The sequence below is a fragment of the Microcaecilia unicolor genome, chromosome 4 (genome assembly GCF_901765095.1).
Source record: "Microcaecilia unicolor chromosome 4, aMicUni1.1, whole genome shotgun sequence".
Taxonomy (NCBI): Eukaryota; Metazoa; Chordata; class Amphibia; order Gymnophiona; family Siphonopidae; genus Microcaecilia; species Microcaecilia unicolor.
The window spans coordinates 254,931,132-255,003,220 of NC_044034.1; the positions used below are offsets into that span (position 1 = coordinate 254,931,132).

Genomic DNA, 72,089 nt, shown 5'->3' on the forward strand with positions numbered 1-72,089 from the left:
CCTCGCCGTCTTCCATATGCCAAGAAGAGTTTTCAGAAAGGTAAATGCCATGTTAAATGTTAATTTATTCTTTACATTAGTCTTTTATATTCATTTTATATTAATTTCTTATTGTTTTTAGTATTAAACACTGTATTTATTCTCTATAAAATGTGTTTTTGGTATGTATTTTGGAGTGTCTAGAACGAATTAATTGGATTTACATTGATTCATATGGAAATAATTGCCTCTGTTTTCATCAGTTTCGGATTTCGCCGATTGTTTTCGGACGGATTATCGACGAAAACAGAGGTATCGTATTTCTATGGGCATCTACATGGTTAGCATGAGCTAAAACTGCTAGCACGCCTTTGTAAACAGGACCCTAAGGGGCCCTTTTACAGAGCAGCAGTAAGCCCAATGCGGGCTTACTGCTCACTCTTTCGGGACTGCTACTGTGACAGAATGAAGGTCCATCAAGGTCAGTATCCTGTCTCCAACAGTGGCCAATCGAGGTCACAAGTACCTGGCAAGATCCCAGAACAGTAAAACAGATTTTATGCTGCTTAAAAGGGGCCCTTAATCCTCCATTGTCTCATGTACAAAATTAGATTGAGCCCTCCAGGGACAAGGAAATAGTGTATCTGAATGTTAAGCTCAACTACTACTGAAAAAGGAGAGAGAGCAAAATCCATCTAAACAAAATGGGGTCATATTTGATAATAATTTGGGAAATACTTGGCTAATAGCTCATAAACAGGATACAACAAGCAGGTAAATGCCCACTGTGTGTCTCAAGGTAGCATAAATGGAAACACTAGCAGGAGTGCTTTTGTGATTTGCTCCCTTAGGATAATAGACTTGCATTGAAGCTGATCAGTTAAACATGTTGGTACATTTTTTTTTTAAATTCCTGTTATTGAAGTATTTTTCATAGAACTATAACAAACATTTAAATCAATAATATAAAACGGTCATACCATCACTCATCGGTACAATGCTAAGTTCCAGCACATCATGACTCTGCTGCCCTCCCTTGACCATTCTTATATGGATTTTCATAGATCATATGTTTTCATATGCACTGGCTCTTCTACCTCTATAACACTCAATAAGAGGCTCAGTTTCAAAGCATAGAGATTTACTAAATTACATATGTTGCTACAGAACTTTGTAAGTCTATGTGCTTTGAAAACGAGCACTTTATTCAAATAGAAGTAGTTTTGATGATATTATTTGGTACTCTACATAGAATTTTAGAAAGGACATTCAACTGAGAATATGGACGTCCAAGTTTGTACGTCGTATATGGACAGGACATCCATTTCTCATGTATTTTAGAACAGGATCTGCTGACATAGAACCTCTTCTAAAATATATGTGAAATGGATGTCCAAGTGCTGGCTATCTTCAGCTTGAACATCCATATTACAAACTAAAATGTCCAAATTATGAACGGGGCAAAACAAGGGATATGAACTTGACATTTTTGTGGCAGCCAAGGAACATCCATATTTTATGAAATGGCCACACAGACATCGAGGTGGAGAAGTAACCTAATGGTTAGAGCACCCAGCTGAGAACTAGAGCAGTGAGCCAGAAGACACTAATTCAAATCCTCTTTGTTTCTTCTTTTTTTTACATTTCAAACGCTCCAGGGGCAGAAAAATACCTACTATGACTTAATCTCTCCAGTGAAGAACTGCTTAATTGGAGCACCTTTCTGTAACCTGGACTTTAGATATGAATGTCCATTTTTTGGACATGGATGTCCTTTCCCGCCTATAATCACAGCTGGACGTCTATATTTTAGCCCCTCCCTAGTCCTGCCCAAAACATACCCTCCCCACATTCCCTTGCCACATAGATTTCAAGCAGTTTTAGATGTCCATATCCTGGTTTATATAATCAGGATTTTGACAACCATGCAATAGGGACATTAAGGTGCTGGTTTTTAGACATCCAAAACAAGAATACAGCTTCTAAAATAACTATTGCATGAGAATTGAAATATATTCACAATTATGAATGCTAGAACAAAAAATATAGTACCTTAGCACAGAAAAAGAAGCTTCTCAACAACAGATATACAGTGGTGGAAATAAGTATTTGATCCCTTGCTGATTTTGTAAGTTTGCCCACTGACAAAGACATGAGCAGCCCATAATTGAAGGGTAGGTTATTGGTAACAGTGAGAGATAGCACATCACAAATTAAATCCGGAAAATCACATTGTGGAAAGTATATGAATTTATTTGCATTCTGCAGAGGGAAATAAGTATTTGATCCCCCACCAACCAGTAAGAGATCTGGCCCCTACAGACCAGGTAGATGCTCCAAATCAACTCGTTACCTGCATGACAGACAGCTGTCGGCAATGGTCACCTGTATGAAAGACACCTGTCCACAGACTCAGTGAATCAGTCAGACTCTAACCTCTACAAAAATGGCCAAGAGCAAGGAGCTGTCTAAGGATGTCAGGGACAAGATCATACACCTGCACAAGGCTGGAATGGGCTACAAAACCATCAGTAAGACGCTGGGCGAGAAGGAGACAACTGTTGGTGCCATAGTAAGAAAATGGAAGAAGTACAAAATGACTGTCAATCGACAAAGATCTGGGGCTCCACGCAAAATCTCACCTCGTGGGGTATCCTTGATCATGAGGAAGGTTAGAAATCAGCCTACAACTACAAGGGGGGAACTTGTCAATGATCTCAAGGCAGCTGGGACCACTGTCACCACGAAAACCATTGGTAACACATTACGACATAACGGATTGCAATCCTGCAGTGCCCGCAAGGTCCCCCTGCTCCGGAAGGCACATGTGACGGCCCGTCTGAAGTTTGCCAGTGAACACCTGGATGATGCCGAGAGTGATTGGGAGAAGGTGCTGTGGTCAGATGAGACAAAAATTGAGCTGTTTGGCATGAACTCAACTCGCCGTGTTTGGAGGAAGAGAAATGCTGCCTATGACCCAAAGAACACCGTCCCCACTGTCAAGCATGGAGGTGGAAATGTTATGTTTTGGGGGTGTTTCTCTGCTAAGGGCACAGGACTACTTCACCGCATCAATGGGAGAATGGATGGGGCCATGTACCGTACAATTCTGAGTGACAACCTCCTTCCCTCCGCCAGGGCCTTAAAAATGGGTCGTGGCTGGGTCTTCCAGCACGACAATGACCCAAAACATACAGCCAAGGCAACAAAGGAGTGGCTCAGGAAGAAGCACATTAGGGTCATGGAGTGGCCTAGCCAGTCACCAGACCTTAATCCCATTGAAAACGTATGGAGGGAGCTGAAGCTGCGAGTTGCCAAGCGACAGCCCAGAACTCTTAATGATTTAGAGATGATCTGCAAAGAGGAGTGGACCAAAATTCCTCCTGACATGTGTGCAAACCTCATCATCAACTACAGAAGACGTCTGACTGCTGTGCTTGCCAACAAGGGTTTTGCCACCAAGTATTAGGTCTTGTTTGCCAGAGGGATTAAATACTTATTTCCCTCTGCAGAATGCAAATAAATTCATATACTTTCCACAATGTGATTTTCCGGATTTAATTTGTGATGTGCTATCTCTCACTGTTACCAATAACCTACCCTTCAATTATGGGCTGCTCATGTCTTTGTCAGTGGGCAAACTTACAAAATCAGCAAGGGATCAAATACTTATTTCCACCACTGTATATGCCTATCACCATGTTTATGTACTCAGTCCTAGTTCTGGGACACAACTATTTATATAACACTAGTATAAAGTGAGCTGTACAAGGGTATTCAATAGAAATTCTAGGAAGTACTAGTCATGACAGTACACTTAGGCTATGGTGACAGACTATATGTTCTGTTTTTTTCCTGAACTATCAGGGAACCTTTGCATATTCCTAGTGTCTTGTGATATATCGGAAGGGCTATATTTTGGAAATGTCTTTTTCCTCCAGTTGGAGAAACATAGGACACGTTGGAAGCACGGAGATCACACTGTTCTGAACAATATCCTTGTAAAGATAAATTACAATCAACTGACACCGGGTTTGGTTTGTTTCCATCTTCTGAGTCATTTTTTTAGGTTAACAGGTAGTTTTACCCATGAGTTACTCAGTAATTATATACAGTATATTTCTGTCTCCTTCAGAATCTGCCTATGCTGCTCCTTTGAAGTCTATGGACTTTAAAAGACAGTGTTGCGCATCATCACTATGATTTTCAGATAAGGTGTTGACAGAATCCCAAGTGTAGGTTTCATACTGCAGGCTATTTATCCTATATCAGTGGAATGCAAGTATGTCCTAGCCAGTCTGGTTTTCAAGCCGTCCCTAATAAATATTCATGTAGTCATTAGCTTGTTTCTAGGTGTAAAGGTGTGTAAATGTATCTTATGCATATTCATTAGAGGTATCCTGAAAACCAGATTGTCTAGGAGTGCTCCAAGAGCTGATTTATTTATTTATTTTAAATATTTATAGCCTGCACTATATCATTCTAGGTGGGTATCAATAAGATATACATAATGAGCCAAATAATACAATACTAGATGATGGTAATCAATGATCACACACTATTTTTTGATAGTAACAAAGCTCAAATGCTATTAAATAAATATGTAGTCTTTTTATCGGTGCGTTTTTTTCTAGCAAAAAAGGTGCTGGTACTCAAATGCCAGGCCACTCTTCAGGGGTGGGGTGATCACTGAAGGTCCCACCCCACAATAGCCAGGCCCCCTGCAACCAGTCACAGAATCTATGACGAGGCAGAATTGGTGTGTAGAGCCTCAGCTCTTTCATTAAAACTTGGGTCCATGGGTGAATTTTAGCAGACAATGGAAAAGGTGCCAGTACTCAGTACCTCCAAGTACCAACTCAAAAAAAGCCCTGCTTTTTATTAAACCTCATTAGGCACTAATGCACACTTAGGGGCCCCTTTTATCAAAGCGCGGTAGGCCTACTGCTGGCTTGTCACACAACGAGCAGAGTCAGGAACCTCCTGCTCATTCCCCCTCTTTGAAGGAAAATATGGGTCATTTTTCTTCACATACCCAAGGATTAATTTATTCATTATCAATTATACAATTCACCTTTCTTAAAAAGGCCTCAAAATGGTTTTTCGTTTATCGGACACCAATACTGACAGAGAGGACTAGCTCTGTATTTTAGGAAGATTGATTTTCTAAATACATGGAGAGATTGAACGACAAACATCTTTATCAATGTCATTAGGTTATATGCATTTATACCGGCATTGACTGAGAGTATCAGCTGTAAGTTTTTGAATATACAGAGATATACCAGATGATAATTCAGCTGCTTTGGATTTAAAAAAAAAATACCTTCCCCGTCATCATTGTGACCCCTGATGTAGGTGCTTGTACTTTGCTCCCTCTTTCTGCTATATCATGGTAATAACATTAACATGACTGGTGCTGTTTGGAGCTGTCTGTCTCTACTTCTTCCTTCTATTAGAGAACAGTGATGGGTCATCTTTTCCCTGCTTGCCAAAGAGAGAAATGCCATCAGTTGCACCGCCCACCTGACAAGATGAGCCAGAGCAAGAGGATCATCCATGAAATGAACAGCCTGCTCATTGAATACAAATCACTGTAATTATTATTTAATGCAAAGCACAATCAAGCTGCGGAATCTGTTGGTTGGAAGATGTGGTCAAAACAACTAATGTAGGGGTCTTTTAACTAAACTGTGGGAAAAGGGGCCCTGCACTAGTGGTGGTGACCATTTTTGCCATGCACCAGTGCCCCATTTACCGCAGCGGGTGAAAATAACCAAAAATGAAATGGCCATGCAGTAAGTTCACACTTGACGCATGGCTGTTTCAGGGGGAACACTTCCCACCACCCGATGAGGTGGTGGTAAGGGCTCCCACGCTAACTGGTTGGTAACTGGGCAGTTTGTGACGCTACCCGATTACTGCCAGGTAATTCCCTGTGGAAATATGTTTTCAATATTTACACTAGCGCCGGAAATGTACAAATGAAAATAGTACTTAAACATTGTAAATGAATAAGGAAATGAAAGAATGCGTAACCCAGATGCATATAAACTAAAAACTGACTAAATTCTTACATAATTCTGTTTTGTTTTTTTTCTAATTTGATTGTAGGTCAGAAAATATACCAAATCTTCAGAGCAGTCATGTGAATCAGCTGGAAAGAGTCATGTCTCTACTTGTCACAATTGAGGAAGCTCGATGGTTTTAAATCTAATGCTATTTCCCCATTTGGGCAAGAAGAATGCAGAGTGTCTCTATGGAACAAGAAAGTGTGTCTCCGAAACGTTAATTCTGACACAAAGCTAATTGGGCAATGCCTAAAGAATTTCCGCCCTGTCTAGAAACACATATAAACTCATGCACAAGTTGCTAAGTATAAATCCTCAGTTCCATAGTGAAGCTCATGCAACTTCCTGCACATGTCTTTCAGTAAAGTGCAGAGCACGTAATACAGAGCTGTTAGATGAGTGAAGAAAAGGCAATAGCTTGTACCAACAAGAACGCACAGAGTAGTAAATACCAGCACTAGCACCTTAGTGCCTAATTGCACTGTATCTCCTCCTCAGAAGCTATTTCAAAGGCAATCTGCTGGATTCAACTTGGGCGATTTAATTTGGAAGATCCCAAAGCAACCATGGTAAGAAGAAACTACTGTCGTAAATGAATTGACAAGGGAGTCAAGTTTTATGCTTTTGAATACACGGTTCCATGAAGGTGAATTAATTTCTACATTGGAAGGGCTACGCTTTTATTCTAGACGTTCAGCGTTGAGCTTTGTGTAATCGGAAATTAAGGCCTCCTTTTACTAAGGTCCAGTAATGGATTTAGCACACGATAACGATTAGTGTGCGCTAAATGCCAAGAAACTCATAGGAATAAAATGGGCTTCTTAGCATTTAGCGTGTGCTAAATCCATTAGCGCACCTTAGTAAAAGGAGCCCTAAGTTTTGAAAGCACTACAGTTTTAATTGTATTAGGCTAACACTATCTGCTTTGCACAATGGTTGAGTACACGTGTGTGTGACAATGGGATAGAAGAGGTGGGAGTCATTAAGTGGCCCTTTAACTAAAGCTTAGCGTGCGCGAACAAGAAACTCATTTTATACCTCTAGGCTTCTTAGCATTTAGAAAGCACTAATTCTATTAGCGTGAGCTAAGCTTTAGTAAATGAGCCTCTAAATCAGTTGGATTTTTACTCTTTTGATGTTATACCTGATTTGATTCCCCTTGTATATCCTTTAGATGAATAGAAATGAAGATGCTATTACAGATATTATAAAATGGAGGTTCTATCAAATGAAAACAGTGCAAAAATGGGGTTTAAAGGGCTTTCTTTGATAGTCTATGCCTAAAATCATAATCCTATTTTTTTTACTTTTCACATGGACATCCTATTATAAAATCAGGCTTACTATGCATGTATATGCAAAATGAATTTGATAAATTAAGAAGTATAATGTCCAATTATGCATTACTACAGGATAATTGTGAGAAGGGTGGTGATGGAGTAACCATAACTTCAGTTTATTAAAATCTCATGGAGGGAGGGCTAGAGCCATAATAACTAATTGAAGAGAGTGGGTACAAGGTCAAAGGTTCCTCTATGTTATTCTAGCTATCTCGTTGACTACTGACAAAGTTCAGTATAGATCATTAGTGCACTATGACTTGGATTTTATAACAGGATACCTATGTAAGAAACTCAAAAAGATGCCCATTTTATTGTAACCCAATGTATTGTAACCGAGGCTGCCAGGCTGGATGGGTTCAGCACTTTTTTATTACTATTCTTATTACATCACACTTCTACAAGTTCTAAGTGGTTTACAAAAAACAAGAAACCAAGGTATAGTCCTTAGGAATTACATGGTATATAAAATGACGTAAGAATCATTAGTTTGAATAAAATTAAACACGTTTTCTGAAAAGTACAGTTTTAAATTGTTTCATAAAATGCAAATAATCTGTCGTCATATCCAAAACTTTAGGAGCTTGGAAAGCCAACAATCTTTCAAAGAGATTAAATCTTTTCACTCTCTTAGAGGATGGTAATGAAAATGGTTGATAGTTATGTAACCTTCTATATTGACCAGGAGTACTGAAAACCAAATGGGCCAAAAGGTATCCTGGACATTCTCCATTTAAAATCTTATATAATACACAGGAAAATTTAAATAACATCATGGCTTCAATAGGCAACCAGTGAAGCTCAGATTTATGTAGAGAAAATTAACTTTACTGCAGTATTCTGAACAGACTGAAGCTGTTGAAAGATTTGTTTAGAAGCTCCTAGAAATAGAAGATTACTGTAATCTAATTTAGATAATAGTAAATAATTGTAGCAAAAGTCTAAATTGAACAGGTTCAAACATTTTTCTGATTCTTCTAAGATTCCTCAGCATGAAAAAAGAACTTTTAATCAACGCATTAATATTAGCATTCAAAGATAAAGACCGGTCAACATAAACTCCTAATATTTTGATGACAGGAAGTAGCGGATATTCTGTTTGCCCTACTAAGATATGATCTGCCAAAGGATCTGGATTATAATCCAATAACAAAAATTTAGTTTTCTCGGCATTCAAGTATAGTTTATGCTTCCACATCCAGGCGCTTATTAGCTGCAAACACTTATGGACTTCAGACGATACTTGCGTTCACGATGAGTAAATCTAATGCTGGTGATAACTGTTGCTTCTGAAGAGGCTGTTGGGAGGGAGTTGTGACAATTGTATGTATGGGTAGTGATTTGTGAGGGGAAATTGATAATTTATAAAGTCAGGAGGTTTGTTGATTTCTGGGGTTAAAGTTAGTACAGTGTTACTCCCCCCTCCCCTTTTACAAAGCCGCGCAGCAATGCCATAAGAACATAAGAGTAGCTGTACTGGGTCAGACCAATGGTCCATCTAGCCCAATATCCTGTTTTCCAAACAATGGCCAAGCCAGGTCACAAGTACCTGGCAGAAACCCAAATCGTGGCAACACTCCATGCTACAAATCCCAGGGCAAGCAGTTGCTTCCCATGTCTGGCTCAATAGCAGACTATGGACGTTTCCTCAAGGAATTTGTCCAAACCGTTTTTAATCCCAGATACGCTAACTGCTGTTAACCACATCCTCTGGGAAAGAGTTCCAGAGCTTAACTCTTTGATTGGGCTGTGTCGGCATTACCGCAGTGGCAGTAGCAAGCTTGGCTTTGTAAAAAGGTGGGGGGAATTAGTGAATATATGAAGAGTTAAGTGAGTTGAGTTTAGACTGTGAGAAACTTTCAGGGACTGTGAGGGAAAAATGTTAAGGATAGAGAATTGCTGAGTTGGGTTAACAGATGTTCTGCTGTTCAGTTGAAAGTTGTGAGTGTGGTTCAGAATGCCATAAGATCTTCTTAAACATTTTTTTAAATATGTATGCTGCATTAGATGACAGGTAGCATAAACAGAGAAAGTGTGTGACTGTGAGTTAAGATGGTAAGAGCTAATGAAAGACACTGTTAAGCTGATGCTGTGGGCTAGGATAATTAGGGACCCATAATTATTTGTGTATTTAAAAATGATAGTTAATAAATACAAATAATATGCTGAAGCAGGATACATTAAGGGGTACACTCACTAGATAGGATTTTTCCTATTGATTTGGTTAGTCAGAATAGAAAGGAAAACAGGAAGAAGATCTAAGACTTGGAGATCTTCAAAGACGGTCAACATAATCTCTCTGCAAACAAAGAATCAGACAATTAAAGCTAAGTGACTACATTCTTTGTCCAAAAACATTGCACAAGTTTAGGGTGGAGCCTGCAACCATGATTTTAATAGCTCCAGTTTGGCCAATGCATCTGTGGTTTCTGTTTGTGAGGGAACTAGCGATAGAACCTCCATGGAGATTGCCAATGAGTCCTCATTTTTGTTGACTCAGGCATCGGGGTCAATGCTACATCCGAATCTAAGGCCACCTGTGTTGACAGCTTGGAAATTGAAAACAGTTTGTTGAGTGCTGGTGTGCGAGTGTTTTGCTTCACACTCAATGGAAGTTAACTCACTCTCTGATGGTCCACAAAAAATTTTAAAAAAATCTAAATATATGGTTAGAGGGTACCTTGCTTAGATGAGTATTAATTGGGTACCAGCATTTGCACCCATTTTGGTAGGCGTTAATTGCTTCCTCCCAAAGTTAGGCATGAGATGTGTGCTAAGCTAGTATTCTGTACAGGTCATTCCACACAGAGAGCCCTTTGAAGATTACTAGCTTAACACAGATCATCCCTAGTGCTTAGCTTTGGGCACCATTTACTGAATTCTCTCCATGAATTCTGATCACATCATCTCAGAAAAGGATATAGCTGAACTAGATAAGATTCAGAGAAGGATAACAAAAATGATAAAGGACTGGAACGTCATGAAGAAAGGCAAAACAGATTAGGGCTATTCAACTCGGAAAAGAGATTTTATTTATTTATTTATTTATTTGTAACACTTATACCCCGCACTTTCCCACTTATTAGCAGGTTCAATGCAGCTTACATAGTATAATAGATTTACAAAATAAACATAGATTGAATACAGTTGTCGTACAGTGAAAAGAGGTAATCACTTAGATGTGGGTAAATGAGATGGGTGAGGTAGGAGAATAGTCGAGGTAGGGAGTGGAAGGAGGGTGAGTATTGGGTAGCGTATTGTAAGTAAGGCAAAATAGTACGATGACTGAAAGGGGATAAAATATAACATTAGACGACTATGTGAATGATGGAATGGTTAAATAGGCGGGGAAGGGTGATTACTTAAACCTTTCAGACAACACCAGAGCAATAGGATCATCCATGAAATGAACAGCCTGCTCACTGAATACAAATCACCGTAATTATTAAATGCAATGCACAATCAAGCTGTGGAATCTGTTGTTGAAAGATGTGGTCAAGAGAACTAACGTAGGGGTCTTTTTACTAAACTGTGGGAAAAGGGGCCCTGCACTAGCGGTGGTGACCATTTTTGCCAAGCACCAGTGCCCCATTTACCGCAGCGGGTGAAAATAACCAAAAATGATTATGGCCATGCAGTAAGTTCGCACTTGACGCATGGCCATTTCAGGGGGAACTCTTCCCACCACCTGATGAGGTGGTGGTAAGGGCCCCCACGCTAACTGGGTGGTAACTGGGCAGTTTGCGACGCTACCCGTTTACTGCCAGGTAATTCCCTGTGGAAATATGTTTTCAATATTTCAACTAGCGCCTGAAATGGCACACACTGGGGGTGAAACTACTGCTAGATCTTGCACTGGGCCGGCGGTAGTTCTGGATTGCCACACAGCAAGCCTTTAGTAAAAGGGCCTCGGAGAGAGTTTCAAAAGAGGTTTGCACAAGTTCCTGGAGGAAAAGCCCATAAAAATTATCAGCCAGGTAAAATTACAGATAGCCACTGGATATCCCTGGAAATGAGTTATGAGAAACAGATCAACTTTTTAGGAACTATTGGGTACTTATGACTAGGTCTGGCTAGCCACGGTCAGAAACAGGTTGCCTTCCTCAATGGACTTTGGTCTGACTCAGCATGTTTTTTCATATGTAGTTAAAATATCAAGAGAAAAGAGGAATTAGATTTTAAAGTTGGAAACAAGATAACAATTATGAAACTTTTGTTGTATGTGTGTTTTTCTTTTTTGAGTAACATTTTTCATATCACTATGCTTTAAATAGCTGTTACTTTTTTTCCCCCTCTGTTTTTTATTTCAACTGAAGAGATCGCCATGGTTCTTATTTGCTGTGGTCAACATATACCTTCAGGATGCAGTTGCTTTCAAAGTTCATCGCTTGGACAAGACAGGTACAAGGGACTTATTAAAATTAGAATACCTCCACTAAAAGGAATAATTAAGACAATATTTAAACCCTGTGGTCAGCATTGCTTAAAGGCTGCCAACAATGTTTGATTGATATTCAATGCCACTATCTATAGAAACCAGAGCACTGAATGTATATATATATATATATATATATATATATATATATACATACACATATACACACACAACAGAGGTCACCACTGCTAGCCATATATCCAAAATGTTTTAATTTAGGTGGTCAAAACATCAAGGGTATACTGCCTTTCTGTGGTACAACCAAAATGGTTTACATTTTTTTTTATATGCAGGTACTTTCCTTAGCGGATTTACAATCCACCTTTTTGTACCTGGGGCAACAGGGCCACCAAGAGGGGGGGGGCAGGGGGGACAAAATTTCCCAGGCCCGGGCCTCCAAGGGGGGCCCAGCGCCACAGTCCCACACGCCTTCCATCATCAACTGCCACTGGGCCGGGCCCCCTGCATTGAAATCACAGCGCCTCTCACCTCTGTGTAAAAGTGCTGCAGGCAGCAGATCGCTTCCCTTCGGGCTTCCTTCCCTCCCTGTGTACCACCCTCGCAAGGGCAGGACACAGGGAGGGAAGGAGGCCCAAAGGGAAAAGATCTGCTGCCCTGCTGCCTGTAGCGCTCTCACACGAAGGTGAGAGGCGCTGTGATTTCAATGCAGGGGGCCCGGCCCGAGGGGGGAGCGGCGACCTCGGGGGGGAGGGCAGCGGGGGCACCCTTGCCCTGGGCCTGGCCCAGTCTCTCAGCGGCCTTGTGGGGCAATGAAGGGTTAAGGGGCCCTTTTACTAAGCTGTGTAGGCACTTACAGGCACCCAATGTGCATCAATTTTGAGTTACCGCCGGGCTACCACATGACCCTTGTGGTAATTTCATTCTGAAGTGGCTTATGTGCGGTAATAGGCATTTTACGTGCGTAGACCACTACTGTCCGGTTACCACACGAGACCTTACGGCTATGTCAATGGCTGGCAGTAAGGTCTCAGACTCAAAATGGATGCGCGGCAATTTTCATTTTGCTGCACGTCCATTTTCGGCAAAATTTTTTAAAAAGGCATTTTTTTTTACAGGTGCATTGAAAAATGATTCTGCGCACACCCAAAACATGCATCTACACTACTGCAGGCCATTTTTCAGCACGCCTTTGTTAAAGGGCACCTAAGTGACTTGACTTGTCCAGTGTTACAAGGAGCTACAGTGGGAATCGGAGGGAGGGCAGGGGGGACAAAATTCACCTGGCCTGGCGCCAGGGTCTCTCTCCTTCTCCTGCTCCCAGGCCGCCGGTGCTGCAGTCCCCAGTCTCACCTGTCCGCCCTTGGCTCCGTCGATAGCCCCCATCTGTTCGCCACCGTGACCGGGCCCCCTGCATTCAAATCAGAAACGACTCACCTCCGTGTGAAGGCGGCAGATCGCCTCCCTTCGAGCCCTCCCTCACTGTGCGCCGTCCTCGCGGAAACAGGAAGTGACGAGGGCGGGACACAGTGAGGGAAGGCCCGAAGGGAGGCGATCTGCCGCTTTCAGACGGAGGTGAGGCGCTGCTGATTTGAATGCAGGGAGCCTGGTCACGGTGGCAGACGGAGGGGGCTATCGACGGAGCCGAGGGCGGGCAGGTGAGACCGATGACTGCAGTATCGGTGGCCTGGGAACAGGAGAGGGAGGCGACAGTGGTAGGGATGGGGGGGGGGGGGGGGTGGCAGCCCTGGCACTAACCATTAGGCTGTTCCTCCATTCCAGCCTTTTAGTTGTCCTATATTAAACTGCATAGCTATCTGAATAGCGTCTGAATATCGTCAACCACCCATACAGTAGAATTAGTACCAGGGTACAGCATGAGCATTCCCTCTAGCTGGACAATTCTGGGGCAATCTGTTAGACTTTCAGCAGCACTAAACATAGTACTGCTCAAAATTCATGGAAAGAGAGTTTTTACATATGGAGAGTAATTTTACACATCATTTTTGCAAGTTAAAGGCCGGTTTACATGTTTAAATGGTCTCTTACAAAATACTGACCAGTATAAAATATGCATCATGACATGATAGTGTGTACTTTGCTGGTAGATATGCACAGGGGTGAAGTTTGGGTTTGTACCTAAAGCAATGGAGGGTTAAGTGACTTGGTCGAGATCACAAGGAGCTGCAGTGGGATTTGAACTGGGGCACCCTGGTTCTCAATTTGCTGCTCTGACCATTAGGCTACTCCTCCATTGCACATGGCCAACTATGTCACCCTCTTTTATAACATTGGGTTAATGCTGTATACTGTTATTGAATTCTCTCCAGTATATTTTCTCATCTGTGGATTGAGGTGTTTCTTCTTATAACATGGATGTTTCTATGCTGCTACTGTGACCTCTACGACCCTTATTATGCCACGTTCATATTTTGGACGGTTCAGTTTGTAAAGTGGATGCTCATGCTGGATATAACCAGCACATGTATGTCCATTTCTCATTTATTTTAGAACAAGTTGTATGTTGGCAGATTCTATTCTTAATATATGAGCACCTGCACCACCGGTTTTGTACTGACTTGATATCCTTATTCTGAGTTAGAAGTCATTTCTAAAATGCTGATCTATGTGTCTTTATAAAATAGCGCCTAAGTAGGCTCCTACTTGACCCTCTTAAATCAGGTGCCTTGATATAAAATTGCCCTCTAGTGGCCACTGCTAAACCTTGAACCCTTTTGAACATAAACCTGAATGAATTTTGCAATTGTTTATCAGTTCAATAAGTGATGTCTGCAATCTATTTTGAGCAAAATTAGCATAAGGACTTCTCTGGTTGATTTAGGTCAGTGCCAGGAGCGTATCATGCACTTTAAAGACTATGTTGTCCAGCAAGGAGAACCTACGGTTCTGAAATGCCCCATCCTCCACTACAATCACTTGAACTTCAACACGGCCTCCAACCTCAGTCTCCATCTGAAATGGTATAAAAATGATTCTAAAAATGAAATCACAGGAGTGGATTCTAGGATCCAGGCTCAAGAAGATTTGCTTTGGTTTTTCCCCGCAAGATTGGATGACTTTGGATACTATGCCTGTGTTTTAAGGTATGCATATCAATCAACCAGACATTTCCAAGGAAGCAATGGGGTTTGTGGAAGCCACAGTCATTCTCACTTGCAGTTAATGAAAAATTGTATGCCTTCAGTCAGCGTTGGAGTGCTAATTTCAAGCTGAGTATGATGTACAATATAATTAACCAACATGTAGCTTTAAAGGAGTAATTTCATAAATGTCTGACTGGGAGAAAGGGACGCACATACTTTTCACTCCACAGAATTTTCCGGATTTTCAAAATTATCCCAGGAAAAATACACACACGCACTCACACCTAGTGAGTGCTTCCTAGTGTGGATTGTGCGCATGTTTATTAGAACTCAGTACTATGGGCCCTGTGTATTAAGCTGAACTATAGGCATGCTAGGCGTTTTTAGCGCACTCTAACGCTAGAGATATTCATAGGAATATATGGGTGTCTCTAGTGTTTAATGCATGCTAATTTTAGATGCATGCTAAAAATGCTAGCACGCCCTATGTGTGTAGTTCTAAATCCCTTCACAGGAATAAACACAGCTGACACATGATATCTACCTATATATGTTTTATAATGATTTCTTATATTTATTTATATTTATACTTATGTTGATGCTGTGTTTATATCGTTACATTTTTATGTTGTTAGACCCCTGATGAAAGCTATCTAGCTGAAACACGGCCCGTGTTGGGTTTGTTTGGGTCAGTTTACTTTTGGCAATAAACTTTTGAATGTTCTTACTCAGTTGTTTGCCTTGGTCATTCTGAATATTCCCGCATCCACCCTTGCTGGTTCTCGAATATAGTGTGGTCACCTTGTTAGCCCGATCCATTTAGTTTAGTCCTGCTACTGAAATATTATACCCTTCCAACCCTGTTCCTACCAATCTGCCCAGTTTCACATCCAATATAATGTTTGGTTTGATAAACCTGTTTACCACTACCTCAGGAAAGTGGTTTACCTACCCATATACAGTATCACTGCTTTGACAATTTTTGGACCTCATTTATATTTTTGAGGTATTTGAATGTCTATGTAATATCTCCCAGCATTCCTTCTTCTGTCAGAACTGTTTGGGTAATTGTCTAACTGGGTGCCTCATTTCAGCACCCCAATGCTGTTGGGTGAAAACCTGTTCTATAATGGCATATGGATGCCCAGATTCTATTATAGAATATTAGTGTAATCTGGCATCGGTGTGTCTTACATTTATGCGCCCACAGTTATACCAGCCATAGAGCTGGTGTAAGTGTGTGAACGCATACATTTGGCAGGGGCATGTGTAACCTACTGTATTCTGAACTTACATAGGTGGGAGCTCAACCCATGTGAACACCTGTGAAAGTGTTGGTATTCTGTATATTTAGACGTGCAAGTGGTGGGTAAATGTATGCACAGCAAACAGGAAGGAACCTCTACGAGAAGGCAATACAGACAGGAAAAAGTAGAGGCTGGCCAGAAGACAAACCGCTACAGGAGATGTTGCTTAATCATATGCTTAGTTTTTATCGTTTTACTGTTTCTTGTAAATAAAGCACGGTATGTCCTCTTTATACAATTTGTCCATTTAGCAATTTTGTATAACGTACTTGTGTATATCTTTGTTTTTAGAGTTTGATTGTGATCCCTGAGGCAGGCAGGTTTTCCTGCCAAAACATGGCCAGTGTCAGGACCTTCTACTGGTGCTTAGAATAAAGTGTGATTATGCAACATCTCCTGTGGTGGCTTGTCTTTTGGCCAGCCTCTACTTTTTCCTGTATGTAAATGTAGGCACCCTGTTATAGAATTGCCTTTCCTGTCTCAGCTCATATGCTTTTTGACATAGACCTTCACTATTTTCATAGCTTGTCTTCTAGACTGCCTCCAATTTGTCTCTAACCTTTTGGAGGTGTGGAGGCAGATTTTAGAAGGGACATCCAAGTCAATATGTCGCATATGGACATCCATTTCTCATGTATTTTAGAATAGGATCTGCCAACATGCAGCCTATTCTAAAATACATGAGAAATGGATGTCCAAGTGCTGGCTATATCCACCATGAATATCCATTTTACAAACTGAAAAGTCCAATCTATGAATGGGGAAAAACAAGAGATGTGGATGACTTTGTGGCAGCCGAGGAAAATCCATATTATAAAATGGTCACACAGACATCCATGTGGAGAAGTAACCTAATAGTTAGAGCAGTGGGCTCAGAACCAGGGCAGAGAACCAGAGGACACCGATTCAAATCCCACTGCTGCTCTTTGTAATTTTATTTTATTTTTTAAATTATGAGCCCTTCAGGAACATAATCCTACTGTGAATTCCTTTAGTTCCTCCAGAGGAGAACTGATCAATCAGAGCACCTTTCTGTAACCTGGGCATGCCAAGTAACAGGTCTAAACATAAACATGCATCTTTTTTGAACATGGATGTCCCTTCCCCTTCTCAAATTGGAGTTGGATGCCCATATTTTGGCTTCTTCCTAGTCCCGTCCAAAATACGCGCAGACTATGCCCCTTTGCCCTTTGCTAACTGTAGTTTTAGACATCCATATCCTGGCTTTATAAAATTGGGATTTGGACAACCATGCAATATAGATGTCTAAATTATGCTTTTCAGATTTCCAAAACAAGAATAGAGATTCTAAAATAATCACCATAGCCTTCCACACCGGACACAATGAGGATGATATTTAAAAGTGGTTGGCAGCAACTGCAAGGGTTTCCCCCCCCCCCCCTAAGCCGCTTGAATAGATAACTTTGGGTATTTAACCCACTAAACCAGCTTCCCAAACTATGGGTTGGGACCCCAAATGGGGCCACAAAACCTGCCTTTGGGGTCACAGCCTAGGTGGGCTCTTCATAGGTGCATCATTATTCTGCATAGGGGCAATACAATTTTATCTGACAACAATCATGGGGTCACAGCCACAAAAAGATTGGGAAGCCGTGCACTAAACAGTCATAGTAATGCATTTAGAAAAGAGTAGTGCCTAGGGGCATTCTGGAGAAAGCCAAAATGCTGCTTGCTTAGGTAGAGATATGGTAGGGGAGGGGGGCTATGGAGGTGGATGGGTGGGGGGTTCTGGTCAGGAGCTGCTCTTGTCTTAAGAGGAGAGGGAGGAACAGGGAATTGAGATGGGGGAGGGAGGAGTCACTTGAAACCCCTCAGCCCACTACCTGGAAGTTATCCGGGTACTAGCCGATATTCAGTGTAGTTCTTAACCAGGCAAAGATAGGACTGATTTTTATGCCATCCTATCTGCTCAGTGAGCTATGCAGGTGTCACACTAGATATTGTCAGCACCTGTATAACTGTCAGCTCCTTTCCAAAAATTGTCCATGAGTATATATGCAAGAGGCAGCTGCTATAAGAAGGCAGTCTTTATTAAAATCCTAAAGCTCTCAGAGAAAGGAGCTTTGCTTTTAACCTTTTGATCTGTTGGACCAGACGTGGTGAAGTTTGAAATTTTCCACCGGCTGCTAACGTTGCCCCTGATGCAGCCATTTTCAGGCGAAACATGGCCACGTCAGGCACAGATGTTTAAATCTCTTGGAGCTTTTGGATTTTAATAAAGACCATTTGCCTTCTTACAACGTCTGCCTCTTGCGTTTATTCTCCATGTTGGATTTGGTGGACCGCTTGCATTGTTGCTTTCTCACCCGTGGATATATATGAAAACAAAATATGCTTTACTGATCTATAGCATGTACCTTTACTTAGTATATGCATAAGGCTTCCTGGGGGTGGACACGGTGGAATTGGAGTGGAACTCCACGACACATGCATCTCCGTGCAATCATCAGTGTCCTGTGTGGGCTTGCCTGGGAGCAGATCCAAATGTGGGTGTCTACTTTTTGAGGGAGGGAGATGTTATTTCATAAAGTTAAATAGCCCCATATGTTGCTTTTATAAAATAGATGCAACATATGTACCTATATCCTCTCAAGGCATAGCTGCCCTTTATGGAATTACCCTTATATGGAACAAAAGTGTTTCTGACCAGTAAAATAGAAAGATATAGGATGAAAGTCATAGAGTAGTCTTTGGCAACCTGTTCCATTGTCACACAGTGACTTATTTTATAAAAAGAATATATTTAGGATCATCACTTAATATTTTACTAGAATGAACTAAGTATTTGACAATGGATGGCCTTGTGCCTGTTGAAATGAAATTACAGTTTTTATCATGTTTATTTTAAATTCCATTCCATGTGCAATGTAATCATTGTATGTGGTTTTTTTTTTGGGGGGGGGGGGGGGGGGGGAGGAGATAATGTACCTATAACTAAACAGAACATGTCTGGCATTTACTTTCAGGAATTCATCATTTTGCATCGAAGTCACAATTTCTTTAACAGTTGTGAAGAACAATGATGTTGCCCTGCAGGACATCGCATATCGACAAGATGTTTTCACCTTAACTAGTGATCATATTGTTTGCCCTGACCTGACTGATTTCATTACAAATGTTAGAGACCTGGATCTCAGGTGGTATAAGGTAAAACCACATATTTATGCCTTTCATGCTAAGAGAATGTATCACCAGCATAAACAGTCACTGAGAGTCATTTTATTCCAATAGGTATATTCTAAGGACATTAACACATGCTAACCATTAGCAAATGACCTTAGTTGATCCTGGAGGAAGGGATGGGATCAGGAGAGGAAAATAGGAAAGGAAAAGATGAGCCTGGAAAGGAGGGGAGAGAGGGTGAGTGGGGTGAAAGTTGAACTAGGTGAGGGGAGAAGGGGGAGGAGAGAGAGGGAGGGAGAACTAAGAAGTCAAACTTACTCTTCACCTTAAAACCTCCCATTGGTTACTTGTGCCACACCGTATCACCTATAAGATTCTCCTGCTAATCTTCATAACCCTCTCCTTCTCAGAACCTCTTTACCTCTCACGATACCTTACTCCCTAGTCTCAAACCCGTACTCTCAGATCTGCTCAACTTAATCTCCTCACCATTCCTACTCACTGTGAAATCTTTCACAAACAAAGTAGACACACCATGTTCTCATTTTAAGGTCCAAACTATGGAGTTCCCTACCGTCCCATCTCAGACACTTGCCACTTTTTAAAACTAAGCTTAAAACTTTTCTTTTTCAAGATGCCTATTCCTAGCTGCTCCGGATGAGGCAACATAAACCTGTTTCCCTCCCATGCTTTTATTCCTCTTCTAGTCTTCTCTATATTGACATTGTAGTTCCACCTTACCCCTTGTGTATGATGTTTGTCTTTGTTAGTATTTTCCCCCTTTCTCTTTTTAGAGTGTATACCGCCCAGATAGCCATCCTGTTGGGCGGAATAGTAAATTGAAACTGAAGGGGGGGTGAGCAGACCTTATAAAGTATTTTTACAATATTCCCAGAGGACTTCAGTAAATATATTTAACATTTTGGATGGTAATTTTCTATCTTGTATTTTAAATGATTATTCAGGCAGTAATAGATGCTGTTATTTTCACAAATGTTATGGCAGTTTAAAATACTGTGTGCAGATTTTTTATTTTTTGAACAGAATTATATTTTTACAGAGTATAAACTGTGTCTTTGGGGAAAAATGCATAGAGGTCACTATTCAGCCGGTGGTATTGAGCATTTCTTCTGATGCTGTCAGCTTTCTGCCTGGATTTTCAATGCTGGGCCATCTCTGAGCATCGGCATTGAATATCCTGGTATATGCGAACTACCAACACTTATCCAGACAAGGATAATATTCAGGTCTTAGCTGGATGAGTGAAAACCAGACAGAGATAGGACTGGGTTTTATGTGGTTAAATATGTCTGGTTACCTTGTCCAGTTAAGTGCTGACTCTGCCCTGACTCCGACCCAGACCACCCACAACATAGCCAGTTTCGGCCTAGGTGGTTAGAGGGAATATTCTGAGTGACTGAATATCCCTGGATAGCCTCATACAGGTGATTTAACTGGGTAGGGACCTCTCCTGCCCAGTTAAATGACTTTGAATATCAACCTCTTAGCATACAAGCCCCAAATTATATTCCAGATATTCATGTATCGTATTTATTATAACCCTTCCATTTAACCAGAGGAGTCTGAATAACTGAATTGAGTTTTCTACTCCTGTGAGCAAATGTGTTTGAAATGCATGTCAGAGAGTCTCTGTTAATAGTGATGAGCATTACTTTACAGAGAGAATAATTATTAATGGAATATCTCCATCAGTAAAGAGAAAGCATGTTGTTATACTGCAGTGTTTTCAGTTTTAAGCAGGGAGGGCTCGTGGATGGAGAGCTTGTAGAGAATGTAAACTTTTGAAAGAAAAGGCAGCAAGCGTGGAAACGGTTAAAGCACAAATGTGACCCTCTGTGGGAAAACATGACTGAAAAAAAGCATGATTAAAGTCTAGTGACTTTAGAGATGGGGTTTCCAGGCAATATTAGACTTTAGTCCTATTTTTCCAGAGATGGTCACAAATGATTAGGTTTCCAGCAAATAAATCAAGCTTACTTTAATAAAGACTAGTCCTGTTTTTCCAGAGATGGTCACAAATGATTAGGCTTCCAGGCAATAAATCAAACTTCAATAAAGATTAGTCAGTGTAAAACCTGACACAATATAAAACTGTATACCAGTTGATGAGGTAATGTGAGGTATTTATAGTACTTCACTCATGCTAAAACATCATGATACTATATTGAGGGATTTTTGTGAATGAATTATAAATTACAGGGTTAGTCACACCTGCTTCAGAGTTGTAATGTCATTATGTTGTAATCCTGGAGGTAAAAGGATGGTGATGAATTCCTTTGGAAGGTGAAAGAGTGGGAAGGAGAAACTGGAAATAAAATAAGTAGTGGCTAATCTTAGAACCAGTCGCATAAGTGGTTGTTGCCAGTATACCTATAAATAGCAGCAGTTTTCCGGGTCAAGGGTTGAAATCCATATTTTTTCATATTACGTATTACACTGTAGACCTGATACAGAGCAAATTTAATAAAGGTTAAATATCTTGTGGGTCCTTTTACTAAGCTCCAGAACCCTTATGTGGGATTTTCCTGTACACTAAAACCATTTTTACTGCAGCCATAAAATGGCTGATTTTCTATTTCTTGTATTAATGGCCAAGCTATTATTTCTGGCACCGTCAGTGTGTATAATCTGTAATTCCCAGGTATCCAGTCAGACTCAGAGATCAACTCTTTAATGAAGATTTCAAATTAACGTTCATAAGCTTTATATGTTTTTGTTATGTTTTTATAAATTTATAGTGACCTCAGCGATGTTCATCGCCAGCAAAACAAGTTTTTTTATGGCAATGTAAACATCTGTTTCTTCATTGGTCCACGCTAATATCTTTCTTAACTTTTATGAAAAACTTTTAATATATTAATTGACTTATCTTATTAAATTCTTTTTTCAGTCAGACCCAGGGGTTCTATTGTCCGACATGCATGTTTCGCTTGAAAGCGAGCTGTCTCATATTCTTCACCCAAAACCCCAAGTATTTATCTGGTGCATAAGCATTATATTTCTATCAGAAACTCACCCTGAAATCTTATTAGTGCCAGCTCTCCTATATTTCTTCTCAGCAAAGATGGCGGCAGCGTCTCTCATTCAGATTTAAATACCATCTGTGTACTGACATATTAGTCCCTCCCCCTGGGCTAGTGTTGGATATAGAGTTATATCAACGATGCCCATTCAAGCTCAGCATTCAAACCATCAGGGGCAACTGTCTGAAGTGAATAAATATACCATTGCTCCCTAAAATTAAGCTTAATTACAAAAATTACTGTGTGAGCATTTACCACCACCACCACCCATTTTTATAGATTGTAAGGGCTCTCGCAGTATTCCTGTGCTAAACAGTTAGGGGCCCTTTTACTAAAGGGTTGCCGCATGGCAACCCGGAACTACTACTGGCCCAAAACAGGTGCCATCAGTAGTTCCACCCCTAGCTCGTGCCATTTCTGGTGCTAGCGGAAATATTGAAAAAATATTTTCACAGGGGATTACCCAGCAGCAATCGGGCAATGTCATGCGGTACCACATGAACGTTAGCTTACCACAACTTCACTATGTATTTGGTTACACTGGAGTCTGCAATCACCTCTCCGGTACTATGTAAGCCACATTGAGCCTGCAAATAGGTGGGAAAATGTGGGATACAAATGTAACAAAGAAAGAAATAAATAGTACTTAGCTGCTGTATAGCTCTAAAACTAATGGGTACGCCTGACAGCGAGCTCCTGTTTCACTGATGCTTCCTAAGGAGCTGAACCCAAAGTCTTCTACAATGCCCTGATATGTATGTTGGCATTCATTTTATAAGATGGCAGGATTCTGCATAGGAAGTGGAAAAGAAACCAACTCCAAGAGATCAAACAAAATGCAAGGATAAGATGCTCCAAAATACAACCTTTATTCTGGTGTAGACTGGATGGGCCAGAAAGTCTTTTTCTGTCATCTGTTATGTGTGTTGCTATGTTTCCATGGTAGATATCATCTTGGTAAATTACTCCAGTAATCAACTCAGTCATAGGCAGTGAAATGAGGTAGGCCTATATGATAGCAGCAACAGGAGTACATGGAGGAGGCTGATTTTCTCATGGACCAAAATAATTTCCTGTCCCTGAACACTGTCTTGTGAAGTAAGCTCAACTTCTCATGTGGGCAGTGATGCAATGTATTATGCCATTCAGGGTCTGTTATATAAAGGCAGGAGAATTAAACTCCACTGAGCCGTCCAGCTGGTAGTTAACAGCACTGAATATCGGTTCTTTCTAACTGCTATTTTCTAACTGGCTAGCCAAGGGTGGTCCATGGGTGGAGTTTGGGCAGAACTGTTAACTGTGTGGTGGCAATATTCAGTCCACTAACCGCTTAAGTAAGTGGAAGTAAGTAAGTAAGTAAGTGGAAAAAGTTTGTCCTAATTTTATTAGCCAAGCTAACTGGGCATCAGTCTGAATATTGGTTAATGCCCAATTAACTTCTGAGTGATCACATATACCCAGATTTTGAATGTCAGAGCTCAGATGTGGTCCAGCAATAAATATCCCTGTCACAGAGTTCAGCAGCTTAATAACTGTTGACTGTCTCAATATTTCCCCCTCAGTCTTTAAGGGGGTCTTTTACTAAAGATTAGCTCGAGTTATCTGCAACAGGGCCTATTTTATTCTTATGGGCCCTGCTGCAGATAATTCCAGCTAATCTTTAGTAAAAGACCCTCTAAGTTAGTTAAAGTATCTTAAGTTTGCTTCATAATATGCAATTTCTTTCATTTAAGTAAATCTATAACACAACTTTTTCCTTTCAACCAGGAATCTGTACTTTTGCCGCAACTCAGTAAGAAATTTGAATACGTGGTGGGTACAAATAAACTGAACATCAATGATGTGTCTCCAGCAGACGGAGGATTCTACACCTGTGAGCTGGGCTTCACACATCAAGGAAAACGATATCACATCACCAGAGTCATTCAGCTACACACTATAGGTAAACATGCACTTTTTACAAAATAAGGTATTAAAATAACATGCCCATCAGGTCAATGAAATATATATGGCAGTCACTCAAAAATGCTGGAAAACTGTTGTTCGTGAAAAATTGCTAAGAGAATACTTTAGAATATACAATTTATCCTTTCTCTAGATCCCAGTAACTTAAATAGAAATATTGTGATGCCACAGATTACTCCTGAGGGAATTCTGTGTTACTTCACATTGCGAGTTTGTACAGAATTCCCCTTCCTGTGCAGAATTCTACACTGGCAGAAGAAAGCACTATCAGCTTGCTTTACTGTTCTCCTTTCCATCCCCTTCCACATGAGGCTCCTCAGATGCACATACATGTGTACATCCCCGGCCCAATGCCGATCACAAGCACTGGAAGAGGAGAATGGCCGGGTTTCAGGCTGCATCTTCCTCTTCTGCTGCCTGCTGTTAAATGCAAAATTTAAACCACTGGGCTCTATGGTGTCCTGCATGAGTCAAATTTTGCATTGGTGCCAAAGCTTAGCCTATCCCCCCTTCAGTCCATCCAGAACTCTGCCGCATGTCTTATCTTCCGCCTTGACCGATATACTCATATCACCCCTCTCCTCAAGTCACTTCACTGGTTTCCGATCAGATACCGCATACAGTTCAAGCTTCTCCTACTAACCTACAAATGCACTCGATCTGCAGCCCCTCCTTACCTCTCTACCCTCATCTCCCCTGACGTCCCTACCCGTAACTTCCGCTCTCAAGACATATCCCTCCTTTCAGTACCCTTCTCCACCACCGCCAACTCTAGGCTCCGCCCTTTCTGCCTCGCCTCACCCCATGCTTGGAACAAACTCCCTGAGCCCATACGCCAGGCCCCCTCCCTACCCATCTTCAAATCATTGCTCAAAGCCCACCTCTTCAATGTCGCTTTCGGCACCTAATCACAACACCTCTACTTAGGAAATCTAGACTACCCCAACTTGACAGTTCGTCCTTTAGATTGTAAGCTCTTCTGAGCAGGGACTGTCCTTAGTTGTTAATTTGTACAGCGCTGCATAACCCTAGTAGCGCTCTAGCAATGTTAAGTAGTAGTAGTAGTAGGAAGAGGACACAGCCTAATGTGCAGCATCTCTCCTCCTCTTCCACTTGTGATCAGTGCTGGGCAGAGACAGTGGTCCACATGGAGGTGAGAGGAAGAAAGCTGGGTGTCTGTGTGGTGGTGGGGGGGGGAGGGGGGAAGAGAGGAAAGAGGAACTGGGTGTTTGTGTGCTATGGGGGGGGGGGGGAGTGTTGAATGTCCTTGTGTGGGGAGAAAGGAAGAGAGCTAAGTATCTCTATTCTGGGGTGCAGGCAGGGGCCAACTCAACCTATGGACCAGGTGAGGCCCTGGCTTAGGGCGCCAGCGATAAAGGGTGCCAAAATCCCGGTCTAGCATCTTTCCCTCCTTCTTCAATTCCCTCCCTTCCTCCCTCCCTCTGACTGCAGTTCAGTACCTACAGGATAGAGAGGAGAAATGCGAAACTGGGATTTTGGCACTCTTTATCACCAGTGGGGAAGGAGGGAGGGGGAATTTGAGAAAAGAGGACATACTGGATCACAGATCGGGGTGGGGGATGGAAGGAGAGATACTGGCTTAAAATAGGTGCCTTCCTGCCCTATTAACCTAGGCATCCTGTTGCAAAGAGGTCCTTTTACTCTCACTTCCTTTTCTTGTTGCTGCTGCATATCCATGAGGGTTGGACTTTCTTTTTTTTTTGTATGGCAAGTCAACTGAAACAATTTGTATGCTAGAAGAAAAAATGAATTTCAGGTTCAAAGTAAGGCAATAAAGTTAATTTCATATCACACTTCCTAAGTTGTGAAGAAGGCATGCAAATAAGTTAATTCAATTTTCTAAGAGAAAATATGCAATGCTTTCCATGTAAAAATACCCCTGTAAGCCCACATGCACATTTACAACTGTTCAAATTTCCTAGTTTATTGTGTGTTCGATTGCATGTTGTTTTAAAAGCATGCATCTATTTCCAACTTCCGCCCCAGTCCTGCCCATGGGAATGCCTCAATACAGACTGGATAAATTTATGTGTATATAGGCTGAATGTACAATACTCTAGGCAATTTTTAAAAAGATTATTTCTAAGCATAATTCTGTAAGAAGCTGCCTAGACTTTAGTGGCAAGTATGACCTAAATGATGGCATTTTAGTCATTTACATGTATAATTAATAGTTATGCATGTGAATGACCTCTTATAGAATGCTGACCAATGGAAAAATACTTGCCATGCTTTGATGATACACTTTGCCAGTGGGCATATATGCATGGGTGGAACACACAGGTACGCATGTAAAGAATACTAGAATTTATGCACATTCGTGCACACGAGCCCTGGATTAACCATTAAGTCAAATAAGCACATGCTTAGTTCACTACAGGAAGGCGGACATCAGTTTCTTCCTTTATCTATCATGCCCTTAACTCTTTCACTGCTGTCTGCCACACCCATTATCTATCATGAATATCAGTGTTTTTCTAATCATTATAAATATATGATGTTTTGTTTCCAACAGTGATATTTCTCAGCACTTATTGAGTCTTAATGTCTTTTCAGTTAAGCAGTGGAAGAGCTGGGGGGGGGGGGGGCACCATTGTTGGGCTGTGCTTAGGGCATCAGTTGTATTTCATCTGGCCCTGATACATACATGTAGGTGCAATGCAAAATATATTCCCAGCAACAACATTCTTAATATGGAAACTCTAAGGTCACTATCAGGCTTATTTTCGAAAGTGATCGCCGGCGATCTTCCGACATAAATCGGGAGATGGCCGGCGATCTCGCAAAAGCGGTGAAATCGGTATAATTGAAAGCTGCTTTTTTGACACCATCGCCGCTTTCCCGTCGCCGAGCCGGCAAAAGTTCAAGGGGGCGTGTCGGTGGTGAAGTGAAGGCGGGCATGGGCGTAGCTACCAGATGGCCGGCTTTTGCAGATAATGGAAAAAAAAAGCAGCGTTAATCAGTATTTCGCCGGTTTTACTTGGTCCTTTTATTTTCACGACCAAGCCTCAAAAAGGTGCCCCAACTGACCAGATGACCACCGAAGGGAATGGGGGATGACCTCCCCGTACTCCCGCAGTGGTCACCAAACCCCCTCCCACACTAAAACAATAAAACTAAAAGCCTTTTTTGCCAGCCTGTATGCCAGCCTCAAATGTCATACCCAGCTCCCTGACAGCAGTATGCAGGTCCCTGGAACAGTTTATGTTGGTTGCAGTGGACTTCAGGCAGGTGGACCCAGACCCATCCCCCCCCCTACCTGTTACACTTGTGGTGGTAAGTGTTGAGCCCTCCAACCCCCCCCAAAACCCACTGTACCCACATGTAGGTGCCCCCCTTCACCCATAAGGACTATGGTAGTGGTGTAAAGTTGTGGGGAGTGGGTTTTGGGGGGATTTGGGGGGCTCAGCACCCAAAGTAAGGGAGCTATGCACCTGGGAGGTATTTGTATATTTTTAAAACATTTTTAGAAGTGCCCCCCTAGGGTCCTCGGTTGGTGTCCTGGCATGTCAGGGGGACCAGTGCACTACAAATGCTGGCTCCTCCCATGACCAATGCCTTGGATGTCGCCGGGTTGGAGATCGCCGGCATTTTTTTTTCCATTATCGCTGAAAAACAAAACCGGCCATCTCAAACCCGGCGAACTCTGGCATTTGGCCAGGCTAAATTGTATTATCGAAAAAAAAGATGGCTGGCCATCTTTTTCGATAATACTGTTCCGGCCAGCTGTAGCGCCTCCACCAAAATAGATCGCTGGCGATCTATTTCGCCAGCGACGTTCGATTATGCCCCTCCATGTAGGTATAGCCTATACTGAATTCTCTCTCTTGCCCCTATATAAATTTTCTAGATAATTGTCTCTTTGGAGTTATTTTTGGCCAAGGTATTCAATACTACGATTATTGTTGTTGTTTTAGGATTGACTACATGTGGATTTTGAATTTGTATTGGCTCTCCTTGGGGATTCTTTTTTTTTATAGCTATGTAGGCGTAGGTATTTAGGGCCCTTTTACTAAGCTGCAATAGAAGGGGCCCTGCGCTAGCGGAAGTGGCCATTTTTGTCATGTGCCAGGGCCCCTTTCACCTCAACGGGTGAAAATAACCAAAAATAAAATGGCTATGCAGTAAGTTCACACTTGCCGTGTGGCCATTTTGGGGGACAGCATTTACCACCTCCCATTGAGGTGGTGGTAAAGGCTCCTGTGCTAACCCGGCAGTAACCGGGCAGCATGTGACGCTGCCCAGTTACCACCAGGTAACCCCCTGCAGAAATATATTTCAATATATCTGCTAGCACCAGAAAAGGAATTACCACCAGCATCCGCGCTGGGCCAGCGGTAGTTCTGGGTTGCCAAGTGGCAACCCTTTAGTAAAAGAACCCTTTACAGCAGCTATAGAGCTGGCATAAGTGCTCATGCCTAGATATACTTCCATTCTCTGCCATTTCCACTAGTATTCTATAGAGAAAGTAGGCACCTACTTTTCTTTACAAAATAGGCTTAAAATAGGTGCCATGTCTTTCAATCTTATTCCCTGAATAGCACTATACTGCAGATTTAACCCAAGAATGGGATGTAAGGGAAGTAGGAGTAAAGGAAAACAATGCATGGGAAAAAGATGAACGCATTGGCCAATAGACCTAAGTTATCTTGATTTTTCTAAGAATATGCTATTATTTTAACCAAACTTATTGTTAGCTACCTTAGACATAATTTATTTATTTAACTTTTACATTCCACCTAAATATAATAGGCATTGCAAATTAAACACACAGATTTTATCAATATAATTATATAAAAATAATATAAAATACATATTAAGCTTGAACGCATAAATAGCACCATTGGAATAGGCTAATATCAACTTCCATTAGCCTCCAAATGTTTGTGTAAACAAAAAACATTTTAAAGGACTTTTTAAAGGATATAGTGTCCACGGTTTGCGTGATTGAACTAGGCTATCTATCCCACACAAAGGGTCTTGGAATAGAGAACGCAGAATGTCTGATCTAAGCATAATGTCCTCCCAATAATGAAGGGGTTGACTGTTGGAACAACCCTTTAGAATGGAGTAAGTGTTGTAGGACAATTCGACATGTTTTAACCATATTTCACTGTGAGAGTTCATTACCACCCCTCACAGGACTCTTATTTTTTATTTTTTTTAGATAACCTCTATAGATGATAAATGGTATCACTTGCCAGTAGGGCTGTATAGAAGGTCAAACATTCTCTGTTTTTGGTTCATTTTGCACATTTACATTAACATTTTGTAACATGCACTATTCATCTTTAAGCGTTAATTCACAAGTTAATACATGCAAAAATTAATTTTGTGTGCACTAGTAGCTGTAAAATATTTGGAATGTATTTTTGTTTTTTGTGTTTTTCTGGATGTTTGACAACTACAGCAATTAGAAATTCTGTCTGCTATATCTATATCTAGATATTGTTCTTATTTAGATTTCATATAATAATGTTATTTTATTTTTATTTTTTTGTTACATTTGTACCCCGCGCTTTCCCACTCGTGGCAGGCTCAATGCGGCTTACATATTATATACAGGTACTTATTTGTACCTGGGGCAATGGAGGGTTAAGTGACTTGCCCAGAGTCACAAGGAGCTGCCTGTGCCTGAAGTGGGAATCGAACTCAGTTCCCCAGGACCAGAGTCCACCACCCTAACCACTAGGCCAAGAAATTTTAAATATGAGTACATTTAATATTCCCAGTACTCACTTTTGGTTTTAAGCCTTCTTTCTTTTCTTCTGAACAGAACAAGAGAAGAGAAACCATCCAGTGATAGTGTACCCTAATCACAAGTCAATAGAAGCTGCTCTTGGTAAGATCCGAGATGACTTGCATGTGTCAGTAAGAGAGTATTCCATCACTAAAAAATATTTATGTTGGGAAATAGTTTAATAATACATGATATGAAGATAAAGTATTGCTTAGAGATTTTTTTTAGCATTGACTGATTTACTTCACTGGAGGGTGTCCTTCCAAAATTCCCAACAATATTAGAAATCAGGGCAAAGATAGTTTAAGCTTTCTAGTGGGGATGTGTAGCATTTGTACTGTACTGTCTTAGGGGTATGTTTACAAAAGGGTGTTAGGATTTGGAGTTTAGCACATGTTAACTGAAATTTAATGCTTTTCTTTTGAGGGTATGTTCCATGCAGGCCAAATGCTTATGAGATCAGCACACGGTAACTGCTAGGATTTAACGCTGGATCACTTAAGTGACTTTTATGTAGAAGGTTCTACGTGAGCCAGTGTTAACTCAGTTGTTATCCAGTTGGTGCACGTTACCTAGAATGCACTAGCACGATGATGTTTCCACATCGATGCCACACCTTCTCCAAGAAAAATTAACTAAAGCATTTGCTAACAGGTATATTACTACAGAACGCCTTAATGCCACCATGCAGTACCCCTGTTACAAAACATTAGGGCTTAACGCCCTTTAGTAAACATACTCCTTAGTTTGTAGAGTTCATTGTCTGAAGAGAAGCAAGGTAAGTCCTCATGAGTGGGTGGCATCATCTGTCAGAATCTGGCAAGGAAAAGCTTCCGTTAGTTTTAGATACTTGGCAAAGCAGTCAGTTAGGCCATATATGGCAGCACTTCCCATGCTTTAGTATCTTAGATCCCTAGCAGTTTCTGTCTAAGTGAAAACTGGCCAGGTGTTTAAAGCAAAAGGAAACTTTCCTGTACTGGGCTCCATAGGATGACACCAAATACTTGTGAATACCTCTGTCCTACTGTCCTTGGAGAAGACTTGTAGGTATTATTGCTTTATGCTCTTTATCAACAAAATCCTAATACAGGGATAGCATGATTCAAACAGGTTTATGTTTTTCTTTGACTTGATATACCACCTTTCACAACTTTGCAAACAAAACTCTAAACAAAACAAAATTAAGAAAGGAAAGCCAAATTATAACCTAGGACAGGGAAATCATAGGAGAAAAAGAGCTTCTCATTTCCCCCCCCCCAAACCCACCTCCCCACTCCCCCCGTTTTCTATTTCTGTTGATGGCTCGCTCATTCTCCCTGTCTCCTCAGCGCGAAACCTTGGGGTCATCTTTGACTCTTCTCTCTCCTTCTCTGCTCATAACCAGCAGATTGCCAAGACCTGTCATTTCTTTCTTTACAACATCCGTAAAATCCGCCCCTTTCTTTCCGAGCACTCTACAAAAACCCTCATCCACACCCTTGTCACCTCTCGTTTAGACTACTGCAATCTGCTTCTTGCTGGCCTCCCACTTAGTCACCTCTCCCCTCTCCAATCGGTTCAAAACTCTGCTGCCCGTCTCGTCTTCCCCTCTCCTCAAGTTGCTTCACTGGCTCCCTATCCGTTTTCGCATCCTGTTCAAACTTCTTCTACTAACCTATAAATGTACTCACTCTGCTGCTCCCCAGTATCTCTCAACACTCGTCCTTCCCTACACCCCTTCCCGTGCACTCCGCTCCATGGATAAATCCTTCTTATCTGTTCCCTTCTCCACTACTGCCAACTCCAGACTTCGCGCCTTCTGTCTCGCTGCACCCTATGCCTGGAATAAACTTCCTGAGCCCCTACGTCTTGCCCCATCCTTGGCCACCTTTAAATCTAGACTGAAAGCCCACCTCTTTAACATTGCTTTTGACTCGTAACCACTCGCCTTCACCTACCCTCCTCTCCTCCTTCCTGTACACATTAATTGATTTGATTTGCTTACTTTATTTTTTGTCTATTAGATTCTAAGCTCTTTGAGCAGGGACTGTCTTTCTTCTATGTTTGTGCAGCGCTGTGTATGCCTTGTAGCGCTATAGAAATGATAAAGAGTAAAAAGGAATATACAGTTGAAATCAAAACAATTAGGCTGACTGTGAGATGGAACATGCTGCCTCCTATGTGGACTCTGCATGACCACCAAAAGCACAGGTGAAGAGAGAGATTTTAAGTGGTGGTTTATATTTACGGAGCCACTTTCAGACCATAGAGAAAGGAATACAGTTCCAACCTGACGAAGCAGTATGAAAAAAAGACACATTGGTGCATTTATTCAAGTCTAGCTCTCACTGCAAACGGGACAGCAAGCTGAGCATCATGAATATTTTGCAGTGAGAGAGCAGGGATGTGAGGGCAGGTAGAGAGCAGAAGAGGAGAATAAAACTTTAAAAGCTAGCTGCTAGCATCAAGAGCTTGAATCGAATCCTGAAGGTTATTTGAAGTCAATGATGTTGGAATAAGAGAGATGTAACACTGTCGAATCGTTTTTGTTGCAGTACGTTCGTATGGCTGTATTCTGCCCAGTTTAGACTCTGCAGTGCACAATGCTCAGAAAAACATCATTACTTGTTGTTGCGTTGGTAATAGACATACTGTCACTGAATCCTGCTTCTTCTATGGGCTGCTATTCTATTCTTCCAGGCAAGATGGTGCACAGACTCGCTGCCGTAAATAATAAGCCACAGCTCCATATCTCTCTCCCTCTTTGTTTCTGTATTCAGGTCCTACGACAACCAGAAAAAGATTGTTAGATTTGAAGTATACTGATAAACATATCTGGAGAAATGTGTGCAATAACGCATGTGAGGGGATGCAGTTAGCTCTGTAAGCAATCCCTGCTGTACTTGGGAGCAAAGAACCTATTGAATACCTCATTCTCCCAGGTCCTTTCTTGATGGGAAAAAGAAAGTCTTTCAAATCTATTAGGCTTGTATTGGACTTCTGGTATTTCCCAGTTCAGAGAACCACAAACTTATCAAAGATGTGGTTGTGAGGTTGTTCCAAAGGAAAACAGTTTACCAGAATAACTAATGAATGTGAGCAATTTGAGACAGTACACTTTTTTCATGTGCAATTCATAGAGAAAATAAATGTTTCACATGGACCAAATGTACTAAGGACTCCTTTTTACCCAGCTCTGTGACAGTGTACTCTTTAGAGAAAATACCTTCTGGGACTTTACATAATCAATATGGTGCAGATCCTTCTCCAGTACTCATACTTGGAATACTTCTCTTGAACTGTTCAAGATGAAATCCTTTTGACACTTCTTTGAAGCAGTTGTTCTGATCTTCAGAAGCCACTTAAGGCAATCTTCAGAGTAGTGTAGGAGTATGGGGCCAACTCTTCTTTCAAGCAGGCAAACACAGTGAAGGTGACATCAAGGAAGACGTAATAAAAACATCCAATGGACTCAAAGAGTTCACATTAGAAGTTTTATTCAAAGTGTGCAATGGACTCGACATGAATCATGTTTCAGTCACAGAGGCCTGGAGTCCCTAAACAATACAGAAAATATATACATAAAAAAACTATTATAAAAACAAAGAATAAAATAAATAGATAAATACAAATCCATAAGAATGATGACACAGTATTAAGAAACCATATTACAGTTTCTATTATGATTTACACATAGATCACCATATGTTGTTGGCGGACATTTTTGTTTTATACAAAAATTTGTTTTATACATGGTTTCTTAACACTTTATGGATTTGTATTTATCTATTTATTTATGTTATTCTTTGTTTTTATAATAGTTATTTATGTATATATTTTCTGTATTGTTTAGGGACTCCTGAGGCATGCCTCTTGGCCAAAACACGATTCGTATTGAGTCCATTGCATACTTTGAATAAAACTTCTAATGTGATCTCTTTGAGTCCATTGGATGTTTTCTTTACATCTTACTTGGTGTCACCTTCGCTGTGTTTGCCTGCTAACTCTTCTTTCACCAGTTACCACCTGTGGTCCATTCTCTTGGAACTCTCCTTGCAGGCTTGGGAACTCAACCGTCCATAGCCAGCCAATAAATATTTTAAGAGTATCACTAGGTAATGATGATTATCTGTCCTGTAATTGAGTTATATGCCTTGAAAGTTCTAAAAAAAAAAAAAAAGAGAGAGAAAAGAAAAACCAGAATAAAAACCACTCAGGATTCCTTATATTTAAATGAGGGTTTAGGAATTTAAGATCAGTCTAGTTATAGCTTTTATTTGATTTGGGACAAAAAAAAAACAAGGTGGGAATGAAATAAAGAAACATATGAGACTATATGCTTGAATCACTGTGTGACGTCTCTATTCTTTAATTGCTTTATGGAATTTTCTTAAGAATAAAATTAGATATGATATAAATAGATTGTATTGTATCTACTTGTTAAATGTCTTTACCTACAGGTTCAAAACTGATCATACCTTGTAAAGTATTTACTGGATTTGGTAGAAATTCTGGCACTGTAGTGTGGTGGCTGGCAAATAATACCTTTGTGGACCGAAATTCTCTTCCTGATGGTCGTGTTACAGAAGGGGAATTTCAGTAAGTACTTGTGATTTTCATTAAAATTAACAGACTAATTCACTGATGCTTCCCCCTCCCCCCATTCTCTACCTATAGGAATTGTTGCATGAATCAGGCCCTGACGGTTTGATTTAAACTAAAATTGCACAATAATACATATTTGGGTGGTGTGGAGTGGCATTTTAAACCTGCCACCTGAGATGTCCAGGTTTCAGAAAGGTGCTCCACTGGCGGGATTAGGGGAGGTCACCTCCTTCATCCCCCTGTGGCTGGTGTCCCCACTGAAGGTGAAAGTGGCAAGGGATACCGGACTCTGTGACAGCTGTGGGAAAATAAATGTCTGTGTCTCTAAAGTGGCTAAAATAAATGTTTATGTTGACATTTCATAACAGAGATGTTCATATGCTGCCACAGAGATGTTTATGTCCCTGTATTACCCTGTTGATATTTTTTCTAAAATGATATTCATGCTGAATATAACCAGCACATGAATGTCCATTTCATCATGGAATTCGTTGCCAGAGAATGTGGTAAAAACAGTTAGCAGGGTTTAAAAAAGGTTTGGATTTATTAAGATGGACTTGGGAAAATCCACTGCTTATTTTTAGGATAATTGTCAATCAACTATGGCAATACTCTACTATAACGTCTTAAACATACAATACACAAACTAGTAGAGATGGTCTCAGGAGTATCTGATAATTTTAAGGTAAATATCAATATGCCACAAAAATGTGCAGGGAAAGTCTCATATGGTCACCGGGGTAATTTGTATCACCAATGTAGGTGAGCCCCAATTCCGTGACAGTTGTAATCATTGACTGACCCCCTGCCAGTCAATGATTACAACTGTCATGAAATTGGGGCTCACCTACATTGGTGATACAAACTACCCCGGTGTCAGGGGTGTATTCAGGGCAGGACTTGGGCGTTTCTAAGACTTAGAAGTTTTTCTGCCACAATGTAACAAAACAAAAGTGTCCAGAACTAAAACTAAGACGTTTTGAGCTAGACCTGTTTTTATAACGAATAAGGCACAAACAAGCACCCTAAATGACCAGATGACCACTGGAGGGAATCAGGGATGACCTCCCCTTATTTCTCCAGTGGTCACTAACCCCCTCCCATCCTCCAAAAATGTGATGAAAAACATTACTTGCCAGTCTCTATGCCAACCTCAGATGTTATGCTCAGGTCCATTAGAATAGCATGCAGGTCCCTGGAGTAGTCCAGCAGTGATGCAGTGCACTGCAGACAGGTGGACCCAGGCTTCTACCTCCCTTTACCTGTTACACTTGTGCAGGAAACTGTGAGCCCTCCAAAACTCACCAGAAATCCACTGTACTCACATATATGTGCCCCCTTCACCCATAAGGGCTATGGTAGTGGTGTACAGTTGGGGGTAGTGGGTTTTGGGTGGGCTCAGCAGATAAGATAAGGGAGCATTGGTGAGATTTGTACCTGGGTGTATTTTATGAAGTCCACTGCAGTGCCCCCTAGGGTGCCCTATTACTTTCCTGGGATGTCTGGGGGACCAGTCTACTAAAAATGCTGGCTCCTCCTACATCCCAATGGCTTGATTTTGTGCGTTTTGCACTTGGACGTTTTTTGTTTGAAAATAGACCAAAAAACAAAACGTCCAAATCACAAAACCTTGTTCAAAACAGTATTTTCAAAAACAAAAAATAGATGTTTCTTTTTTGAAAATGACCTTCTTTCTTATTCAGATTTTGGACGTTTTTGCAAAACGTCAAAAGTCTGACTTAGACGTCATATCGAAAGTGACCCTCCACATGTCTGAACTTAAGACCTTCCTCTTTGTAGACACCTATGGCTGATTGCCAAGAGGATGACAGTGTTCTGGATAATACATTACCCATTTGTGTTCTTCCTTCCTCCCCTACTTTTTCTTGCAGATATTGTAGTTCCTCCCCATCCCTATTGTTGTTAGTCCGGTGTGTCCTCTTCTTTCCTCTCTTTAGATTGTAAGCCACTCAGATGCACGTTTGATGGGCAGGGTAGAAAATCTCTTTAATAAACTTGAAACTTAATATTTTATAAAGGAATCTGGGCACCCAGAAGCACTTATAGAATGTGCATTGTGAAGCTCAACTTTTGGCTCCCTTTACAGAATGTCCCCAATATATATACTCAGTGCTGCTGACTCTGTGTACGGAGGCACTGTACAGCACTGCGTAACCAGAAGCGTAGCTAGGTTGTGTTGCCAGGGGGAGCAGAGAGGCGTACATATACACCACATAGGCACATGTACACACTGTGTAGCTGCGACGGACTGCATGAAAAATAGGCGCCGTTGCTGTCTTAAGACAGTTTGGGGGAGCGGTCGCTCCCCTGGCACCCCACCTAGCTACGCCTCTGTGCGTAACCCTAGTAGTGCTTTAGAAATGTTAAGTAGTAGTAGTAGGCACTGAATATATATATTAATTTAAACTGCAGTGCTGAAGTTTTAATTGATCTTGTTGATGCCACTCAAAACTGACCTCTGTTTGTCTACTGTTGATTAGCAGGAGCATAACGTCTAAATAAATATTATTCACATTTAGGAAAATGACAGAAAATGACAGAAACTACATTGTGGTACAGCTTATTTTTCTGGAAATCAGAGAAGAGGATTTTCAAACCGATTTCAAGTGTATAGCCAGAAATGAATATGGATCACAGGTTCTACCTGCACAACTTAGAAAAACAGGTACTGTATCATTTGCACTACGTGCAAGGCGAGGTGAGTTTCATGTGTAAAGGTGGCTTGTGGCATGGATAAGTGAAAGAAACCAACTTTTAACTCTGGTCTGATAGCCATAAGGTCTTGAAATGATGTAAATAAATAAATACATGGAGCAAGTTGTAGTTCTGGAATCTAGATCCAACGTCAACCCCTTCCCTCATGGGTTCTGTCACCATTTGTCTGAGCAAGGCACTTTGACAGGCATCCACAATCTCTCTACTTTTTTCCAGTTCTGCTGATGGGAATATCTTCTATCAGATCCTAGTCCAGCTTCTCCATTTGTCCATGGTCACTGTACCGTTCTGCTAAAAATTGGTTTCTCTGTATGGAAAATATGTATAAAGGGATTGAATTGGTACAGGTCTGAAATGTCTGAGCAGTTTTATTTATTTATTGCATTTGTATCCCACAATTTCCCACCGTATGGCAGGTCAATGTGGCTTACATATTGCTAAAAAGGCGGTTACGAAATTTAGATTTGTAGAAGTCTAGTACATAATACAGAAGTACAATAAACCAGGGGTGTAGCCACGGGGGGCCACAGGGGCCTGGGCCCCCGCAAATTATGTCCGGGCCCCTTCCGACGTAAGTCAGAAGATTGACGTCCTTCTCCCAGGGTTGTCCAAATCGGTATAATCGAAAGCCGATTTTGGACGTCCCCAACTGCACTCCATCGCAGGGATGGTCAAAGTTCAAGGGGGCGTATCGGAAGCGTAGTGAAGGCGGGACTTGGGCATGCCTAACAATTGGACGTCCTTGACCCATAATTGAACTTGGACGTTTTCACCCAGACCTGGTTTTCTTACGACTAAGGCACAAAAAGGTGCCCGAACTGACCAGATGACCACCGAAGAGAATCGGGGATGACCTCCTGTTACTCCCCCAGTGGTCACTAACCCCCTCCCACCCTAAAAAAACATTTTTCAAAATATTTCGTGCCAGTCTCAAATGTCATACTCAGGTCCGTGACAGCAATATGCAGGTCTCTGAAGCAGTTTTAGTGGGTGAGTGCACTTCAGACAGGCAAACCCAGGCCCATCCCCAACCCCCCGTTACATTTGTGGAGGAAACAGCGAGCTCTCCAAAACCCACCATAAACCCACTGTACCCACATCTAGGTGCCCCCTTCACCCGTAAGGGCTATGGTAGTGGTGTACAGTTGGGGGTAGTGGGTTTTGGGCAGGGGGTTGGGGGGCTCAGCACACAAGGTAAGGGAGCTATGTACCTGGGAACTTTTTCTGAAGTCCACTGACGAGCATTTGGACGACTTTACCTGGTCCAGTTTTTCTTACGACCAAGGCACAAAATGGTGCCCGAACTGACCAGATGACCACCGAAGAGAATCGGGGATGACCTCCTGTTACTCCCCCAGTGGTCACTAACCCCCTCCCACCCTAAAAAACATTTTTCAAAATATTTCGTGCCAGTCTCAAATGTCATACTCAGGTCCGTGACAGCAATATGCAGGTCTCTGAAGCAGTTTTAGTGGGTGAGTGCACTTCAGACAGGCAAACCCAGGCCCATCCCCAACCCCCCGTTACATTTGTGGAGGAAACAGCGAGCTCTCCAAAACCCACCATAAACCCACTGTACCCACATCTAGGTTCCCCCTTCACCCGTAAGGGCTATGGTAGTGGTGTACAGTTGGGGGTAGTGGGTTTTGGGCAGGGGGTTGGGGGGCTCAGCACACAAGGTAAGGGAGCTATGTACCTGGGAACTTTTTCTGAAGTCCACTGACGAGCATTTGGACGACTTTACCTGGTCCAGTTTTTCTTACGACCAAGGCACAAAATGGTGCCCGAACTGACCAGATGGCCACCGGAGGGAATCAGGGATGACCTCCCCTTACTCCGCCAGTGTCACTAACCCCCTCCCACCCTCAAAAATGAAGTTTAAAAATATTTTGTGCCAGCCTCTATGCCAGCCTCAAATGTCATACTCAGGTCCATTGCAGCAGTATGCAGGTCCCTGGAGCAGTTTTAGTGGGTGCAGTGCACGTCAGGCAGGCGGACCCAGGCCCATCCCCCCTACCTGTTACACTTGTGGTGGTAAATGTGAGCCCTCCAAAACCCACCACAAACCCACTGAACCCACATGAAGGTGCCCCCCCTTCATCCGTAAGGGCTATGGTAGAGGTGTACAGTTGTGGGTAGTGGGTTTGGGGGAGGGGGTTGGGGGGCTCAGCACACAATGTAAGGGAGCTATGTACCTGGGTGCAATTCATGAAGTCCACTGCAGTGCTCCCTAGGGTGCCCGGTTGGTGACCTGTCATGTGAGGGGGATCAGTGCACTACAAATGCTGGCTCCTCCCATGACCAAATGGCTTACATTTGGTCGTTTCTGAGATGGACGTCCTTGGTTTCAAAAATCGCTGAAAATCAGAAACGACCATGTCTAGGGACGTCCATTTCTAAGGACGACCAAATTTAAGGATTTGGATGTCCCGGACGGTATTTTCGAAACAAAAGATGGACATACATCTTCTTTCGAAAATACGGGTTTCCCTGTCCCTGGATCGAAACATGGACGTCCCTTTCTAAAATGCCCCTCCACATATTTTCAGTTGTTGCATCTACTTTCTGAAATGATCTTGCTTTACACTTACAAACTGAATTCTCTCTTCTGTGATTTAAAGCTATTCTTAAAGCTCATCTTTTCGTTATGATTATAGTTCCCTGCATTTCTCACCCATTGCAGCAAGTTTTTCCTTTTCACATTTACGTTAATTTGTCGTCTTTTCACTTTCTTCCCTACCTTTTATCTCTTTTTAGTTTGAATAATTTTATTAATTTCAACTTCTCCCTTGGATTATTTAAAATTCCCTATGTAATTTCAGTTTTGCCTTTTGTTTCCATCCTTTCATTTATTCATATTACATTTGATTTTTTAACCACTTTGATATATTTTTACTATTTGCAGTTTATTAAATAAAGCTGAACTATGAACTGTTTGAGGCCAAATACTGATGAGATCTCTGTAACTGACTTTATAGCTGATGAAATAGTTTGAAAGAAGTAGCATGTCTTTGAAGATTCTATTCAATATGAAATCATCAGTTATGAGAGCTTAGTGACAGTGAAGAGATGTTGTGAATGTTGTGTAGTTTGTGTACGGTTTATGTGGGCAAACTGAGAAAACATTTAGCAGGTTCTTTTACTAAGCTGGCCTAAAAATGGCCAGTGCTATGACTAGCATATGGGTTTCCTGTGCACTAAAGTCAGTTTTAGTACAGCTGCAAAATGGCCACATTTCATATTTCCCCTATTAATGGCTATATGCTAATTTCCCAATTAGTGCATAGCCATTAGCATGGGTGCCTTTACCAACACTTATTTTCTAGGCAGTAAGGCTCCTGCAATCACCACATGCTGATTGGTTAGTGTGTGGTGTTGCAGCTAGGATAACTGATTAGCACTGGGTATGCCTACTCTCCACACCTGAACATATCCCCTGCACTAAAAAATAAAAAGTATTTTGTTAGCATGTGGGAAGTGCACACAGATATCAAAACTATTGTGGGATGCTTGAACATGGCCCACTTAGTGATTTTTAATCTGCTGTAAGTATGCAGTAGTGTTTACTACAGTTTAGTACAATTGCCCCTAAGTTTTTAGGATGATGATTAACAATTATTAAGCCATGCTGTAATGCCAACACAGTCCATTCACTGTGAATAGGCTTGTTAGCATTACCGCACTAGCAGCCGCTAGCATGGCTTTGTAAAAGGGGGGAGGGGTTGGTAAGTTAAATTGACTGTGACCGAGTATTTGAAGCAGCCATCACAAGAATTAGGGACTCTGGATAAGTGTTGATGTAAAGAGAGATTCATTGAATCTGAGTTGAAAGTAGTAAAAATATTTATACTTTAAGTGTTCTGTTAAGTTTTAAGCAATTTTTTGGTAAAATGAGGAAAAACGTTGAGTGTAAAGCTGTTCTGAAGCTGACTGGTATTTTAACCAACTCTCAGAAAGCTTTGAATGGAAAATTGAGAAATGTACCAAAAAGTGGTAAACATATTTGAGAAAGAGAGAGAGAAAAATTTACTGTGGAAGTGACAGTTTATTTTGAAGAGGCAGTGTTAAGACAAACTGAAGGGTGGAATAGCTAGGAGAGACAACTACCTTTTTATTTCATGGGATAGCTAGAAACACAAAAGAAACAAAAAGAATCACACACATAATTTATTAAAGATAGGGAGTAGGGTACAAAAGGAAAAGAGAGGAGAAGAATACACTTACTTCAGAAGATCTCTAGCTGGTGTCCAATGTTCAAGATAGCACCTAGAAAGAAAAGACAAAAGAGAAAGATAAGTGACCGAGCTATTGAAATTGAAGTGTTCATACTGAGATAAAGTAATACAGACACTGAAAAGAAACTTAGATAACACAGAAAAAGAGATAGAGACAGATAAAGGAAAACAGAGAGCGAGAGAGAGAGCAAATAAAACTTACCTGGTCCAAGTTCCTTTGGGATGTCCACATTGGACAGCCTGGAAAACAAAAGTGAAAAGAGATTTCAAGCATCTAACTTTTAATTAAAGTAGAATAAAGGAATAGTTTTAAAAATGTTGTAAAGAGTTCCTGTAGTAATAATAATGTGATACCTGAGCATGAGTCCTTAAGAGTTTTATTCTGGGTCTTGGTGTTGTATAGAAATGATGTTGAAGTTCTGTTGAAAAAGCACTAAATTGTATTTTTATTTTAAACACCTTTAAAATAAAAATACAATTATTGTTGCATAAACTACTAAAATGTTTAATGTTTTTAATTTAATATTTAATAATGAATGCATATTATATTAGGTGCCTAGGCTCCATTATAGAATACTACTGTAACATGGTTTAGACACACCCAGCATTTAGGCCCCACATTTATTCTAACCATAGAGTTCCTGTAAATCTAGACACCTAGATGTGGCAGGGAAATGTGGCACCTATGTCCACCCCTGCTTTGTTCTATCCATGCCCTACTTGCAAATAACTTACTATGGGACCCTTTTACTAAAGTTTAGCCCATGCTAAATTCTAAGAAGTCCATAAGTATATAATGGGCTTCTTAGCACTTTTAGTGCATGCTAATGTCTATTAGTGAGTTCTAAGCTTTTGCTAAGCTTTAGTTTAAGGGCTCAATATTAAGTTAAATTGGTATATGCAGAATAGTACTTAAGCAAAATATTGTCAGTTATGTGCCATTATTCTATATATATTAAACACACTTGTAAATGAGAGTGCTCAGTTTATAGAATTAATTTATAGTGCTATTTAATATACATAGTAATTTGAATGTTGTGGGTGGTATTGAACATATGGGAAATCATTTATACTTCTCTTTCTTTCCATCATGTCTATTTTTACATAGTCATGCGTTTAATAGTAATAGTGTTTTCTGGATTTTTACAGTTCCTGTTTTCTCCTGGTATACGGTGGTGGTTCCAGCAGCATTGATTTGTCTTATTGTGGGGGTCATGTGTCTGTACAAATTCAGGAAATCAAGAGCTCAGAAAGACTATATTCAAGCCAAGTCATAAATGGTAAACTTATTTTAGATTTAGATTTATTATTTTTAGCCTGCCCTTGTCTAGTCTCGAAGCTTGAGCAGTTAGGCTGTAGACACAGATTTAGTTTGAAATATTTGTTAACTGTGACATAAGCTGATTTTTGCTGCCTTTATGTTATAACATTGTATCTTGGAGATTTTATATCATTGTATCTTGGAGACCAAAGATGTGTTTAGACAATTGACTAAGTCTGCACTTTGAGAATTGCATATATGTGGTAATATATGTGTGTAAAGGAAGATATTTTAGAAGCTCTTTTCATGATTTGAATGCATATCTACTACACATAGGAAACCCAATTTTAGAAAGCCAAGATTTACACTTGAATTTGACTAGGTGTGGTTTGGGCGGGACTAGAGCAGAGCCAAATTGTATACATGTATTCCTTATTTTAGAATGAGAATACATGTCTATGAGCATTAAAATCAACATTAAGTTTACACCTGCTCCCAAGTACTTCTAGGTTTTGAAAAAGTGCTCATTTTAGTTTGTGCTCTACAATAGAGATTTGAGAATGTTGCCTTCTCAATATCCCTGGATTTTCTTTTCCTCCTCAAAATCGTTTGTGCAAAATTATTATGGGCTCCGTACCTACAGGGACCATAAAGACATGTAGGTTTCAAAAAAGGTAAACATACACTCCAATGTGTTGGCACTTACATGTTTATGTTCTGAAATAACAACATAAATGTGTAAGTGCCGACATTTAGAAGTATATGTTGCTAAATTGCCTTCAATGAAATTTTAGATGTTAAAAATTAAAATGATTGCTCTTGACAGGACAGTTACACCAGTTCTTGAGTAGATGAAATGTTTGCACCTGCAATGTAAGTGCAATCTTTGCAGGATTTATGCTTGTATTTGAGAAAGACAAATAGGTGCAAAATAGATGCCTTCCAGCTCACTTAACCTAGATTCACTGTTATAAAATTACCCACTTTGGGGATAATTATATAAGGAGTCATCTAGTTTCAAGTGGCAAGAAGGTATGAAAATAGTGGCATTCTAATCATTTGTGTGCTTAAGTAGAAACATTTCCCCTTAATTCTGTAAACTTGGATTCACAATTTTGCAACTAGTATACAAAATTGCACGTGGAAGATAAAGCAATGAGGCACACCAAGTAAAAAACACACACAGTCTTTATTAGTAGATTCAAAGCTCCCAGATATTTAATATAAAATGCCCGACGTGGCCATATTTCGCCAGTATAAAAATGGCTGCGTCAGAGGCAGTGGGCCACCAGCTGATTTAAAACTCCAAAAATAGCCATGCTGGTGTGGCTTTTAAAACATAGAAAGCTAGTTCCTGGGAACAGTCTGCCTCCAGGACCAGATTTGAGAACCACTGATCTAAGCAATTATGTTTCTCTTTGACCTATTACATTAATATTCTCTTTAAAAAGTATGTGCCTACTTTTCTTTGGGCACCAAATAGGCATGCTCTTGGCACCCCAAAATAGACACCCCTTTATTGAATTGCCCTTGTTGTACTGTTTTTCATACAAAGTGCACTTTTGCAAAATCATTTTGCACTTCAGTACATGAGGCCCCGAGTCTCTTATAGAGAACATTTTCTCCTGTGACAAATGACAGGGGAGAAACCACGCTATGCAGGATGCAGGAAATCTTTTTTCTTAATGGCAATTCAGAAGAAAAAGGGCAGCCGTCTGAACTGTTGTAAAGCAATTAGAAATATCCTGACCCAAATCTTTAATCAATTTAGTGCACTTAAACATTGTAATAAGAGTCAGGCCCTGGGTTCTCATGAAGTTCTTTCAAGAGTGCAAGTGATCTGTAATCTGTTTTGCATGTCCCGTCTCTGATAGTCTTTTTCATTTGAATACCTTAAATTCAAGTGTAAAAAAAAGTTTGATGAGTCTTCTGCGTTGCTGGAATTTCCTTTCCCACACTGGGGTTGCATGTTTTCTCTTTGAGATCTCAAGCGTTTCCTGAGTACATAACTTTATCCTTTGTGTAATGTGACCTAAGCTTAACACTGTGACCTATACATTCTAGCTCTTAATTTAAAGGGCTTTCATTTGACAGCACAGAGCTTAAAGTTGAGGAACAGAGAAGATGCTTGACTGGCATCGTGCAACCTATTACATAACATTAAAGTTCCCTTTATTTATTAGGCTTTCTCTTTATAAATTAATCTTGTACTATCATAATGGAACAATTGGTATAGATAAATGTTACTGTTATCTGCATTGGTTTCATATATACAATGAATAATATCTGTTTGCTTCTTTATGTATCCTATGGATTGCAAATGGAATTTTATTATTTCCAGGACTAAAATAAGACTTCAGTCTGTATGATATTGTAGGTTCCTAGGAATATACTTGGAAGAAAGAACATGACTGTTTCTAGAGGGTAGCTATATGTTTCTATTTATTAGAAGCATTTATTACTCATATAGGGGTCCTTTTACTAAGGTGCATTGAAAAATGGGCTGTGCTAGTATACATGCATGTTTTGAGTGCATGCAGATCCATTTTTCAGCGCACCTGTAAAAAAAGCCTTTTTAAAATTTTTGCTGAAAATGGACATGCAACAAATTAAAAATTGGTGCGTGTCCATTTTGGGTGTGAGACCTTACAGCCACCCATTGATTTAGTGGTAAGGTCTCATGTGGTAACCGTGCGGTAATCGTCTACGTGCATAGAATAATGATTACTGTCCAGTTTCCGCTGCGCACAGGAAAATAAAAATTATTTTCCGACGCGTGTAGCGGACGCACGTAAAAAATGAAATTACTGCCTGGGCCGCGCAGTAGCGGGGCGGTAGCTCCAAATTGATGTGCGTTGGGCTTGCATAGGCACCCATGCGGCTTAGTAAAAGGGTCCCATAGCTTTCACAAAAGGAACTGAAAGCTAAGTATGACAAAGGGAAATACAAAAGCTCTACAATAAATATGTGAGGGTAATAGTTGATACTGACCTCTACTGGTCAGTATACAACATAGATGTGTTAATAGTGGGACTAAATCTAGGGGTGACACATCTAATAACTGGGTCCCAGAACTCAGAAAATTCTGTCAATTTTCACTGACAATCTTAGCATTATTAGATTATAGTAATTCGTTATACTTAGGTGCAGCAGCGAAGTACATTTCTAAGCTTCAGTTAGTTCAAAATTCTGCAGCAAGATTGATTTATCGAAGGCTTAAATTTGATAGGGTATCTCCCTTGTTCGCCAAGTTGCATTGGCTGCCTGTTCAGGCAAGGATCTTCTGTAAAGTGCTCTGTTTGGTTTTCAAATCTTTATTTGGCATTTGCCCTAGGGATTGATCAGAAAGGTTTAGGATTTTAAATAATAGTTCTCATTTATGTAATCAATTAATTTTGGTATTTCCATCTGTTAAATCTGTAAGATTTAAGGCTGTTTTTACATATTCTTTTTGGTTTTCTGATGTTCATCTTTGGAATAGCCTCCCTGTTTTGATTTGCCTTTTGAAGGATTTTTTAGACTTTCAGAAGGCTTTGAAGATTCATTTGTTTCCTTGAAGTTAATTTGATGAATATATTGTTGTAATGTTTGTATTTTAAATTGAGTTGTTCATTGTTTATTCGTGAAAAATGTTCAGTGATTTTATAATTTGTTACCTCACCTTTTTATAACTGCCTGATAACATAACATAAATTATAAGGTTACCATATGGCTCCAGAAAAAGGAGGACAGATTGAGCCAGTCTGGGTTTTACATCCATTGCACAGGAGAAAGAAATTTGACGACGTCATTGCCAGTTATTAAAAGAATGCACATGCGAATGTTTCTGATTTTAGTTTTATAAATGATTATTAAAAAATAAGGCTCGTATGTCTGACTACCTATACTAAGAAAGATGTGATGTCTGCATAGCTTCCTTTGGCCTCTTCATCCTGATTGATATTACTTGAGCCTTGTGCTTTGACTTATTTTCTCATCTCTTCTTCTAAATTTCTGTGTTGGCATTTGTTTCTTGTTTATGGTTCACATCTGCTGCGCATTTGTAAAGAGACCTCAATTAAAGAAGTTAAATGAATATAATAGAGAAGTCTTTCCCATGCCATGTGAGGGAGTAAAATTGCTTCTAGTGAGAACAGTGTAGTGGTAGAATAAAAGGCAAATGTCATGTACAGATTCTAGGAATAAGAATGAGAACTGGAATGTGTTCAACTAATTTGGTCATTTTCTTCTTTTTCTTTTGAGGGGGGAAATATAAGTCTTGTTTTTACTCTGTGCTTTCAGGACCTGCAGTTTCCTGGATGCAGCTGAAAGGAATAATAAAACTCCTTTGAAGGATTGTTTTCTGATGTTATGCCTAGATGTTTACATAGAACTAGAGAAACTGTGGACAGATGAAGACCATCAAGGCCAATCCAGTCTCCCCACTGTATGGAATGAAAGAATACCACACAGCATAGGCATGAAGTTTCTGTACAAGAGTTATTTAACATTTCTATAGCTTAATAATGATACTGTTAAGTGTGTGTGTGAATTTAATTCTACTTTGATCCAAGGAAATGGGCAATCTTTCTGATTTGGCTATCTCTAGAAATGTGATTTTGTCATGCAGACCTTAGTAGTCATTCTTCCTGATAAAATTGCCATTGAAGATTAGAAAACGTTTCTTTGTAAACTATGAATGAAGACACACAGAAAGACCCATTGTACGTAGGTCATTGAGATAGCAATTGAAACATCCACATCAGGACATGCTCAAATCTCTGTGTAATTTAGAAAAGGATCTGCTAAATATGGAGCCTTTCCTAAAATCCCCTTTATGGATGTTGGCAAATATATGCATATTTGCTGGCATCAGGGGCGTAGCCAGATGGTCAATTTTGGGTGGGCCTGAGCCCAAGGTAGGTGGGCATGGAATTTGGTCCTCCTCTCTCCAACCCTCCCTGCTCACAAACCCCAAATATTAAATGTTTGAGCTGCGGGGATCCCTAAACCCTGTCAGCTGAAGATCTCCTCCTTGAGCAGCCAGCACTCTTCCAAACAGCAGCCGGCAGCACTTGCCTCAAACTGATGCTGCTGCCGGCAGGCCATGCATGCTCAGTGCTTTTGCATGTGCAAAAACTAAGCATGTGTAGAAGGGCTGGTCTCAGCGTCAGCTCAAGACAAGAGCTGCTGGCTGACATTTGGAAGAGCGCTGGCTGCCCAAGGAAAGAAAATCTTCAGCTGGCAAGATTTGGAGATCCCCACCAGCCACAGCAAGAGTGTCACAATTTTGGGTGGGCCTGAGTCCAAAGTGGGTGGGCCCTGGCCCACCCAGGCCCACCTGTGACTACGCCACTGGCTGGCATGTACAAGTTCAGCAGCACCTATATGTTTAGAAAGAATGTGCTTCTGCAGGGCTTTACAGATGTAAGTGCTGGCAGTTTCATGTGCAGTTAGTGATTTTGCAATCTATACTGTGGTTGTGGGCACTTACAACACTCAAGACAGACCGTCAGTCCTCTGATCTCCCCAGCACACATTTCCAGCCTTTCCTAACACAAATAATCATCCTCTCTCCTGATCCCCTCCCCCAGCTCTTACCAGAAGTCTCTCTAGTGGCTAGTGTGTGTGTGTGTGTGTGGGTGGGGGGGATAAGAGCAGTAATCCCCAAATGCTCCTGACCCATTGGTGCCTAGATTCAACATGATGCTTATGACTTCCTAGCTGTAGTCTTGTGGTACTACCACAAGAGGGTCAGTTTCCATGCTGAATCTGGACATTGACATAGGGATCACTCTTGCCTTCTCCTTCCCCCCACCTCATGGAGACTAGTAAAAAGAGGCGTGATTATGTGTGCTAGGAGATTGGGGGAGGGGTGATTTTGTTTTGCACCTGTTCCTTTAATTCCCTAAGACTAAACATTTTAGATAGGGAGCATTGAATATGAATTGCCATCTACAATTAGAATACTTGTCATTCTCCTAGATCAAACACTTTCTGTAAAACCTCAGTTAAATAACCTGTTCAAAAAATATTTTTATCAGATGAGGAAATTAAGATGGATCTGGAAATTCTTCAAAGAATCTACTTTTAGGTTGTTGACTTAGTCTTTGGTTTTGTCTCTGCTTGATTATTGTAATATCATTTTCTTAGATTGTCCTAAATTTGTGAATAGAAGATTACAAACTATTTGGAACACAGTCAGGATGCTATTTAAATTTTATTATATACTTTTAAACATTCGGTATGGTTTAGCTTTCGCTTATAGGTATATTATAAGTTACTCAAGATCCAACTCTATTCATTTCGAGACTTCTATTTTTGTTTTTCCTGACCATAAAGGGATAAAAATAAAAGTATTCAATTCTTTATTATCTTATCAGGCAGCAACATATTGGTAAAGGTTTACCTTTTCATATGCATTTCATTTCAAACTATATCCAATTTAGAACTGAAGACTTTTAGTTTCAGAAATTTGTGCCGAGTAATTAGATTGTTTGTTATTTATGACAGTTAATTTTTATTTTTTGTGTAATGTCAATATTAGGTTACTCATAATTTTTAAATTTTGTATTGTACTTCTTGGTTTGGTTGGCCAATCTCTTGACTGTAATCTGCTTAGAACTTCTATGAAGTATTTGCAGAATATAAGAACATGTTATGTTAAACATGTAGCTGGCACTTGCACATACATCAGGATGGGTGCAAAAGCTGATGGTGAATGTTTCTCAAATTGATGTGTATTCCAATTGTAAAATGGGAAGTACATCTATTTTTGGAAACATCCTAAATACACATACACAACACCCATACCCATACCATGACCCCTTGATATCTATGTTTACTGTACATGTCAACTTGTAAATAGATGCTTTTTGAAATGCCATGTACATATATATGTGTAAATGCTTCTAAAATGACCTCCAGGTTTTGTTAGTAAGAGGTCACTTAATAAAGGGTATAGACATTTAATTTTGGGAGTTAAGCAACTAGATCATCTTTTTTGGAAAATGAACGAGCTGAGTATTTACATTTATTTACACAAAACGTGGGAGGCTTATGAGGCATTTCTGAGGTTAGTGTGGCAGGAGGCTGCCTAGATTTAGATGACTGATGACATTTTGCCTCAATATAACAGCCCAAAAATTTCAGTGTTGAGTCAGGAGTTCAGCTCCAACTCAATGTTTACTCCTACATGAAGAAGGCTTGGTTTTGAATCAGATTATGCACTTTAAGAAAAAGATGCTTCTTTGTATTTCCCAGAGATCACCATGTTATCAAAAAGAGGCCCTTATTTTAGAAGCTCTATTTGTGTTTTAGACATTCAAAAAACAGCATTTAGATGTCCATATTTCATGGATGTTTAAATCCTAATTTTATAAAGCCGGGATAGGGATGTTTAAAACTGCGGTACAGCCATATGGTAAGGGAGCGTGGTCTGGGATTATTTTGGGTGGAACTAGGTAGGGACCAAAATATGGACGTCCAGCTCTGCTTTCAAAAGGGGAAAGGACAACTATGTCCAAAAATATGGACATTGCCATTCAGATCTGCTTCCCTGGATGGCTAAGTGTTATTAAAGTGCTTTGATTGAGTAGTGTCCACTGGAGAGATTAAGTCACCTCCCTAATCCTGCAGAGGTTGCTGGCTCTCCCCCCCCCCCACCCCAAAATGCTAAACTGGATGGGAGAGTGTGCTCTGTGACAGCTTTGGGAAATATGGGTATTCATGGTATTAAAACGGCTGACATAAACATGCAAGTCCCAGCACATGAACGTCTATGTGGCCATTTTGTAAAATAGATGCTCCTATGCTACCACATTGACACCCATGTCCCTGTTATTGCCCCATTCTTATGTTCATGCTCAATGTGATCAGTGCATGGACATTCATTTCTCTGGTATTTTAGAACAGGCTCTACTATTGGCAAATCATGTTGTAAAATACAGGCCTTCTTCAGGGATCCTATATCCATAGTGCATAAAAGGAGGTATCAGCTGGAAAATGGACACTCTTAGATGCCTTCTTAACTGCAGCAAAATGGTGACGTGCCGAAACACTGCCCGCGTTGGGTCACATTCTTCTAGCTTCATTGAGGTTTTATCAAATCTTATGGACATGACATTGAGTCTACTGACTTTTGTTTACAATCTTGAACATTTGCAGTTTGGTGACTTCCACTTTTGTTTTGTTTGTCTGTTGACTTTTTGTGGAAGACCTTTATTTTCCTTTTTCTTTTTTTTTGGGGGGGGGGGGGGGGAGGGCTAAAGTACAGGCACCAGCAGTGATATACTGACTTGGATGTCTCTATTCTGAGTTGGATATCCTTTCTAAAATACTGTTCAGAATGTCCTATGACCTTAGCATAAATTTAACATTATTAGCTAGGACTTCTGTATGACTCTATTTTCCAACAATGGGTTTGCATTCCTAATGTAGAGGAGTGTGGTAGCCGTGTTAGTCCACTCTTAAGGTTATCAATAGAAATCAAACAAAATAAAACATGGAAAAGAAAATAAGATGATACCTTTTTTATTGGACATAACTTAATACATTTCTTGATTAGCTTTCGAAGGTTGCCCTGTTAGAATATCAATGATATGCTTTGATGTCCCCATGCATACCTCCTACCCACCCCCATCCTCCCACCCTGTCAGACTGTCATAGTAATGCTTGAATGTTTTCACTTATATACACTGTCAGCTAGCACATTTGCTTATTTCCGATCTGACGAAGAAGGGCAACCTTCGAAAGCTAATCAAGAAATGTATTAAGTTATGTCCAATAACAAAGGTATCATCTTATTTTCTTTTCCATGTTTTATTTTGTTTGATTTCTATTGATAACATTCCTAATGTAAAATTCCACTCCAGTTGAAGTGGAGAAAAAGAAGGTCAGTGATAAAAGGTTCTGGGCTGATAACCTGGCAAGATCTGGAAGAAACATCATACTGAGGTGGTTTTATACCTTGGAACCAACAAAGAAGCTCTTATCTATCTGCATAGAGAGTACATATTTGGGATTTGTACATAAACAACTTTTGATCATAATTGTTTCAATGAATTTTTGTATATACAGTCATGTATTATAGAATTCCTTGTTTGGTTCCTAATTAATTCAGAAAGTAAAAAAAAAAACCAGTAGTAAAAAGAGGCAGTGTGGTTTTGATTTTGATTTTGGAAACCAAGAAATTAAAAATTAAGTTTTTTTGGATCAATATATTACAGCTGGTCGGGGAAAAGAACAGACAAGATCAATACTCAATGAAAGCAATAACACTGTTGCAGCTGCAGCTTCCTCACTAGCATTTCCTGACTGTATAACTTTGTTCTCTCACATGACTGTTGTTTGTTCACTGAGGGCCCCTTTATCAACTGCGGCAAAAGGGTGCCGGCGCTGGTGTAGGTATGTGTTTCACATGTGCGCCGAGGCCCCCTTTTACCACAGCTGGTAAAAGGGAAGTCTCACTTTCCTATAGAAAGTGGCTGGGCAGCAAGTAAAGCACTTTCCAAACGGCCATTTTGGAGAGGGGGTGGAGCCCTTACCGCCACCCATTGAGGTGGTGGAAAGGACTCCTGTATTAATCCGGCGGTAACCGGGCAGTGCACAGCCGTGCCCGATTACCACCGGGTACACTCCGGCGCTACAAAAATAAATACATTTTTGTAGCGCCGGAAATGATGGCACACTAGGGGTGGGAAGTACCACCGGGTTGCTGTGGTAGCCTGGTGGTACTTCTTGTATAGCGAGTGGTAAGCCCACATTGGGCTTACCGCCAGTTAGTAAAAGGAGCCCTGAGTTCTGGTATCTTTGGATCTGATATTCAGCTGGCGGTGGAGAGCATTTTGCTCACTGCTGACGTAGTTATTCCCGGATATTCAAAACCGGGACCTAAGCGTGCTTTGGCTTTGAATATCTGGTTATTTTTAAGCCGGCGAACACATAGGCACTTAAGTTGATATCCAGCACTTAAGTGGACGTGGGCTAGCACATTCAAATAGGACAGACTTTTATGCGGTCCCATTTATGCACTAAACCTGGTTGCTTAAAGGCTGAATATCAGCACTTAAGCAGCCAAGTGCTGACTCCGTTCCTGGACCCCCCCCCCCCAAACATAGCGAGCTTTGAGTTAGACGCTAACTGTGGATTTCAGTGGCACTTAGCTGGTTAAGCGCCACTGAAAATTAGCAGCTAGCCCTGATTAAGTGATTTAACTGATCAGTGGCTGGCTAAATCAACTTGGAATATCAGCACCTTGGTTTTAGTCTTTTGTTTTTTAGTTCTGCCATGAGTGGGAAAGCGCAGGGTACAAATGTAACAAATGTAACAAACAACAACTATCAATCTTCTTTGTTGTAGCATAACAATATGAGCATGGCATGAAAATTGGGAAAATATATAAAACAGTTTTCTGTGCTGGAAAAGAAAAGCATGCACACATATACCCCCTAATTGTATAAACTTGCATGCGTAACTTAATAGAAACTTTAGCTGCTAATTGGCATTAACTACCATTTATTGGTTGTAATTAGTGTCAATTGACACCAATTACATACATAAATGCCACTAGTCAATATTCTATGAATTATGGGTGCAAAGTCTAGTGCTGAAAACTGCAAGGGAGCATGGACCTGGGAGGGGCATAGGTGGTTCAGGGTGTGCCTAGCAGTAGAATACACAGAGGCATATTTTCAAAGCACTTAGCCTCCCAAAGTTCCATAGAAACCTATGGAACATAGCCTCCCAAAGTGCTTTGAAAATATGCCTCACAGTTTATAGAGTACTAATATTTACAATCCTAACTGCCTACATTTAGGCATGAACATTTATACCAGCCATTGAGCTAATGTAAGTGCTCACTCCTAATGTTAAATCCAACAGATAAGACAAAGACTTTTTATGTGCAGGGACACGTATTACTCATCAAATCTCCTCCCAGCAGTTAGATCATTTCTTGTCACCATATTCAGAAATATTCTAAAACACCTTTGTTCAAAATTTGCACACCACAAGACGATTTTTGAAAAGGATCTCCAGATATCACACCACAAGTACTGCAACTCAAAAGTGTCTTAAGCAGTACTGTGAAAATCATCATTGAGCCACATTTTTAACTTTTTTAAATATTGCATTGCATTGCAGATTTAGAATGATTAAAGTTACTTAGCTTCAAACAGCAACAGGTACCTCTGCCGACATGGCCAGGTTCTTTCGTCTTCAGGGCAGAGGTCCAATTGTTCCATCCAGTCTCCTTCTTTTCCTATGTTGACAAGGAGACTGGGTGGAACACATTAGACCTCTGCCCTGAAGAAGAAAGCAGAACCTGGTCATGTTGGCAGAAGTTCCAGTTGCTGTTTGAAGTAAGTAGCTTTAATCAGGGCTTTTTTTGAGGGGGGTACTTGGGGGTACGGAGTACCGGCACCTTTTTCCATTGTCTGCTAAAATCGACCCATGGACCCCAAAGTTTTAATGAAAGAGCTCAGGCTGTACACACCAATTCTGCCTTGTCTGTGACTGGTTGCAGGGGACCTGGCTGATGTGGGGTGGGTCCCTCAGTGATCACCCCACCCCTGAAGGGTGGCCTGGCATTTGAGTACCAGCATCTTTTTCACTAGAAAAAATGCACTGGCTTTAATCATTCTAAATCTGCAATGTAATACAATAGTTTAAAAAGTTAAAAATATGGATTGATGACGATTTTCAGAGTTCTGCTTAAGACACTTTTGAGCTGCAGTACTTGTGGTGTGATATCTGAAGATCCTTTTCAAAAAACCTTTTGTGGTTTGCAAATTTTGAACAAAGATGTTTTAGAATGTTTCTGAGTATGGTGACAGAAGAAATGATCTAGTTGCTAGGAGTAGATTTGATGAGTCACTCTTAATGTTAGGCACATAAGTGCAGAATTATACTAGTATTCTATAATGGCAGTTGTCCATGCAATTGCCAATATAGAATTCATGCCTAGCATGTTTTATTCCGGTGCCTAACTTTAGAGGTGCTTTTGAGAATTACCCCCATAGACGGTAATTCTATCAGAGTAGGCCTATATTTAGGAACCCAGAATGTGTTTAAATGACCTGAACACTGGCAAATATGTGCCAATATTCTGGTTACACACTGTTCTATAAACTGGTGTCTAAATGCGATGGCACATAGGGCCAGATTCAGTAAGTGGCATCAACAACAGCAGAAGAGAGGGCCAAAGTACACACAACAATGAAAGACCAAAAAAAGGACCAAGGGCTGTTCAAGCTTGGGATAGTCAAGAATCCATTATTGGTAGACCTGATATGGGCTGTGTTTCGGCATCAAATGACTGTGTCACAGGTCAATGAAATAAATCTATAGGTCTGAGATAGTATCATATAAAAAAAACTCATAGTTAATATGGTCAACATCCTGAAATTGGCAGCAATTTCAGGAAGTCAGCTTGTGCTTTCACACTTTTATTTCTTTTAATGATAGATTTCAAACCAGCCTTAGTCTGCTGACCATATGAACTATTTTTATGTGATATTATCTCAGATATATAGATTTAGGTCATTGATCCCTGATGCAGGCATTTGATGCTGAAACACAGCCAGTGTTGGGTCTACCAGTAAAGGACTCTGTGGAATCGGAAAGAAGTAGAGAGATCGTGGATGTTTTTCAAAGTGCTCTACTCAGACAAATGGTGACGGAACCCACGAGAGAGGGAGTGACACTAGATCTGGTGCTCACAAATGGGGATAGTGTGTCAAATGTTTGAGTGGGTGTCCACCTGGGCAGCAGCAACCATCAAACAGTTTGGTTTGATATAACAGCTGAAGTGGAGGGCAGCCATTCAAAACTCAGTCCTGGATTTCAAGCATGCTGACTTTAGTAAAATGGGGGAATACCTGAGGAAGGAGCTGATTGGCTGGCAGGACATACGAGAAGTGGAAGGGCAGTGGTCCAGGCTGAAAGAAACTGTAAATATGGCCACAAACCTTTATGTAAGGAGAGTAAATAAAAGCAAGAGAAAAAGGAAACCGATATGGTTCTCCAAGCAAGTGGCTGAGAAAATAAAGGCTAAAGAGTTGGCATTCGTGAAATACAGAAAAACTCAAGAAGAGGAACAGAGAGAGGAATACTGGATGAAACTAAAAGAAGCCAAGAGAGAGATACGTCTGGCGAAAGCGCAAGCGGAAGAACAAATGGTTAGAAATGTAAGGAGGGGGCAACAAAAATTTCTTCAGGTATATTAGTGAAAGAAGGAAGACTAAAAATGGAATTGTGAAACTGATAGATGCTGCAAACCGCTATTGGATAATGATGAAGAAAAAGCAAATTTGCTAAACAAATACTTTTGTTCTGTTTTCACTGAAGAAAATCCTGGAGAAGGACCACGATTGACTGGCAACAGTACATATGAGAATGGAGTGGATATAGTACCGTTCACAGAAGAGAGTGTATATGAACAACTTGAAAATCTAAAGGTGGACAAAGCCATGGGACTGGACGGGATCCACCCAAGAATATTGAGGGAGCTCAGAGAGGGCGGGTCCTCTTAAAGATTTGTTTAATAAATCCTTGGAGACGAGAGAGATTCCGTGGGATTGGAGAAGAGCGGATGTGGTCCCTCTTCACGAAAGTGGTGATAGGGAAGAAGCTGGAAACTACAGGCCAGTAAGCCTCACTTCAGCTATTGGAAAAATAATGGAAGCGATGCTTAAGGAAAGGATACAGAATTTCCTGGAAGCCAATAAGTTGCAAGATCCAAGACAACATGGTTTTACCAAAGGGAAATTATGCCAAACGAATCTCATTGAATTCTTTGACTGGGTGACCAGAGAATTGAATCACGGATGTGCTATAGATGTAATCTACTTAGATTTCAGCAAAGTTTTTGACACTGTTCCCCACAGGAGGCTCTTGAATAAACTTGACAAGCTGAAGATAGGACCCAACATGGTGAACTGGATTAGCAACTGGTTGATGGACAGATGCCAGAGGGTGGTGGTTAATGGAATTCACTCGGATGAAGGAAAGGTGAGTAGTGGAGTGCCTCAGGGATCGATGCTGGGGCCGATTCTGTTCAATATAATTGTGAGTGACATTGCCAAAGGATTAGAAGGTAATGTTTGCCTTTTTGCGGATGATACCAAGATTTGTAACAGAGTGGACGCCCCGGAGGGAGTGGAAAACATGAAAAAGGATCTGCAGAAGCTAGAAGAATGGTCTAATGTTTAGCAATTAAAATTCAATGCAAAGTGATGCACTTAGGGAGTAGAAATCCACGGAAAATGCATGTGTTAGGTGGTGAGAGTCTGATATGTACAGACAGGGAGAGGGATCTTGGGGTGATAGTATCTGAGGATCTGAAGGCGATGAAACAGTGTGACAAGGCGTTGGCTGTAGACAGAAAGGTTGCTAGGCTGTATAGAGAGAGGTGTGACCAGCAGAAGAAAGGAGGTGTACAAGTCATTGGTGCTACAAAAATGGTATGGGATTTGCGTTACAAGACATATGAGGAGAGACTTGCTGACCTGAACATGTATACCCTGGAAGAAAGGAGAAACAGGAGTGATATGATACAGATGTTCAAATATTTGAAAGGTATTAATCCTCAAACAAACCTTCTCCGGAGACGGGAAGGCGGTAGAACTAGAAGACATGAAATGAGGTTGAAGGAGGGCAGACTCAAGAAAAATGTCAGGAAGTATTTTTTCACGGAAAGAGTGGTGGATACTTGGAATGAAAATGGTAACAGAATTCAAAAATGCATGGGATAAACATAAAAGAATCCTGTTCAGAAGGAACAGATCCTCAGAAGCTTAGCAGAGATTGGGTGGCAGCACCAGTGGTTGGGAGGCGGGACTAGTGGTTGGGAGGTGGGCCTAGTGCTGAGCAGACTTCTACGGTCTGTGCCCTGAAAATGGCAGATACAAATCAAGGTCAGGTAAACTCATGTATGATACTTTATATGTATATCTTGTTGGGCAGACTAGATGGACCCTACAGGTCTTTCTCTGCCATCATCTACTATGTTACTATATGCAGCAATAAAAAAAGATTTGGATTGAGGTCTTAAGAGATTTTCACATCTGAAACCAAGCTACTTTCAAAGTAGTGCCTTCTATCAATGACCACCATGATTTCTAACTAGTAAAACAGTGAGTACCAATCCACTCAGAATTCTAGATGGTACATAGTGATTTATATCTTCTTTCTGCTCTGAATGTTTTAGCCAAAGTTTAGAATATCAATAGCAATATTGCCACCCTGAATCCTGTAGGAGCAGCAGCAGTCATTACACACGTTTCAAGAACATCCATGCATTTACTCACCTTTGCTCAAGTCTAAGAAAGATGAAGGAGGAATGCAAAACATAGCTTGCCCCTCTCATTCATAGGTTGGCTGCACAATATTTTCTATTCTCATCTTGACCTCTTGAAGTAGAATCTGCACCCTCCATTGATTTGTGGTTTGACTTTTATATCGTTTCCCTCCACCCCCACTCCATCCCAACCCATCCCACCCCAAATGAGTAGAGATGCAGCCTAGTGGTGAACACCAGCCTTGACATCCAGGATTACCTGGTTCAAATCCCTCTGTTGCTCCTTGTGATCTTGGACAAGTCACTTACCTCTCCATTGACTTAGGTACAAAATTAGATTGTGAGCCCTCCACGGACAGGAAAATGCACAACTTCAGCTACTACTAAATACTAAACCATCGGTTTCTTTGTTTTCCCCTAATACATACATTTTGATGTTGTATCTCCTATCCCAGTCCTTTATGCTTCTTTTCATACCCTTTTCAAAGTATGGTGAATGCTAATTAAAAATGTAAAATTATTCTCTCACAATGCTACTGTATACAGTATGATGAAATATATTGCTTAGAGTAGATAGAACCCTGGGTACATATATTTGTGGCACTGTGACATTTTAAAAGCATTTAGAACCCCATGCTGTACTTGACATGTAGTTGATACAAAAAGATCTCCTGTGATGATATAACTTACTCGAAAAAAATTGAAACTACCATGGAAAGTATAAGTTTGCTGTTCTCATGAGTGTCTAAGAACCTGCAACTGAAGTTCAGCATTAATGTATGTAGAGGGACTGAATAAGAAAGGAATTTGGATAAGGAAACATTAGTTCAGAGGAAGATTTCTGAATATTTATGTTGAGGTAAGAGAAAGGGATTTTGGATTTGGCTTTAATTCATGATTTTTCAATACTAGTTCAAGGTGAGTTACATTCAGATATAGTAGGTGTTTCCTTGTCCCCAGAGGGCTTAAAATCTAAATGCCAATATTCAGTTGGCAGCGATCAGTGTTTTGCTGATCTCCGCCAGTGTCAAACCCTGAAATTCAATGCTGGGCTATGTCTAGGCACCAACATTGAATATCCAGGTTTCCAGAAGTGGCTAACGCATAGCCGGTTAAGGGGTCCTTTTTACCATAGCAGGTAAAAAGCCCCCCAGACACACACACATGGCCATGCAGTAAGAGAACTCTTACCTCATGGCCATACAATAGGGAGCCCTTACTGCCACTCACTGAGGTGGTGATAAGGGCTCCCACGCTAACCTGGCGGTAACCGGGCAACGTGCAGCGATGCCTGATTACAACCCGATTTACTGCTGTGCAAGCCATTTCAGGGGCTTTTTCCCCTGGAAATGGCGCTCACTCAGGGTGGGACTACCACCGGCCCAACATGGCTGCCGGCGGTAGTCCCAGAAGAGCAAGCGGTAAGCCTGTGTTGGGCTTACCGCTGCTCTGTAAAAGGGCCCCCTAAGTGCAATATCTAGCACATAACTAGCTATCGGTTGCTGCTTAAAGATAGAACTAACTTTTATGATGTCTTATTTCTGTGGTTAACTTAGCACGGTTTTGCTGAATATCAGCACTTAACTGGCCAAGTGCTGACTTTGCCCGTGGAACATCCCCCAAATAGCCAGTTTTCAGTTTGGTGCTATCCACTTATTTTCAGCAGCACTAACCTGTTAAGTGCCACTGAAAATTAGTGGTTAGCCCTGAACAGTCAATTTAACCAGCCAGGAGCTCTTTATGGCTAGTTAAATCACTTATTTATTTATTTATTTATTATTAATCTGCACAACTGTCCATAAAATCATCTACGGCGAGGCACCGGGATACATGACAGACCTTATCGACCTGCCAACCAGAAACACCACAAAATCTGTACGATCATACCTAAACCTCCACTACCCAAGCAGCAAAGGACTCAAATACAAATCCACCTATGCATCCAGCTTTTCCTACCTAAGCACACAACCATGAAGCACATTACCAAAAGCAGTAAAAACTACGCCCGACCACCTAAATTTTCAGAAAGCACTAAAGACAGACCTGTTCAGAAGAGCATACCCCACCGACCCAACATAAAAATACCTGGACACTTGCGACACAATGTAACCAAAGACCATAACGGACATTACTGGACTCTTCTTCCCCTTTCCCTCCCTAAGTTCCTCCCAATTGTACCTACCATACATGTACCTCATTCTACCACAATATCACTTTTTATTCATTCATACTATGTATTTGTTCAGACTGGAATCAGCTAACACCATTAACGGTTATATGTAAGCCACATTGAGCCTGCAAAAAGGTGGGAAAATGTGGGATACAAATGTAACAAATAATAATAATAGTCAATTTAACCAGCCAGGAGCTCTTTATGGCTAGTTAAATCACTTATTTATTTGGATTTTGCTCACACCAGGTACACTGGGTATTTGAATATCAACTTTATGTACCTGAATCAATGGAGAGCTAAGCTGGGGCATAGCCAAGGGTGGGTCATGGACCCCACTACTTTGAAATCAGGACCACCCAGTCAGCAGAAGTGAGAGGAGAACCAGAGGCAGTGTCAAATTCTGCACTGAATATGCCCTTCCATGTTAACCTCAGGCCTCACAAAAAAAAAAAAAAATCCTTCTTTTGCACCTGGGGTTAAATGGCTTCTCCAAGATCAAATGGAGTGTCTGTGGGAGTTGAACCCTGGCTTCTCTGGTTCTCAGCCTACTGATCTGACCATTAGGCTACTTCTCTACTCCAACCATCGTTTGTTTTTGATCCTACAATTTTCTTTCCCTTTCCAAAAATGTGAACTTCTAAAACAAGCAATTTTGCATAACCAACAGACTCTCTAGGGCCTGATTTATATTTTTAAAGTTGTGCTTCTAAATTTGGTCACTATCTTCAGCCAAACTTAGAAGCCTAAATTTATAGATGAAAATTCACCTAAATGTAGGGTCTTAAAGGTTCTGCTTAAAAATTTAGGCCTATCATTCTTTGCCTAGACTAGACTTATGAGCCTAATATAGGTGCCTAGTACTGAAAATCAATACTAAGCTCTTAACTTGTACCCTATCTTAAATCTGCCCCTTTTGCCTTTAACTTTTTAGGATCTTAAATTGAGGAGTTTGGTGACATTTGGAATCTAAATGTAGGCTCTCGGCTCTAGTAAGTTTTCACAGATGCTAATTTAGGAGCCTAACTCTCAGACGTAGGAGCATAAACCCTTTGGATATCAGTCTCTCTGTGTCTACATAGTAATTGACGGCAGATAAAAACCCAAATGGTCCATCCAATCTGCCCAACAGTCACACTCATTATCAAGTCATGATTATACCAACAATGAACACGATATAAAATTCTTGATAATTTTCTCTGTTTGGCATTTCTGGGACATTGAACATAGAAGTCTGCCCGGTCCTATCCTTAGGTTCTAACTACTGAAGTTGCCGTTGAAGTTCACTCCAACCTATCCAAATCCATCTTGTCATTTGCGGGACATAGAACATTGTCAAAGCCCCCTCCAACCCATCCTAAATTGGCTTGCCATATATGGGACCCAGACCATACAAGCTTGATTTCTTCACAGCCAGAGTTGCCATCTAAGTGCCACTCAACATGCAAACACACACATACAACCATTTAAGTTTTATTTTTTTTAACCATTCATTTTCTAATTAGAGATCCATCCAACACCTTTTTGAATTCCGTCACCGATTTTTTCTCCACCACCTCCCTTGGGAAAGCATTCCAGGCATCAATCCTAGGCCCTAGTCTGTTTTTTTCTCCCTTTCCTTGATTGAAAATAAGTTTGAAAAGATATTTAGTTCACAGCTTAATGAATGTTTGCTTTGAAAAAAGTCAGCTGATGTCCGTTAAATTATTATGATTTTTAATGTAACATGGCACAAGATGGCGCTAAAGCATCATTTTGTATGGTCCTTAATGGAACAGTTGCTATTTAGTTTCCTTCATACAAATATTCTTTGAAAACATGTTGCAATTACATAAGTGAACATACAAATTATAGATCAGTGTGGCGAGAATCATGATGAGGGATTCAGTTCTCCCCTTTGTTTTCAATTATCTGTCACCTTCGCCATTCTCTTCCACACTGTCTATCACATCATTTAGTAACACCCCCATGCCAGCAAGTATCCACATTCTAGCTCTCTTTCAATGTATCCTTCCTCCTCATCCTTTTTCTTGCTCTCCTTCTCCCATTGTCAATCCTTTTCTTGTTCATTCTCCCAGGTCCAATCATATGGGGTTTGAACCTTTCCAAGATAAAACAGAAACAACCTCAGCACTACCCCTGCACTTTAACCATCATGGGTGGGGTTCGGTGTGGCAAGCGAGCAAAGTCCATTTAAATTCTCTGGGCCTGAATCTGCCTGAATATGTATTAGCCAGTGCATGAAATGAATGGTGGGAGATTGGGCTACAGAGAGGCAAGTAGTGTCCTGGGCTGGGCTGAGGGCCAGGGTCAGCTCTAGCTCTGTCACTATGCATCTGTCTAGGGCAGCAGAGTTTTGGAGGGTTGTTGCATAGTTCTGGCACACACAAAACCTTCCTCCTGCTGGCCTGCCGTGGCTGCCTCCATCCAAAGTTCTCTTGTATGAGTAACATAGTAGATGATGGCAGATAAAGACCTGGACAGCCCATTCAGTCTGCACAACAACATAAACCCCATAGTATAAGGTATGATGTTATACCACATATGTATACCTGGTTTGATTTGTCCTTGTCATTTTCAGGGCACAGACCATAGAAGTCTGTCTGGCATTGGCCTTGTTCTGCAGCTACTGAAGCTGAATCTGCCCAGCCACGATCAGGGCACAGACCGTAGAAGTCTGTCTGGCATTGGCCTTGTTCTGCAGCTAATGAAGCTGAATCTGTCCAGCCATGATCAGGGCACAGACCGTAGAAGTCTGCCCAGCACTGGCTTTGCTTCCCAGTTACTGGTGTTGCCATCTAATCACTGCTAAGCTTCTTTGGATCCATGCCTTCTATTCAGGATTCCTTTGTGTTTATCCCGTGCATTTTTGAATTCCGTTACTGTTTTCATCTCCACCACCTCCTGCGGGACGGCATTCCTGGTATCTACCACCCTCTCTGTGAAAAAGTACTGCCTGACTTTATTCCTGAGTTGACTCCCCTGCAGCCTCAATTCATGTCCTCTAGTCCTACCACCTTCCCGTATCTGTAAAAGGCTTGTTTGTCGATGAATACCTTTCCTCATACGTCTTGTGATGCAAATCCCATATCATTTTAGTCGCTTTTCTCTGAACCACTTCACATTTTTTTAATGTCTTTTAGCAAGATATGGCCTTCAAAACTGAACACAAATCTCCAACTTGTACAGGGGCATCAACACCTCCTTTCTTCTGCTGGTGATACCCCTCTCTATGCAGCCAGCATGGGCCATGTAAGTAAAGGAAGTCAGCCTAGGAGGAGGAGGGTGGGACAAGGCAATGCTCCAAAGTAGGTCTGTGTGGTACTCGCTTGTATTTAAGAGGCCAGTGAGGGAAGAGGTAGGGGTCTCAGCAGCAGCCCAGAAGCAGGGAGGAATAGTGTGCTTCTGCAATCGCATGCACTATACCATTAATATACATTATTAGTCAATAGGGCCCTGTTGCATAAAATGAAACCTGAAGTAAATAACGTATGTTAATGTGTGCTAGTGTGTGATAAGATGCTAGTGCCTCTTAGTAAATCATACATATACATATAGTAACATAGTAGATGACGGCAGAAAAAGACCTGCACGGTCCATCCAGTCTGCCCAACAAGATAAACTCATATGTGCTACTTTTTATTTGTACCTGTCCTCTTCAGGGCACAGACCATATAAGTCTGGCTAGCACTATCCCCGCCTCCCACCACCAGCTCTGGCACAGACCGTATAAATCTAGTCCTTCAGGTGCTTTGCAAGTAGCATATTCCTTCTTTTAAAATACTGATAAATAACAAAGTTAAAAAATATATAAATTATCCATTTAAGGTTAAATGGTAGCTGTCCAGTTGACTATTAACCTTATTGTATTTCCTGCTGTCTAATCAAGACATCTCATCTTTAAAATACTATTTGGCTAGTCTTCTGAGCATCTTTGAGGTTAGAATTCAAAGACACGCCTGCTGCATAAAGATCAGGGAATGATTTAACTGCTTATCTTTTTGTTTGGTTTTCAGTAAGCCCTATCTGATAGATAAGATCACTGAATATGCAGTTCTGAAGCTACATGGATGACTTATCCATTTAAAGTAAGCTGAATATTGCTGCTATCAGCACAAATCATGGCCCTGCACTCAGAATGCCTCTGGCTCCTTCTCAATCTAACATTCATTTTGTCTGGAATTTACTTGCTAGGTGGCACTAAATTTAAAAAACAACAAAACACTTCACATACTGCTACTTATTTCTATAGCACTACTAGACATATGCAGCGCTGTACAAAAACACGTAAGAGACAGTCCCTGCTCAACAGAGTTTACAATCTATTCAAGACAGACAAACAAACAAGGGATTAGAGAGTTAACATTTATTATGGGAATGTTTAAAACAATATGGGGGTGGCAAGAGTCCAAGATGGCTGCTTGAACCTGGAGCGGGTAAAGTCTCTGCTCTCCTGTTCCCAATTCCGCAATGCCAAAGCATAGGGGAAAGTCGACTCCCGCATCAGCCTCTGGTCGGCTTTCTGCCCCTGCGACTGGACCGATGGACTTTTTTTTGCAGAGCTCTGAAGCGCTGAGTAGGTCGGAAGGCGGCACACTTGCGACGCCCAGAATGAGTGGCGACCCTGGAGCAACACCAGTGCTAGAGGTCACGCTAAGCCCAGACCATAGAGCACCTCCCCTACAGCCACAGAGTGCCAGTTCCCCGTTGGCATCGTCGCCTTCTCTCCAACCAGGAAGTGTGGTTGAGAAGGGACGAGAGGTGCAAGAACAACTATCGGAGGATTTGGGGAGTTCAAATGGTTTGAAACCTCGAGGAGCTGTGAAAGGGTCATCTATCTCTGCGGGTGATTTCCAGGCTACAGGCAGTGAGTTAAGCACCCTTTCTTCATTAACTCAGAAGGTACAGACTCCATCTGCTTTTTCTTTTTTAGTAGAAAAACCATCTGAAATAACCCTGGTGTCACGTCTGTGGTCGTGACCCCTCTCAGGCTTACCTTATTTCTGGTGGTCAGCTTCTAAGCTGGCTTCTGTCTGTCCTTCCTGAGTTAGTTCTGTCTCTGTCTCTGTGTGCTGTTTCCCATTCCAGACTTTCAGTCTAGTCCGGATCTTCCGGCCTGCCAGACTTGCTTGTCTTGTTTGAGCCTGCACAGCACCCGTAGCTGCCAGGTGATTGCTGCAGCTGTGAATCTCAGCTGCTGCTGGGCTTTTTAGCCATTTGGAAACTCTCTGCTTTGCCTTTGCATCGCCTAAGGCTCTGGTTAGTGGGTGCTTGTTGCACTTCTGCCTAGTCCAGTTTATAGTCTGTAATTCTTGCCTGATTCTAGTTTAGTCTTTGTGTAGCTTTGTGTTCTGTATTGCTTGTTTACTGTATTGCTTGTTTCCCAGTCTTGTTTCTTGTTTGTAGTTCGGTGTGTAGTTCTTAGGTTGTCTGTGTTTCTTGTTCAGTGGCTGCCTGGCAGCTTTCAGTTCTGTTTCTTGTCTATCTGTGTTTGTTCCCTGTTTCAGTGGCTGCTTGCAGCTTCCAGTTCTGTCCCTTGTCTGTCTGAGAGTCCTAGTCTAGTATTCTGCCTAGCCTCCCCGTGTGTTCTAGTCCCTGTGTGTATCCTGCTAGTATCCATTTCCGGCCCTGTCCGGTAAGTCCTGCCAGCCACCTGCACTCAGGGGCTCAACTCCTGAGGAACGGTGGTCAAGTGTAGGTGAAGTCTAGCTGGCCCTGTCAGAGTTCTGCCTTATCCCTGTGTGGGGTGGTTTTGCCTGCCACTGCCGCTCCTCGGCAGTGGCCCAAGGGCTCACAAACCTAGTTCCTGCTTTTGGAAAACGTGACACTTGGATAATCTTGGGCCTTGATAGCTAACCTGGGAAAAGTTTTATGTCCTCAAATTCAGGTTTTGGAGTCTGAAACTCAAACTTTAAAGGAAAATCTAGCATTGGTTGATACTGATGTTAAAAAGTTATCATAGAAAGTTGAAATGCAGGAGAAAATTGTTGAAAACGTACAAGAAATACAAGTTACCATGATAAAAGATTTTATGAACATGTGTAGAAAAATTGAATCTATGGAAAATAACTTGAGAAGTAACCATTTACGATTTTTGAAATTCCCTAAAGTGGGGTCTATATCACCTAGGGAAATGTTAAGGAGATACATAAAAGAAATTTGGGGGGTCTCTGAGGATTCTATACCTCCTTTCTCTCAAATATATTACTTGCCGAGTAAATCACCAGGATGCCAAGTGGTTCCTATACAAGCTGATCTACCTTTAGATATATCAGCAATTCTGGAGTCATCGGACTCTGAAACAGTTATTTCCTCTACTTTGTTGGCCACTGTTGCTTTAACGCCGGATAAGATATTGTTGATGAGAAAGTTTTTCAAGAATAAGGACAAAGATTTCATGGGACTTAAAATACGTATATTCCCAGATGTATCAAGAGAGACACAAAAAAGACATCAGTTTTTGCTACTTAAACCAGGTGTTCTTCAAACTGGTGCTACTTTTTTCTTGCGTTTTCCATGCAAATGTGTAGTTCGGTATATCAGTCAACTAAATATGTGTTTTTTGAGCCCTTACAACTTACTGAATTTCTTGTAACCAGGAGATCTGGGGGTTTAAGTTAATATAAATATTAATGTTAAATCATTGGATGTTTTTGTTAATATAGCTCTATGAATGTAATATGGCTCTTCAAGACCGTTCAGGTTGTATTTTCTTTAAATATGTTAGAATACAATAATTCCACTTCCGCAATCTTGGACCTTAAGTGGTGGATTTGAGGATAGTTATTGTCAAGTGTAATTTCTTCAAATTCCTTTTATTTTATGTAATTAATAACAATAACTAACTTTTCTGTACAAGCTTTGCTTGATTGTAAGAAATTGAAATGACTATAAATAAATAAATAAATAATAAAACAATATGGGTATTGAACAGATGAATAAGGGGTTAAGAGTTTAAAGCACCCTCATAAAGGTGGGCTATTAGCCTGGATTTGAATAGGGCCAGAGACAGAGCATAACCTACTGGCTCAGGCAGTCTATTCCAGGCAGGAATGTAGCCAGCCCTCCAATTTTGGGGAGGCCCAGGGGTGGACTGTAGGGGGGCAATGCATTCCTTCCTCCCCCATTGCACATGTTGAAAATGCCTTTGCTGGCGGGGATGCTGAAGCCCTACCAGCCAAAGAAGTTTGATGCTCAACCCACTCCCCTCTTCCTTGTGCTGCTTCTGTTATGTGGAAGTTGGTGGCATTCCTCTAGCTGCTGACTTCAGGACTCCCCGAGCATGATCAGTTTTTAGACAAACCGAGCATGTGCAAGGAAAAGTCCTGGCACTGGTGGCTTGAGGTACACTGTTGACTTCCACATTACAGCAGCAGCACAAGGAGGAGGGGAGTGGCTTGGGAGTCAAATTTCTTTGACAGGCAGGGCTTCAGTATTCCCGCCAGTCATTTAACAGGGTGCTGCAAGTTTGGAGGGGGCCTGAGTCCAAAGTGGGCAGGCCCAGGTCCCCAGATACCTCCTGTGGGTACACCACTGATTCCTGGTGTATGGTACAGCTAGATGGAAGGAACAGAATTTGGAGTTGGTCGTGGAGGAGAAAGGTACAGATAAGTGACTCACTTGATGAATAGCGTTCCTGGGAAGGGGCATAAGGAGATGAGAGAGAGATTAAGGAGCCTCAGAATGAACGTACTGTACTTGTAAGTCAGTAAGAAAAATGTGCACTGTATATGAAAACAGAAAGGGAGCCAATGAAGGGACCCTTTTACTAAACCACGTCAGCGTCTACGTGCACCCAACATGCGCCAAAATGAAGTTATCGCCCGCTTTTGCAGTAATTTCAATTTTGGCGCACATCTGATATGCGAGGCTGAAAAATAATTTTTATTTTTGGACACGCGTATCGGATGCACACCAAGTAGCATTTTGACATGCATAGGTCATTACTGCTGGTTACTGCGTGAGACTTTACCGCTAGGTCAATGGCTGGGTGGTAAGGTTGAGGACCCAAAATGGACTCGCAGCAATTTTGATTTTGCTGCATGTCTATTTTCAGCAAAAATTGAAAAAAGGCCTTTTTTACAGGTGCACTGTAAAGGCCTGTTTTACGAAACCCGTGCCTACACTACCGCAAGCCAATTTTCAGTTTATCTTAGTAAAAGGACCCCAAAGTGACTTGTTGAGAGTGGTTATATACATCGCAATAGTGGTGGAAGATAAGTTGTGCAGCAGAATTTTGAACACCACCTTACCACTTCATTTGAATATTGACCTTTTTGTTTTTAGCAGCCATTTATGGTTCAAAGTAATATAAATGTACATATTTGCAAACACAAGCAGGGAGGCAAAGAGAAATTACTATAATTTCCTGTCTTGTGGTTTAGATGACTACCAAGGAACTGTATTTCCGAAAGACTGATAAACAAATACATAGAGGCTGATATTCAGCCGGCGGTGGGCAGCACAGTTAAAGCCCACTGCTGGCACTGAACCCAGAAACAATGCCATGCTGTATCCGGTGATTAACACTAAATTTCCAGTTTCATTTTTGATTATAATACAGACAGAGAGGGCACTACAGTATACAAATAGACAAATCAAAAGAAAAAAGCAACACTGGGCCTTCAGAACTAGGACAACAGGAGTACTTTATTAATCAATGACCCGACACGGGCCGTGTTTCGGCGCTAACAGTGTGTGACTGTCAAGAGCTCTGTTCCTCTCAGCGCCTGTGGCAGGGAGCCTGGACTTTTGGAAGCCACCTTTTAGCACAAGGCACCCGAGAGTGGTAGGGAAAGGAGGAAAGGGACTCAACTGAAAGTGGCTGAGTCTGATCGCCCGCCTGGGAAAAGTGAAGAGGGTCCATCTGGACTGAAATGAAGGACAGGGGGCGCTAGGGGACAAAGACCCCTGAAGCAGGCGCCCTTGTTAGCGCCGAAACACGGCCCGTGTCGAGTCATTGATTAATAAAGTACTCCTGTTGTCCTAGTTCTGAAGGCCCAGTGTTGCTTTTTTCTTTTGAGCAGTTTCATTTTTGGTCATTGGAACTTAACCGGTTAAGTCGATTATTCAGCACTAACCAGTTAAGTTCCTAGTGGTTAAAGATAGGACTGCTAGTTATGCAATCGTATTTAACTGCTAAACCCAGCGCTGAATATTGGCGCTAACTGACTATATCACATGATATAGTCAGTTAGCCGCTATACCCTGGATTCTATATAGTATGCCTAACATTCCCTGTCGAAATCCAAGTGGATTGTATAATAGTGTGTGCAAATTAATTGACTTAACAAGTGTATATTAGCAGTGGCGTAGGAAGGGGGGGGCGGTGGGGCGGTCCGCCCCGGGTGCACGCCGCTGGGGGGTGTCGGCGCCTCGCTGGTTCCTTGCTCTCTCTGCCCCAGAACAGGTTACTTCCTGTTCTGGGGCAGAGCGAGCAAGGAACCAGCGAGGCACCGACACCCCCCCAGCGGCGTGCTCTCGGCGGATTGGCCTGCCCACCCGCCCCTCACCGCCTTCCAGGTATGTTTTCGCGGGCGGGCGGATGGGGTGTTGCGCTACGGAGGGGGGAGGGTGCGTCGCGCTGCACCTGGGGGGGGTGGGCAGCGGCGACCCGCCCCGGGTGTCAGCTGCCCTCGCGACGCCACTGTATATTAGTACTATAGCTATGAGCCTTGGTTCAAGGCCTGACTTTGGTTCAGGATCCAAAATGAGAGAAAACCTTATAGGCCTATGACTCTAACCTGAACTCATGATCTGTTGTGACACACTCATGCAGCAGAATGAGGAACGGGCGTGAGTGGGAAAGAACAGAGTGGCACCGTTTAGCAATAGTGTGGTCACAAATGTTCTTGAAAAACAGAACAAAGATGGCTTCTCAGGAAAATGACTTAGATTTTCCGTAAAAGCAAGTCTATTATTGACTTTTTCCAGTAAATATTAACCAACTTATAACATAACCAATCAGTGTTAACCATTATATTAGCATAGATCCAATAAGATGTGATTACTGTCATATTACCTGTATCCTGAATGGGCATATAAAAATGAGTGTACTTCCTACTTCGAGCCAGAGAGACAGTTGAGCTGCTTTCTCCTATGAGAAACCAATCCATTGTATCTGAATTGGCAAGTAATCTGATTGCATTCTCATAAGTTACCATGAGTCTTTTATATCTACTAATTGACTTTGAGTAGTAAAACAAAGACTCAGATCCAGAGAACACCTATGTGTAGCTGGGTAATATATTCCCATAACCAATTGATTGTACATGTTACTTGCATAGTCTTTGGAGTCTCTGATATAGAGGTAACGTCATGTAGTAATATTCTGTACTCTCAGTGAGATATCTCTGACCTGCTAATTTTACAAGTACTTGATAAGATATCTAATAAAGAGCCTTGGGTGTTTTTATTTCTTCCTAAGTATTAGTGGGTGGTCCACTATATTGGGAGGGGTAAATACACCCTAAATATATACACAAGCTAATCAGCATTGATAAAAGCTCTTAACAAGCAATAATGAGCAATAACTAGAATTTACGTGCACAACTCGCTAAGCACATTCTGTAATGCAGTGCGCCTAACTTCTAACGCGTGCAGGCAAAAGGGGTCGTGGTTATAGGTGGGGAAATAGGCATTTCATAGACATTCTGAAATTAACACGTGTAGTTATAGAATATGGCCCAGTGCACCTAAGTCTGTTCCCCACGATTTACGCCACATTTTCATTGGTATAAATGGAGAGACATAATTTTAGGTGCTGAGATATCAACTAAGTGTATTCTATATACTGCGCCTAAATCTAGGCACCACTTATAGAATACGCTTAGTTGGCATTGATTTCCACGCTGATTTTTTAGGCTTCGTATACAGAATCTTCCCCTATGCGATAACCTTGAATATTCAGCGGGAGATAATTGGTTATCTCCTGCTGAATATTCGCAGTTAACCGGTTAAGCACTATTTAAGCGGTCAGCGACTGTTGCTGAGTGGTTAAATAGCACTGTATATCGGGGGGGGGGGGGGCAGGGATAGTGTACAATTCCAACATTGTGCAACAGCTTACATGCCCTCAAGATGTAATTAAATAAATTACTCAATTCAATTGACTGTGTGCCTTGTATTCTGTGTTGAAATGTTTGCAATCTAGGAGGCCATGGTGTCCCGAATATAGTCACTGCTTTGTTGCAATCAAATGCTTGTATATTCTGACGTCAGTGTTAACTCATTGTTAAACATGCCTACTATTATGTTTGCTGTATCTTGTACAATAAAACTCATTATCCAGTAACGTTCTTTCAAAAGTTTATCTGACATGAATTAGTCATATTTTGTACTGATTTGTATGGAATTAATGCTTTATCAGTTTCTAAAATGGCATGATATAAATAGTACTTGAAGAAATTGCAATCATGCTATGTTCTAAGGGGCCCTTTACTAAGTCGTGTAGGCACCTATGCGCGACCAACGTGCGCCAATTCAGAGCTACTGCCCGGCTTCCAAGTGGTACGGGCAGTAATTTCATTTTTTATATGTGTCCATTACACCCGCTGAAAAATATATTTTATTTTCCTGCATGTGGCGCTAACTGGGTGGTAATCGGCATTGTACGCACGTAGATGATTACCGCCCGGTTAACGTGTGAGACCTTACCACTAAGTGAATTGGTGGTGGTAAGGTCTCAGGTCCAAAATGGACTTGCGACAATTTTCATTT

At 41.1% G+C, this 72,089-nt stretch overlaps 1 protein-coding gene across 1 annotated transcript; it reads left to right on the forward strand.

Annotated features, from left to right (window-relative positions):
• Positions 1-6,379: 6,379 nt before the first annotated feature.
• LOC115468035 (interleukin-1 receptor type 2-like) lies at positions 6,380-47,932 on the forward strand. The gene is made up of 10 exons (XM_030199546.1): positions 6,380-6,619; positions 11,707-11,791; positions 14,626-14,887; positions 19,182-19,362; positions 24,150-24,324; positions 30,145-30,210; positions 34,548-34,686; positions 37,233-37,378; positions 42,813-42,943; positions 47,206-47,932. The coding sequence occupies exons 1-9, from the start codon at positions 6,617-6,619 to the stop codon at positions 42,938-42,940; spliced, it is 1,185 nt and encodes a 394-aa protein (XP_030055406.1). The 5' UTR covers positions 6,380-6,616; the 3' UTR covers positions 42,941-42,943; positions 47,206-47,932.
• The last annotated feature ends 24,157 nt before the right edge of the window (positions 47,933-72,089 follow it).

What these genes read in the sequence shown, in the direction of transcription:
- LOC115468035 (XM_030199546.1), top strand. An exon ending in TACTATGCCTGTGTTTTAAG is followed by an intron (nt 14,888 to 19,181) that starts GTATGCATATCA and finishes ATTTACTTTCAG; the next exon opens with GAATTCATCATTTTGCATCG. An exon ending in TGCACAACTTAGAAAAACAG is followed by an intron (nt 37,379 to 42,812) that starts GTACTGTATCAT and finishes GGATTTTTACAG; the next exon opens with TTCCTGTTTTCTCCTGGTAT.